Source organism: Seriola lalandi, unplaced genomic scaffold (genome assembly GCF_002814215.2).
Source record: "Seriola lalandi dorsalis isolate HSWRI2012SDOR001 ecotype SW California unplaced genomic scaffold, Sedor1 jcf7180002054968, whole genome shotgun sequence".
NCBI lineage: Eukaryota > Metazoa > Chordata > Actinopteri > Carangiformes > Carangidae > Seriola > Seriola lalandi.
Genome location: NW_019525519.1, coordinates 1,398,380 through 1,470,468, shown reverse-complemented (window position 1 = coordinate 1,470,468; position 72,089 = coordinate 1,398,380). Strand labels below are relative to the sequence as shown.

General features: G+C 38.9%; 2 protein-coding genes across 9 annotated transcripts; both read left to right on the top strand.

Annotated features, from left to right (window-relative positions):
• The first annotated feature begins 9,170 nt into the window (after nucleotides 1–9,170).
• Nucleotides 9,171–30,030, top strand: syt9a (synaptotagmin IXa). Its single transcript, XM_023395703.1, has 7 exons — nucleotides 9,171–9,842; nucleotides 17,730–18,225; nucleotides 18,760–19,315; nucleotides 26,095–26,215; nucleotides 26,309–26,480; nucleotides 26,739–26,868; nucleotides 29,152–30,030. Exons 1-7 carry the CDS (start codon nucleotides 9,695–9,697, stop codon nucleotides 29,218–29,220), a joined length of 1,692 nt encoding a protein of 563 aa, XP_023251471.1. The 5' UTR covers nucleotides 9,171–9,694; the 3' UTR covers nucleotides 29,221–30,030.
• Nucleotides 30,031–39,194: 9,164 nt separating this feature from the next.
• Nucleotides 39,195–59,618, top strand: ppfibp2a (PPFIA binding protein 2a). Of its 8 annotated transcripts, none has more exons than XM_087170900.1 (22): nucleotides 39,195–39,437; nucleotides 42,854–42,940; nucleotides 43,943–44,056; nucleotides 45,860–45,991; nucleotides 48,790–49,086; nucleotides 49,430–49,522; nucleotides 50,918–51,029; nucleotides 51,865–51,926; nucleotides 52,616–52,694; nucleotides 52,855–52,979; nucleotides 53,073–53,140; nucleotides 53,226–53,286; nucleotides 53,477–53,615; nucleotides 54,499–54,640; nucleotides 55,185–55,313; nucleotides 55,619–55,769; nucleotides 56,012–56,123; nucleotides 56,402–56,490; nucleotides 56,622–56,744; nucleotides 57,028–57,153; nucleotides 57,264–57,452; nucleotides 57,548–59,618. In XM_087170900.1, exons 1-22 carry the CDS (start codon nucleotides 39,222–39,224, stop codon nucleotides 57,767–57,769), a joined length of 2,868 nt encoding a protein of 955 aa, XP_087027026.1. In that variant the 5' UTR covers nucleotides 39,195–39,221; the 3' UTR covers nucleotides 57,770–59,618. The 8 variants fall into 8 exon arrangements, with proteins under 8 accessions (XP_087027026.1, XP_087027029.1, XP_087027028.1 ...); XM_023395698.2 differs by having other exon boundaries at nucleotides 39,421–39,437; nucleotides 50,918–51,110; XM_023395700.2 differs by lacking the exon at nucleotides 39,195–39,437 and adding an exon at nucleotides 40,064–40,661 and having other exon boundaries at nucleotides 50,918–51,110.
• Nucleotides 59,619–72,089: the final 12,471 nt, after the last annotated feature.

Sequence of the window (72,089 nt, the reverse complement as noted above, 5' to 3'; positions counted from 1 at the left end):
TGTGAGTTGTGACTTTATTTGAGATTTTGCATTGTATTGCAAAGCATTTCTGTTACCTTGTTACCTCCCAGTTTACATGGAACTTTACCTCATATACTGAGACTGTGATGCAGTCCTGAGTATAGCATTATCTGTGGGAGGTTTTTACACTTATAGCCTAATTTTCAATTTTATTGCTATTTCACTATCATCTAAATTAGCTCTGTGCATGTATGATTATCAAAAAATATATTTTGGCCTGAATGCTGTGTTAGCTACCTGTCTGTTTAATAATTATAAAAGAATATGGGAGAACCCGTAGCCTCTGTTTTGGGAGTCTCGGAAAGTTTGCCCCAATTTTTAGCAAGTATCTTGTGCACAGAAAGTAAAATCAGTGCTGTGGGGGAGAAAACCCACATCTTTCCTCACAGTTTATGAGATGATCTTATGTCATCATACTGGAAAAATATTGTCTGATACAATATGTGCATATAACACACTGACTAGAAACAGTGGCGTGAAAATTTGCTTTGGGAGCTGCAGCAGTATATGGAGCCCCAAAGAATCATTCTTTTCACATGTTGTACATGGTGCTGTGTTGAAAAAGAAGTTCAGACTTGAGTCAAGGGAAGTCATGCTGTCCCTGGGATAAAATTTATCATTTGCTTGTCTTTCTCTATGTCTTCTGCCTTTATACACTCTGACATTTACAACCCCTTTGAGGTTGTTGTCCATGCAGAGGATACTTCAGGGAATGCAGACTGAGTGTAGCCTTCTGTTTTCTCACAGTTACAGAAACAGCCTTCTCCCACTCTCTCTTTCTCACTCTCTCTCTCTCACGCCAATAGACAGACGCATGTAATTGTATGAAATTGTATCCATTGTCCACCTTCTTATTGAGCTACATAATCAACCTACTGTAAGTCAGAAATGACTCTATGGGAGCAAATAGATTGTGTGCATCATTAGCAGTTAATCAAATTTAAAAATCGAGATGGAGCAAGAATAATATCTAATATCTAATACCCAACACCTAATATGTAATTCTATCTAATCCAATTTTCTGTAGAGAGAATAGCATGAGTCTCTGTTGCTATTTCCATCATCATTCACACAGTATTTCGCATTCAGACATGCAGAGAGGTTCATGGCCATGTTTACATTCAATGAATATTGAGCTTTTCAAAGTTGATGCTTTCATGACTGAAATTAATTACCTATTTTTTTAATAAGCAGATGTTTTTGTATGTCCTTCCCTCACTTCCCCACTTATGTAGAGATCAGATGATTGGATTTTTAAAAAATCTTTAATGTGCAATGTGTTGCACACTTGGGAATATGCAGGTCTGATTGTTGTACACAGAATAGCACAGAGCTATGGAAAATGGTGGAAAGTGATTCAGTGGTGTGATAGATGCTGCTTTGACAACCTTTAGCCTGTTTGACAACTCTGCATTTTCCAAGTACCATTAGTGCACTATTGGCTGTACTGCTACTATAGCAGCAGGTGTCACAGAACGGGCTGCATCATTTCTCTAAATCCATAAGTCCCTGTAGGAAATCTGCCATGTCATGCATTATGAACATACAAAGTTCCATCAAATTTTCTTTTGTATTTAAAAAATTGTTTGTAATAGTAGGTATTCATATAGTAACTTTATAATAACTTTTGTATCCTTTCCAGGGTCAACAACATAATTGTATGTTATTGGGCAAACCCTTAAAAGGGACAGGATATATACAACCCAGTGATCACTCTGCATGGAATCTGTCCTCTTCACCAACACTGAGTCAAAGTCACTACTCTGATCAGTCTCACAGCCAATGGCTATTAATCTTCATTTTTTCTTCTTTATTTTACATTAGAACCTAACCATCAAATTGTTAAAAAAAACAAAAAAACCCATCAAAACCAATAATAACCAACAATAAAGACTCGAAGATTCTCAAAACACTTGATGATTTCAGCCAACTACCTGACTCAGTATACTGATGGCAGTATACTGAGCCAGGTATTTACAGTGTACTATATCTCACTGCTGAAAATGTACTGTATACTGGTTTTGCTCAAGTCTTTGTAAATTAACTTTGAAAACTCTTAATTTTTCTTGGCAAATACTGCAGTACCATAATCTCACATGCTCATGTCTAACAGGAGTCACTTACTTCTAAGTGACCCTTCATAATGTGGCACAGGAGAGTATGCTATTCCTTTGCACTTCTCTCAGGGAGAAATGTATGTTTTTGTGTTTTGTCCTTTACAAGTAAGTTGCATAATTATTGGTCTGGCTATGTGAGACTTCATAATTACCAGCTAACAGTAGATTAATAGCTGGAAGAAGCTGAGCTCAGCATTATATTCCTTTCTTTCTCTCCCGTCAGGCCTAGCAAGTCACAAAAGCAAGAGAGAAACAGAGACTTTTTGTCTTAGCTCAGCAACAAAGCCAAGGGATATTACGTTGATACCCGGGGGCTGAGTGCAGGAGTGATCACATCACTTAACAGCAGATAGTGGAGGGCTCTTTTGTTAAGGGCACAACACATTGTCTCAAACAAATCTCCAAGCTAAATCTGATTATTACATTCTGGCTAGTTTGATGTAAGCAAGATGGTTACGACCAACAAAGGTTTAATTCTTACATTATCTTTTTCAGGTATTGTCTTTATCCCCCTCAAGGTCTCTGGAGAATAGAGCCTTACCAGGTAAGTTTTACACTGGGTCAAAAGCAATGAAACAAATATGGCATATTTATCATCAACATAGAAATAAAAGTATAAATTCCTGATTTGAAAATATAGCTAATGACCTATACTGACTGTTGTCCACATGAAAAGCAGTTTACTTCCTGGAACTTTCTTTTTTTTCCCATGTCTCTCTAAAGCTTAAAGTGAGAGCAATCAGTGATATGGAATGGATTGTTCACTAACAAAGAAAAATGGCTTGAGGCATTTATACCAGCTCATGCTGAGGTGTGACTGAATTAATGATTTAGCTTTTGCAGTTGTCTAAACTTCATGAAGAAGCAGAAATAACCTAAAAAATGTATCTAATATGTTGGCCTCAAACTGGAAAAGGTAATGATTATTAACTATGTGGCAATAACCTGGTAACTCCATGGGACTGAAAACACTAAATATGATGATAAACTCTGTCCACCTTATTCCTCATGTCATGTCTTCATAATAAATATGAAGTCACAGTCAGCAGCGGGTAAGCTTAACTAACCTGTCTAAAGGTAACAGAATCCGTCTGTTTCTACAGCTCACCGCTGAACATTTGGCCCAGTCCTGCCAACCCTCACTAGTTGAGAGGTGTGATTATTGTAAACTGACAATACTCAGCTTAATACAGTTCCTGTTGATTTCTTTCCTCTCTTCCTATCACAGCTGGATTGTCTGCTCTTTACTTTTCCCTCTGGACAGCAATGATAATTATAAGCATTTGAGAGCTCATCTGGGATGCTTCCTGCTCATTTCCTTATGTGGTATCTGTATCTGATTACAGTGTGAGTTTTGTTTTTTCTTACTTGTCACTTCATAGTCAACATTGCTTTCTAGATGACATGGACAATTCCAAGCATATCATCTTCGGACACACAATACTAGCCATTCAGCTAAGGTTCAAAATATCTATAAATATATAAACTTAAAAATATATAAACTTTCATGGCTGTACCTCACGTGCCCACTACATCCCTGTGGAAAGTTTTTTCTGCTCCTGCACACCTGCTTCCCAACCCTCTCCCTTCCTGCACAGCTGTCCCTCACTGTCACTATGTTACCTGTTACAATATACAAGCATCTCTTTCCAGAGGGACTTGGCACATCCCCTAAGCCTACTTACTGTTTGAGCCATTCTAATTGCCTTGCATGTTATTAGCTTATGTGATTGCATGTCGTCCATGTTCAGCTTTCATGAGGTATGTTTGTCTGACACTGCCCACCCATCAGTTGAAAGCCTGCCAAAAACCAGACTAACAGTCTAGTAAAGAGCTGTGTATCTTTCTTGTCTCACAAATCTGCTTTTGGTTGCAAATGCTCGCTTCATATGTAGCATAAAAATACAAGCATTTTGACCTTTTATCACCTTAGCAGTTGTAAAATGAGTTGTGTATATGGGTGGAAAAGTACTGTGACTTGTATGTGCTCTGTCAAATACTGTATGAGTTTTTGTGAACTCATTGTGTGGTAAAGTTTTGCAATATTTATGTTTGAATGTAGACCAAATTACAGACAGTACAACATAGCAGGGACTTAGTGTTGTTCCGGTAGGTGAGGAAACATCTCCTGTCCACTCCTCTACAGATATACAGTAAATGTACACAACCATGAAGCTATGCAAGAGGTGGCTTCTGATCTGATTTATTCACTAAGAGAGGGGTGGATGTGTAATGTACCTTTACCACTGCGCTGAGGTTTTTAAGAGAGCCACAATGTTTCTGCTTTCCAAATCAGATTTAATTTTATTTTAATCAATCACAACAAGTGTTATTACTGTCTTTGAGATATTAGGACTAATTTCATAAAGTAAACTCTGCCACTAAACACAGAGATCTCCTGGCAGCAAGTTCCACAGCTGAAAGGCACAGAAACCTTTGGTGACCAGTCTGGATTTAGGAATCTTCAGTAAGGCCCTGCCAAAGGATCTCAAGCAGGGATCAGGCTCTTAGGGAACTAGCACATTGCAGATGTAGGCAGGAGCCAGACCATTCAAAGCTTTAAAAACAAGCAGTAAAATCTTAAAATCAATTCTAAAACTCACAGGAAGCCAGTGAAGGTCATGCAAGGATGGGTGTAATGTGGTCATTTCTCTTAGTAGGTGTTAACAGCCTGGCATCAGCAATTTGTACCAACTGCAGTCTTTGGATGTTTCACCTGCTGATACCAGAATACAGTGCATTGCAATATTAGAGTCTGGAAGACTACACTCAGGACTCTCTTGAGAATTAAGGGGAATTCTGAATCAAAAATAAAACCCAGGTTGTGGGCCTGATTTCAAACTTGGATAAGGCACCTAGACTAGAGGAGAGATCATTATTGCTGGTACCGTTGGTGCCACAGGCAGTAATAATAATTACCTCTGATTTGGAGTTATTCAGCTGCAGGAAGTTTTTGGACTCCAAGTTTTAATTTCAGCGAGGCAGGACATAATACAGGGTGCATCTGTGGTACCAGGCTTTATTTGGACATGGATGTCATCTGTGTAGCAATGGAAAGCAATGTCATTTGCCCAAGGAGTAGCATGTACATGTTAAGTAAAGGGGACCCAAAATAGACCCCTGGGGGACCCCAGATAATAGAGGAGTACAACTGTCTCAGTGCTGTGTAGAGAACAGAAACCATTTTTCATTGTTATGCATAAAGGAAATTAGTTGGGTGGAGACTAATTTTTCTAAAATCTTTGATAAAAAAATGACATAAAAATATGAAAGCTGTACTCCAAAGCACACTTTTTTACTTCTTGGATTCAGTAATCAGACTTAAAATAAAATGTAAATAAACTGTAAATATACCTAACGTATATATGTAGTGAATTCAAATTTTTGGTTCTCAAATCTCAAGTTCTGGAGCCGTGTTGCTATACATGGATGATAAATGTATGGCACAAAAATCCCAGTCTGAGAATCCTCTGTTGGCTTTATGGTGAATATGTCTGTCTGTATTGCTTGAGTGTGTTTTTCTTCTCTTACTTACAGTTTTTCCTTCTGTTCCCCTCCCCCCACACACTACCACACTAACACCCTACATAATTCTGTTCTTCATATACACTCTCACACTCTCTCACACACACATACCAAAATATCTTGGCTTTGTCTTTGTGCCTTTGTTTTTTGAGACCCATTGCTCAAACCCTCAAGGCCTCTCTTTTAACCAAAGAGAAAAATAGAGGCAGAGAAAGAGCAATTGAGATGAGAGACTTCCTTCCCATCTTCCTCTCTGCACAACTCCTCTATGAACCATGCTTTGTTTGATTCAAAGAATGCTGAGAGGCTCGGGCAGCAGATGTGAGATTTCGTGGAAAATAACTAGTACTCAATCTCTTCAAAACTCATCTAGTCACGTATATGCTGTTCTCCCTGTTTGTGGTTTATGGATCCATTTGTCAAAGCAGTGCTTCCTTTTTTCCCTCTTATGTCTGTACTTAAAAAGAGCATTCAAGAAATTCAATCCGTGCCTTTTACTATTGTAGTCCAGTATTCTTCATATTTAGACAGCTATCGACTTTGTATTCTAAAATTAATTCTACACACATTCGCTAATAGGCCTGTAATTACAATGGAACAGGGAGATTTTTTTGTTTCATGCTTGATGATGATCCTTTTTATGTTGAGCATATTGAAACCAAAGGACCCTTTTTTAAATATCTCCATCTCAGGGGTTCACTCAGTGTGAAACACATGTTCAGGAGATCATTGCCACCAAGGCACCAAAGCCGTGAAATGAATGAATTGAATTCTGCTGCAACTGAGGCAAGCTATATTGTTTTATTGAGAGCATCGCACAGCCAGAGGTAGAAACTCTCACCATTTCTATGGCCACGGGATGAAAGACAGATCCATAAAACAATAAATACCCCTCATTACAGAAGATCCTCGGCCCCAAAAAATCAATTCGAATTTATGCTGGGATAAACCAAGGTAACTGGCCCATTTGCATTTAAACAAACACTAATGTAAAATAGAGGAAAGGTCACTAGACCCTATTAAACACAGAGTTGTGTTAAGTTAAATCCAATCTCTCACACATGCATGCACGCATTTTTGGTGATATTACATAACACACACTGGCTCTGTCTTTTGAACCACATATTGAGGCGACATTCTCAAGGGTCCATCCCATAGTCCATGTTCAAAACAGCACACTCCCTGGCAGTCATTGAGTTACTTCTCTCCTAGAAATGCTGGCCCCATTCTCAATCCTGATCTTACTGTTGCCAGGACAAACAGATTTTCCTATCTGTAGTGACAGAATTGGGTATCAACATGGCATTGACTTCAATCCTCCATTATTTGTTGCTTATGACAAGTGATATGGAAAGAAAGACCCACTGGCGTCCCACAGGGCTCAGCTCTAGAAGCCTTCTCTTTTTTCCTATACACCAGATCTCTTAGTGATGTAATCATGTCAAATTGGTTTCCATACCATCCAGTTTCCTCTGAAGCTCAGGTGGCATCGCAAGTGTCTGCAAGGCTAGCAGATTGATTTCCCGGTTGATGATTCATACAGTTTTGGCCCATCCGAACTAAGATGTTTCTCATCCCAAGAAAAGGCTGTTCTTTCATTAATCTCTCCACTTCAGTGGAGGAAACTATGATTGTTCTCCAAAGGGGATTAAATCATTAATAGATAACAGATAACAAAGTGACTGATTGAATGATTGGCTAATTCATACAAGAAGGGCTAGAATAAACATTTGAATCTTGTGTACAATGTTAATTAATAATTTAGTGTTTGATGGCAATTCAGAACTTCCTGATTTTCCTTCACCTCATTTGGATCATCATTTTCATTTCACTGAACCAGAGTAAATAGTTGTGACGGTTCAGTGCCAAGAGTGTACAGGCATTCTGCATTTTTACAGTATGGATACAAAGAAACTTGACTTACTTCTGTGTGAACATTTTTTAATGGAAAACACACACTCACAATAACCACACATAACTGCCATCATAGCTCCCGTCATCTACTTGTCTCTCCACTCTCAAAACTCCTACCTGTTCAAAGATGACCAAAGTATTTTACATAAATCGCATTGTTAACCACAGTCACATGTTCTGCTGTGCGGAAATAAAGTCTTTTAGGATGCCTGCTAGGCATCTCATTATTACAAGGTAAGAGAGTATACACCATTTGTAAGACAGCAGTGCAACAAAATAAACGCACACAGGGAAATGCTCATTAGAAGTTGTGTTCATCTCTGATGGGAGATGACTGCTGGGGTCTTTGTTGTTGGTGGAACAAGCATGAAAATCACCAAATCACAGCAAGCCCATTTATCTGCTCCCCACCCATCCTCCCCAACGCCCAACCCCTCTTCTCTTTCTCTTAATATCTCTTGACCTGTTTGTCCCTTTTCAATTTATCAGTGTATGTGGAAGATCTTGAGGCTCTTATATATTAAAAAGTATTATATAAGTATATATAAATACAAGTACAATTGGAAATACTGTTACACTGTTCGCTCTTTCGGCATCCTCTTTGAACTTACTTTGTTTTCCTAGTAACCACATTAATGATTTCTATACATCCCCTTTACATTAAAGGAACATTTTATATCATTCATGAGATTATTTCTCAGTTACAGGCTATAGTTTAGCCTACAACACATGTCTTTGTATGATGCATGCCACAAAACTGGTTTCACTTATGATGTGATACACACACTCAGGCTATTACTTTTTCCACTCAACTGTAATGTATGCACCCTGCAACCACATAGAATCTATGACATAATTACTGGGCCTGTCGATCACTGAAATGGACTCAGTGGAGGTGAAATTGACTGTGGGCCGTCAGAAAGACTACTTAATAACAGGAATGACAGCACTGCAACACGCACTCTTTGAAATATTGACATTGATTGTCCCATGAGAAATATATTGAGCTATTGATTATAATTATGCCATGAGCACTCCTGAAACGATTAACAACAATGAAAAAAAAATAAGGACAGGAAGATAAATAAACACCCTCTCTCTGCATGCCTTCGCCTGTTCCTAATTTCTAATTAGTTCAGTGTATGGCAAGACAGATCATGGATGTCACTGCAGATGAATCCACAGCTGCAGCTATCTTTATAGGACCAGGACGTGAAGTGCTCACGCAAAAAAGAAACAAAGAAATAAACAAAAAAACAAAAACAAAAACATTTTCTTTCAGCTGGGGAGTGACACTGCGCTGGTTTTAATGCTGCGGCTCCTTTAATTTAATTTACACTAAACCTACATTATACAACGATATTTGAGTGGCTTTTGTGATATATCCAGTGATATCACACTTGTTGTAGCTAAAAAAAAAAAAGACAAGAAAAAAAGAAAAATAAAGAAGCTGATTTCACACAACGAAAAATAAATAAATAAATAAATAAATAAATAAATAAATAAATAAATAATCATGTCATCCTCTGATTGGCCACGTGCAGGCACGTAAAACCACACCAGACTGGTCTTAGCAGAGAAGTGATCGGCGTTTGCTACAGGTAGGCTAGTACTGCTCTCCAATCCAGTTATTTCTCCATGTAGTAAAATGCTCCTCAACTTTTCCTGACCTTGTTGCCGCTTGAAGGCGTAAAGACATTAGAAGACAACGGACTGCCTGGTGCAAGAATTCACTGTAGCGTGAGTCCGGCTTTGAAGCGCGCACACATTTCAGCACCTTGGACAGCGCACGGCGCCGCAGTGGCTATGCGTGGATTCAACCGGTGGCTTTCAACCAGAGCAGCAGTGTGAGGGGACCGTTACACTGAATGCTTCATAAAAACTCTGTTTTCCGCATGTGGGGAAGGCTATTTGCTTTCTGGATAACTTGGACTAGTGCTTTTTCCCTTCTTTCTAATACAAAGCGTCACCGACGATTCCATCGTGTGAGTAGGCGTGCCGCTGGATGAGTGGTTGACTGAACCGTCCTGAGCAGCGTGGAATAGGTGACTGTCAGGCGGGCGGAGTGGTGTGGTGGTGCCTAAGAGACCCTCCATTTATAAGGATGCTGGTGGGAAATGCCTGGAGACAGAGATGACGAGATTTGTCAAAAGGCACTTGAACTCCTGTCAGATCTTTGTTCGAGGGGGGAAGTGCAGAACGAAAACTGCCTGGATTTTATCTACTATTTCCGAGACCTTGCCAGGCCACGCTACACGGATTCAGGTGAGCCATCACACGCTTGATTCAAAGATTGCATTGGATTGAACTGAAGTGAACGCGCGTGTGACTTTTTTCATTGAACATTCTACACCTAGAACTTAATGGGTGGTCTAAGATGTTGTTTTGAGCGCTTTCACAACCAATATTCATTCTGCACCACTGTCCCTCACATTAATTTGCTCACTAATTATCCAGTTCAATTAGGCTTTGACAGTTTTGTTCCAACGGAAATGCATTTTTAGCTAGACCGGCAGCCTCTTCTTTTTACTGAGAGCGAAATCTAGTGAGTATCATTCTAAATTGTATATCCACGTTGTGCAAGATTCAAAATGTATGGTATAAATCTAATCCATTCTCTACACCCGTGCACAGATGCTGGCAGTGATATCGTGTTGTCACGAAATGACACATCATAAAATTGGATGCACTCTTGCATGGATGAAGTGCGCCTGTACCTGCGCTCACCGGGAGTGAATACGGTGGCACACCTATAGTACCCCACTTCTTTGAAAGTTTACCTTATTAATTATTCGTCTTACCTAAAGCCTGTGCAGGGTAGATGAAGCATTTACTAAAATGCATGTAGGCCACTGAACTTTCTGAACATAACTGTATTGCAGAACAGGACACAGGCTCTCTTTTAAGATGTTTAACATGTGAGGAATTAATGTGACCACAGTCACTTTTCATCAACACCACCACCTAGCCTAACCATCTTCATCTGAATGGCATGCCTACATGAGTGTGTAGGCATATGTGAGAGTTTGTGCGCAGAGAACAGAGAAAAAGCGAGGGAGATCATCTGAAGGAGCGAGAAAGCACAGTAACTGCGATCCCCCACACACCTATTCAATTCACCCTGCTTCCATTACTATTAATAATCACTATCCACCACATGAAAGCCATTCGTTAATTCCCACTCCTCTCCTCTCCAACCTTCCCCTTCTTATTTCCTCGTCATTTCCTCCTATTCCCTAATCTCACAGCTCTCTGCTCTCGCCCTCATTCATCATACAGGCCGATCCTGTCTTGTCTTTTTCATGTCAGTTTCAAAAGTGGAATTGCTACAGTATAGCAGTGAGGTTAGCTATCAGGATGGCCTGCCTATAGAGTTTAATTTCAGTTCTAGCTGGCATGTTGGCTATCAAGCAGTATGATTGCTACACCCATGATAGATTGACAAAGGAAGAAGATAAAACCAAGAGAGAGCAGGTCCAACACCATGTGACCGAGAGTTAAGGGTGGGATTCAGTGTCTTTCTTAAGGGTACAGCTCATGATCATTTATGTGTTTTTCACAGACATGCTGGACATAAAACATAATATTCATTTGGCAACTTAGCCCCAACTGATCAAAGTTATTTATGATGGAGATGTATTTGTCATATATGCCTGTCAAAGGAAAGATTATCAGTTAAGTCAAGTAATGCGCAGTGTAAACAAAATCATTATGTTCCTCCCTTTTCATGTGGTGGTCAAAATGAATGTAACTGTATAACCTTTAAATATTTAGATATTTTGGGAAATATGTTTATTAGCTCTCTTAATGTGAGTTAGATAGGAAGATCAACACCACTGTCATATTTGTCCGTTACATATGACACCAGCTAGTTAGCTTAGCTTAGCAGGGGGAAACAACTAGTGTAAAAACAACAAGCTGTGGTTTTATTGGGGGTTATGTGCTGGAATATTTCTTGGCATTTCTGCATTTTGCCTGGAACACTGCTGCCTGTCTAGATTTATACTGCATTCATGTCATATTGGAGCCACCATAATTACTAACTTCTGAGTTGTCAATGGCATCTTGAGTTATCCGCTGAATGAGCGTTTTAAGTGATGGTAGGTGGATTTTGGTATTTTTCTTGACAAAGGCAAGCTAGCTGTATCCACCAATTTCCAGTCACTAGGCTAAGCGAGGCTAACTGAGTACTGGCTGTAGCTTTATACTTTTGTACAGACATGAGGGTGGTATCTATCGTCTTGTCAACACAAAAAAGTGAATAAGAGTATTTCCCAAAATGTGGCAGTGTACTTTTAAGGTTCAGCGTGTGATTTTTAAAAAAAAATTATTTTATTTTGTTTAACATGTTTTTCCCACATAAAAAGTGAAAACAAAAATCAAAAACTGGGGCTGTAAACACATCTACACTTGCTTCCTCATTGATAAATCTGGATAAGGCCTTGCGCCCTGCTCACTACCACTACTTGCGCTGGGTTGTCAGGTGGAACAACAGACATGGTTAGTAGGAAACATCATGTTTGAGCCTCAGTGAGAGCCTCAGTTAGAGCCAGACTCCGGAGTTTTTGAGGAGTTAATTGTGCATCAAATCAGCAACTAGCATATGTACAAGAATGGTTAGCATAGTTAGCATCTTTTATTTGTTTTTATTTGTTTATAAGTTTGTTAGCTTACAACTTGCAGTGGTTTTATGACATATGAATCCTTGGCTGTCTGAATCTGTTTTTATGAGACTGTCATTGGTTCACTGCAGCTCTGAGGTAGAAATACACAGTCATGGCATTGACTGCTTATTTCGCTCATGATATGTCTTGTATTGTATAAAAAACATCACAAACCGGGTCAATGCTACTAGCATCCTATGCTATCCTATCCTAAGATAGAAACCAAAACTGTGATATGTGTAATACACAATGTTGTGTACTCTGTGTTGATATTAACTGTACTAAATTAAGCAATTTCTAATAGTTGTATAAATACAGTTTACACTTGCGAAGGTATGTTTAAGGTGAACAACATCTCAGTAGGTAGAAGTTCCATATATTGCTTTTTCAGCACTTGCTTGCCTCCTACACTATTGCACCTTTGGAGGTCCTGTGCTCTAAATTTGGTCTAGCCTATCTGTTGTGATGCAGTCTCCGAATCCTTCCAGATGTCTATAGATTCCTCTCTGCCAGGCAGCACTTGGGCAGCCTGCCAAGTTGACTGTGGGCTCAGTGTCCTCAGATGGCAAGTTCCCTCAATTTCTCCACATTATTCTCCCCAAATCACACATACTCTGGTATTCACAGAATCTCAGAGTGCAGAAAGGACAGTTTGTCTGAGTAACTGTGCTTGGTCTTATGACAGCGCCCACACACAGAGCCAGTCCAGTATTAGGCAATACTGTTGGATTTGGAGGATGGGTTGCCTTACCTATAACATATGATGAAAAAATGCTGAGTTATTTTTTCAGATTTGCTGTCACTGAATCTTTAAATGTGGTGTGACATACTGTCTCACTTACTTTGAACTTATATGCATGTGAAGGGCCGAACTAATTTTAAAAAAAGTTTTACAGTATTCCAGTTTTAAATATTAACTTCGTATCAGATGTGTAGTAGAGCTTGCCAGGCATGATTCAGTTCAAGATGGTTCCTGGTTGCATAAGATATTCTGTAATTTTAGTTACTCTTTTAAAAACATGTGTTTTTCTCCTGGCGAGAGATCCTGTGTCTGTCATATCAAGTAGATGAAGCATCAGGTCTCAGGAGGAGAATAGTAGGCAGCTTTCAAATTCTAAAAAAAAGCTACTCTGGGCACTTCCAGGTAAAATCATACAACAGTGAGTTTATCACATCAAACTGTTTTCACGTACTACCCTGTTATTATATACACCATATTACTGTGTTACAAATTAATGTACACATGTCATTAGTCCAGTAATAATTACTATCCAAATACAAAATATTGGCTGCTGCTACTGTATCTTTTCAAGCCTCTAGTTGTTTCACTTACAGTAATTTTGCTCTTTATAAAGTCAACTAGTCATTAAAATCATACATTACAAGCTATTCAGCTCATGAAAAAAACATTATTGTTATTATCTATACACATTCTCTATTCTGGTAATCATGAGGGGGGTATCTACCTTTTATGATGGTATCATGATTATGATAATTATGTCTTTTGAACCATATCAGAATGCATTTCTTTTGAAATCCTAGAGTTTTTTGGCAAATAAAGCAACACACTGTGCTAAGCAATAATAGGTTAGTTACTCAGTAAAACTAATTCTGACTGTCTCTAATAACTGAAATGGCATAGTTTTACTCATTACTGTGATTAAAGCAATTACAATGATTATACACTAATTATTTTTCTTTGGTACTTTTTAAAAATCCATATAAATCTTCAACTCAGACGGCACAATGATGGCGGCCACAAAACCCCTTTGCTTTATTACTTTGGCAACTAACAGCCTGTTGCATTGACAGCACATAAACTGTTAAAGTCAGTGTCACTCTCCTTGCACAGACAAAAATTGACATGGTTGAGAGGATACAGCAGACTGATGCTATTAAACACACACTGACGCAGAAGGATAAACAGAGGGTTATAGTGCACAAAACAAAAATGTCTCAAAATATATGGAATCAACATATACCATGATAAAAGAGGTGGTTCAGTAGCTCAACAATGAATAAACCATCACTGGACAGTTTTCCTACAAATAAATAGGATAATCTCCCCCTAAAATGTCTGTCCTCCCATCTTCAAACCATCTTCTCCAACAAACAGTTGTTGCTGGGCAACAGTGCACTCTGACTATTGTTTTACTATAATGCATATTAACATTATAGTAAAACAATTTTCAGTTGCCCCGGAATAAAATTTTCATTTTGATTTATAAGCATTATTTTGCATCATGAGAAAATATATATATAAAAACTAACGCAAGTAATAAAATTGTCATGAAAGGTAAATAATGGGATTACAGAACATTTAAAAAAAAAATCACAAAACAGTAGTTCAAATGTGACATTATTTAGTAAAAGTTAGTGAGGGGATTGATCATAATTTCATCATAATGTCTATCTTCATCTAGTACTCACATGCCCATTTGCACCCTGAACATGGAAAGAATTATTGGCCATTATGATCATTCCTCCTGCCCATACTAATTGTGATGTGACTGCAACTCTGCTTTCCTGCTCCATTAAAACTGCATTGCATACTTCAGACAAAGTTCATGTGATGGTCCAATGATCTGAGTTAGCCAAATCACGTGGCTGCTTTCCAAAGTTAGAACCTTTGTAGAACAAAATTCCCTCTCTGTGTTGCTATCCCTACGCCACAGTTCAGCAAAGAAACCCCAAAATTAAATTTTATACTAAAAATACTGTAATTTTGGAAGATACTCATTAGATGTTATTAATGCAAACTGATGTAGATGATTCATATTAGGCAGAGCTGAATTTTAGAATGCATTATTGCACAGAATGAGGACTGTGGCTCTCCCATCTTTTCCAATGTAGCCTAGTTAAAGGAAAGGGATAACTTCACAACCAGTCCAGAGGGGACCAGTGACTCTTAGGCATGTGATTATTATATGAAGATACTTGACCTGTACTGTAATCGCTGACCAGGGCAAAACTAGGTGAAAAAAACATAATATGCCCTTAATAAAGCCATGATTCCCAAGATGATCAACTGCTCTCTTTAATATCATGTCCAATGAAATTAGGAGTGCACGGCAATATATGCAGCTTTCGCTCCAGATGGTCACCAAATGAGCTGGTCTGGCTCTTTAAAGTTCATAACAATATTTATAATGCTAGTTATTATTCTACCACGTTATCATTATTTGCTAATTGCAAAGCAACAGTTTGTTGCAGGTTTCCTTCCAGTGGATATAAGTGAACGGTACAGCTTAAGATTAGATTTAATTAAGATGTAGTGGTAAGACACCATATCGCTCATGTGCCCACTTTGTTATGACAAAGACAACAGTTAGTCATGTTGTGAACTGAATTCATTTTGCCCATTATCTCATTGTTTGAGTGATTCATCATCATTTAATAATTAATAATTTTTAGCCTCATAAAAACATGCATACATAAGAGCACAGAGAGTGAGGGGGCACAGGATATAACAGGTGTATGCCTTTGATAATGACATAATTAATAAGAGCGATAGTCCTAAAAACTAATCTCTCATATGTACTCCATCCTAATTATAATGTGACCTATATGCTAACCTAACCTCTACTGATGAGGTCTATTAACTGATGTGAGTAGTTCATTAGAGGACTGTTAAGGACTGCTTCTGACCAGTACATGAAACATTAAACAATATCTTAATTTTTCACCTATCATAATTTTATTGCATTAATCAGAAAGCCATTTCTTTGATTTCACACCATATATCCTGTCCAGGTTATGTTCTAGCTGTGCACCAATGCCAGATGAGTGTGCATAAAGAAGGTTTGTGGCTTTAAATGTATAAATCAGAGTCGGTTCATGGTCTAACACTGACACAGAGAGCTTTTAATTTATTATTAGTAGGTTAATATACTGTTTTTTATACAAAATGGACAAAATATACTTTGCATTATTTCATCAGTTTGATGACTTGAATCAACTTTATGGCCAATACTCATAAACACGATTTTAAAGTGGTGACATGTTCAACAAGTCCACTACAGAAAATGACACATTCTGTGATGGTGGTGACAGTTTTTCGCAGCATGGCTCTTCATTCACAGGAGGTATAATAGTGAGCTGCAGCTCTCTGGGGTCTAACTGACCTCACATAACATCACCACAACTAACATCACCTTTGACAAATATGCAAGCAAGTTTGTCATGAAGGTGAAGGTTATCTCCTCAATACTTTCCTTCATGGAGCATTGTGTGTTGACACTGTTGCAAAGACAGGAGAAAAATAAGAAAAAAATCAGGCAAAAAGAATAAAATCTTTTTACTAGTCAAAATCATTTGACTAGTACACCCTGAGCTGGTGTAAACAAACACTGCAGGAATATTCAGGGTTGTGCTTTGAAAACATGAACTCTTACCTGACAGTCTAAGGCCTGTTGTGTGATACTCCTGTAAAATTTTTATACTCCCACAGCCACTGCTGCTGCTCTTGCCCACAAGGGCATTAACATAAATTTATGTTGTGTATGAAAGTTACCGCAGCATTTTTCCTGGAAAATGTCTGGTTGAACTACTATTACAGAAGACTTTGTGGTTGGGTTTTATAGCATGGTTAAATAATAACAGCCATAATGTTACCAACCTGCTACATTTACATTGACACTTTCAGTTTGTTACTCTGTGCTTTGTATAATGACAGCTTTAGATAAACCTGTAGAGCTAAAGTCAATTTACCAGTTTGGAAAGAAGGCAGTTTTCTGTTAAAGTTTGCTTTTGAGACAGTTTCTCTTCTAAGTCTAACAGCTTTTAGGGTAACTTCAAAATGAATTAGCTAGCTAACTAAAACTAGCTGATTAGCTGGCCATTATCCACTCTGTCCATTTATTTACACAATAATACAGTTGCAACCATAGACTTATATATCATATATTCCAAAACTGTTGTAAACATTTGAAATTCTTGTGAATAAAATAACAGCTCAACCTCTCGACAGGACTACAATGTTGTGCATATGAACAGGAAATTAATGCCGCTTTTGTTTTAACACATTATTACTCTGCTGTTATCTGCAAAGGACTGAAAATTACAGCATGGGGCACACTCCACTTGGGGGACAGATATGAAGCTCCAGAGGATAATTAAATATATGTAGTTAATCCTAATTAATCTTGTCGGGGATTTTCAATAAAGAAAAGGAGAAAAGCTCACTCCACAGTTATAATAAATCAAGTTTTTTGTTAGGTGGTGCAAAGGGGCATGATTTGTCCTCACACATTCTTCTAATGTGACACTATAACTGAATGAAAAACCATTCTAAGATATCACATAGCCACAAATGTTATCGTAATAAAACAGTTGTTAATTGTTTTAGTAGGGTTTTCAAACTACTTAATAAAAGTTGCTAATGATGGTGATGGTAAATGGAGTAAAGGTATAGCTTTGCAATAAATCAGAAAGCTAACTGGATACACTATCAGATCCTTATTTCCTGTGTCTCTTGTCATCTTCTCAGATATATCAGTGAGTCTGCTGTCACTAGTCGTGACTGCCTGTGGCCTGGCTCTATTTGGGGTCTCCCTTTTTGTCTCCTGGAAGCTCTGCTGGATACCATGGAGGGAGCGCGGGCTCTCCCCCACCACCAAGGAGGCCCATGGGCACCTCAACCCCACCATGAGCCCTCTGCCCTCGCAGCCCGTACCCAGACAGCCTGTTTACACAGCCGTGGACCCCCCGATGCACAACCGCCGTGAATCCTCACACTGTTCCATCGCCAGAGAGCCCACTCCTGTGGCGTCTGTTGTATCGGTGGAGGCTCCTGTGACTCCTGTGTCACCGCCACCTGTGGTCATTGCCACACCTGAGGCAGCTATGAAGATCAGTCACACATCTCCAGACATCCCACTTGACGCCCAGAGTAAAAGTCGGGAAAATGGGGTTCACACTAACCCTCGTATGCAGAGACAGACCACTGAACCTCCGCCATCTGGTCGCTCAATGTCTGAAATTGGGTCAGTAAAAGATTTTAGATTTCTTTGAAATGATCAGTACTCTTCTGCATCGTTCTCAACACTACTGTCAGACCAAAACATCACTGTTAGGTGATTCTGCTAAACCTTGTTTAATGCCAACATTTTTCAAACTGTTGTTTTCTACAATATCTCTGCATGGCAGCTATGGCATGTTTGTGGTTCGGGAAAGGTTGTGGTTTATGGCAATGAAATTATGGCTATAGTATGTTTAGAGTGAAGCAACCAAAAAACTTCAGTTACAGGTCTGTGACAGAACATGAACTGTGGTCTCCTGCATTCGAACAAGTCACACAACTCACCAATTCACCACCCAACCCCCACACCCTTTTCCTTTCTGCCTGGCTGCATACAGGGCACACTAGTTCCTGCACTGGCACACAGTGTCGGTGCTCGGTTTGTTGTGAGATTTTGTGCAGAATCATCTGATGTGAACATAAATGCCAACCTGTCTTTTCTGATTCAATCTCTTGATGTTGTACGATGATGTTATTTGTTGGTTTCCTCTGCCCACAGACAAGGGTCCATTCGCAGACATATGAACCTGTCTAACCCAGACTTCAACGTGGCCCAGTTCCAAAGGCAGGACTCCCTCACTGGAATGGGGCTGGGCCTCGGCCGTCTGAAACCTGAGCTCTACAAGCAGCGCTCCCTTGAGGGAGACGAAGGCAATCGCAGAGGAGGAGGCTGTGGCTGCCTCCACTTCATCCTCAAATTTGACTGCGACCTGGAACAGCTAATAGTTAAGATCCACAAAGCAGAGGACCTCCCAGCAAAGGACTTCTCCGGTACCTCTGACCCTTATGTTAAGATCTATCTGCTGCCTGATCGTATGACCAAGCACCAGACCAAGGTGCATCGCAAGACGCTGAACCCTGTGTTTGATGAGGTCTTCCTGTTTCCTGTTGCGTACTCTGAACTTCCCACACGTAAGCTGCACTTCAGTGTCTATGACTTCGATCGCTTTTCACGCCATGACATTATTGGCCAAGTGGTTGTGGACAACTTCCTGGATCTGGCAGATTTCCCCAGGGAGACAAAACTCTGCCGGGACATCCAGTATGTCTCCTCGGTAAGTCAGCTCTTTAGCTAAAAATGGTAGAGGTGCTATGTTATATTTAATTTTGAATTTTTACCACAAAAGGCAAGTGATGTTTTATTAAGTCTGACAGATTTGCTGCAACTTTACTGAGAGCTACATATCTCATCCTTGTTTGATTCCTTTGTTTCACATTGACAGTGTAAAGTATGGAATAAAAATGCCTGCCTTTTACATACACTGAGCTGTCAACTCTGAAAGAACGAGAAAAATTAGTTGGAAGATAAGGTGAATAGGCCTCACTTTGAAAAATAAGATTTCTCTTGATGACTTGATGCTCTGTCTCTCTCTGCTGAGAGATGGAGAGTCTTGTAGCATCGAGTGAAGTATCTGATAAATACTGGGATAACTACCCTCTGTTAGTATTTTAGCTGCTACAGACGATACTCCTCAGGCATCTCTACTGATATATAATATTTTTATACATGCTCTTTATTGTTTCTTTTTTCCTGAATCTTTGTAGAGCCATTGGTGACATTTTTTGAAATGTACTCTGTAGCCAAGAAACATTGTAGGAGTAGCAGTAATTAAAATAAATATCATATATCTACATATGCCCCTTATTTGAGATGGCTGTTTAACAAAATCGCTTCCCTTTGTGACAAACATTATTACTATATACATGATAGAAAGAGACATTTTCATTAGCAAACACATTTACTGTATCTATCACTACTTATTTGAATTTAGTGTCTCCTGCTGGGGCCACCCATTTTTTTTAAATATATGTAAATGAAATCCGGAGTGAGAAGGTCAACAGGATTTAAAGCCCTTTGGCTGGTTACCTTATTGACAATGTGTGTGTGTTTGTGTGGGTGTCTGATTTGAGAATGAGGGTTGTATTTAGTATGAGTTCATCACTACCACCATTACTACTACCAATTCCTGTTGCTTTCTGTCAATGTCCACGCAAGTCTGAACTCCTTTGAATGTTTTTTTTTGACTGTTCCCTTTAGTGATACATAATAGTAATACATAATATTACTAATAACAGCTGAAAGATATCTGACAAATCTATTGTGTCAAGGAAAATGTATGCGAATATTTATGGGTTTACGCTTCCAATGACTGTTTTATTTACATGCATCTCAGTGTCAGTGTAACGAGCTGTAATGTACAATTGATCCCATTCTTCGTGGTATGCTTAAGTGGCATTAATAAGACTCCACACTATTGATTTTTACCTACAATTCATTTCATTGCAATGGTCAGTGAAGCCAGATCAATGAGGTAGAGCGGTTTAAAGGAAAACTATGTTTTTTGTTAATTTCACCATGGGTTAAATTTTCATGGCTCTGGTAACATGATAACATTTTACTCACCAAAGTAATAACTTAGATCTCAGTGGAAACATGGCAACACAGCTAAAAATAGGTCTGGCGGGGGCAACAGCCATGGTCAGATGGTCCGTAAACTGTGATGGATGTTCACACTTGGACAGCCTGGATCATAATTCACTATTTTCCTTCAAAATAAGTTTGACTAACATGTGAGGTTAGTTTATAACTTGTCTGACTGCTTGAGTTTTCTGCCCAGTTGAACCTAATGTTAGCAATGTTGCAATGTCCAGAAATATTAGACTGTACCTTTTGTAAGTACAGTGTTATCATGACCAATAGAACTGATGCCGGGAGCCATGAAAATAGAACCCAAGTTGACAACCCTTCGACAAATCTTTGACAATTGCTGAAATGTAATGGCAATTACCTGGGACCCTTTGGTAAAACATCAAGTCAGTTCTACAGTATAGAGAGCAGCATGGGAGCTGAGCAATTGTATGTGTGTTGTGTCTCTGTGACTGTCTGTTGTGTATCTAATAAGCAAAGCATCCTCTGCCTCTGATAGTGTCCGGGCTCGTCTCCTGCAGCTCTGTTCTGTGCAGCATATGCAAATGATTTTTTCTGCACTGCAGCCATTTCAGTTTAATGAGCTTTGCACCTTAGTAACCTGAATTTACTGTATGTGCCTCACTGATCCACCTGTCAATCCAGGCTAAATATAACCACCGTAGTAATGTGATGTGTGTAATTTAACTGGGAGACAAAAAAAAAAAAAAAAAGCTGTTAAAACCTTGAAACTTGATAACGTGGTTTTCTGCTTTGCTTTCTCATAGAGGAGAGCTGCAGCATTTAATTGTCATATTCATTTTCATGGTCATTCATGCTTTCATTCAGAGGAACTGCTCCATTGTGTATCATTTTTGTGCATGAATCTTGTCATACCTGACAGATGGTAGTCTTGTTTTGTCAGAAATACATGTGAAAGGCATCTGCTGAACATATTTTGATAATAGTAAATTTGTGTAAAAGCCATATGATCATGTAGAATAAACAAAAGAAAGAAAGAAGGAAAAAAAGCAGATAATTATGAAGAACCAGGAAGCTAAGTAGAAACTCTCTACCTTTAGGGATGCTTGGCAATGCCAGAAAGCTATTAGGAAAGACAGTATATGTCAGAGTTGCTACTTTTGGTTTTGAAGAGCATAAATTTCATTTATTAGTTGCATAATCATAGAAGTTTATTGTCACGATTGCAGTTTTCTTGTGGTTGCAAATGTATGCAGAGTGAAAGGTCACAGTCGTTGCCAATATTACTCTTATGGTGTGAAAGCTTAGACACGGCAGGATACATTAGTTTGTTAAATGCCATTTTGGTCATACTCATTTCTACAAAGTGATCACTGATGTTGAATAATGTTCAGTGTACTGTAAGGCTGGTATGCAGAAGTCCATCCCTATCCTTTGAGGGTGGCGGGTGGGGTTATTGCCAATCCCATCTGACATTGGGCGAGAGGTGGGGTACACATTGGACAGGTCCCCAGTCTATCACAGGGCTGACACATAGACACAGTCACTCTCACGTTCACACCTACAGGCAGTTTAGAGTTGCCAATTAACCTAACCCACACAGACATGAGGAGAACACACAAACTCCACAGAGAAAGGGCCCAGTCGGCCGGCAGGTGCAAACCCCGAGTCTTCTTGCAAGGCAATGGTGCAAACCACTGAACCACTGTGCCGTGTGTCATCATGCAGTTGTATTTGTCTTTATTTTGCCTGATTAAGGCTGCTGTATTTGTCCACGGGAAAGGAATATTAAGTGTTTTTTTTCTCCCTTCCTGATCACAAATTTCTGTGACTTCCGTGTTGAGCTCAAATTATTGACATGGTCCATGTCTGTCTAGTCTGTAGGCTACTGATTGCAGCAGATATCAACTTTCAAGCCAATGGATTAATGCACAAAGTCTTACAGTATGCTGGAGACCATTAACAGCTTCCTACTCATGGTCTCTAAAAATACAAGTGGCCAGAAGCTTTCTGCTTCTCTCTGCCTGTCTGTCTCTGGCTTTCTCTCTCTCTCTCTATCATAAAAACACACTGCATGTACCTGCTGTTTCCAGCTGCTATATTTGTACAACCCTTTGAATGGTGAAAGCAAAGTTTCATGGATCATTTCAACAGTGAGACCACACTTACTGCACTGAAATGTACATGTAGTTTCTTGGTCAACTAGGCCAAGCTCGTCCCTTTACACAGTACAAGTCATATATATGGCCATCATAACCCCACTTGGCATCCACAAAGTCAGCAGCTGTGCCCCACTTTCATGATAAATACAAATTCTAACTGGGTTTTGAGAACGAAAAAGTGACAAAAATAAGTAGCATGTTCAAAAATGTTTATCTGTGAAGTATAGTAACTTGAATTATGACTGTCGTGTTGATGGACTCTGTTGCCTTACAATAAAACACACAACGGAAATGGAAGAGAGAGCTCCATGAAGTTCCGAGGAAACAAATATATAATTATAAATCTTTTAGAGTTAAATCTTTGGATAAGATAATGAGTATTGGAGAAAACTGATGGTCATGCATCATTTCCAAACTCAACTCAACTGAACTAAGTTCAGCTCATCTTTATCTATATGGGTCTTTGAGTGCAACACAGTTGTAAAGGACAAGAAAAATTTAATTAAAAAGATATATACAAGAGCTCAGGGGTGAAGTTCACCAACTTAGCACCAACTTGACAGATAAAGAGACACATAAATGCTCTCGAGTGATTGCTCATATACAGTTTAATTGTCCTTTCATACACTGAAATTCAGCAATAACACCCCCCCCAACACCACACACACACACACACACACACACACTCACACACACACACACACACACACACACACAAGGAGGGTGATGCCTTCTCATATTGTTCATGTCTGACTGTAAGTAATGCATGATGCTGACCTACACATTGTGAAGTCAGTGCTGTGACCAGTAGATTGGCTGAGCAGGTACATGCATATTTCAGTGTGCTACTCTGCAGTTAAATGCCCATGCCAACCGAGGTGGTTAGAGGGCAAAACCTGTGTGAAGCTTATCACAGGGATGTCCACTGGCATTTGCAGTTATCTTGAAAGCTTCAGGCCATAGCTTTGTAATGCAAATATTCAAGAAAAGCAACACAATATATTTCATGCTCACAATGGCAAAGACTTTAACTAAAATGCTGTCAAATACATCAATGCGGTGCTTGTGTACGTTTACCTTACCAGTTCTTAGGTCTGTGGCTGATTATGGGTCTACATTTGTGGAAAATAAGAGAAATGGACAGCTAGTGAGTGAGGAGGCTAATAAAATGACAGTAAGATAATAGTTCTGTTTGCAGTGTGCCAAATAGAGAGAATTGAGGCAAAATAATGATATTGTATTGATATTTTTATGTAAATGTTCAACTTCTGGTTGTTTTGTGAGGCAGGACTGACACTTGTGCCCTTAATCACTGATTACTAGTCAATGTTACCCAGTTATGTCCGAATAATATTATATAACAGGTGGTGATGGGAATCAGAAATCCAAGTATCAAGAGTGCTCTATTACCATTCTGTTCAGTATTTTTTCAGTTTCACACTACTCAGCTCATGCTGACACACACACACACACACACACACACACACACACACACACACACACACACACACACACAGATTATTACACTTGCACAAATGCTTGTTCTCATACATTTGCACACATGCCTCACACATATGCGTACCCTCATAAACAGGCCAATCATCTTTGGGCACCAGCACAGACGTATGGCATTTTGTATCCAGTGCAGTGGAGCCCATTTGTCACAATCGCTGTACAGATTCATTTACTTAAATGATAGAAATGACAGGATTATCATTAAGACATGATTGCCAGTGGGATTGACCATATGGGTCGTTTCACTGCCAGATTTTGCTTGTTTTTCTCGGCAGTAGAAGCAGATTGTAAATTGATGGAAGAGAGTATGTTATTTTTATGATTATGAGAATGGCAGTTCAAAGAAAAGAAATATAATGTATTACTATTGAATCTGGTTTGTTTTGATTATCATTTTGATTTATTTTTTGGCTTTTAATGTGCTGTGACAAACACGAGTATAGTATGTGTCACATGTGACATATAGGATACAGCCAATTATCTGAGACTTGCAGGGCAGTGTAATGTTCAACCTGCAGGTAATAAATGTCACTTGTTGCCTAAGAAGGATTCTGGAGCACATGAAACACAGCACTAATCTCTCTCTTCCTACCTGTATCTTTAGTGTGCACATCGACCACGGACTATAAACCATGTAAAGCCCTCAGGTTCCCTCTGGGATGTGAAATGCATTTTCAGGACCAGATGTCAGTTAATCCATCATGCAAATTAAAATGCTTTATACCTTAGCCTTGTTGAAAACTTGACTCTGATTGTAACAAAAACCACACGTCAAAATACAAAGCAATTTAGGTCTCAGGAAGGGAATTCTTGAACTCTTTTATTCTTTTCTTCTCTCTCTCAGTATCTCCCAATCTCTCTCTCTCCTTGGCTTTCTCCCACGCTCACACACACATTTACAGATAGAGATCACGGATAAAAAACAAGTGCCATATCACAGACAAGGACATTCAGGCTTAATAATGCTGACACATGGTAGAAAAGACTGATTTGCTTTTAAAAGTAAGAAAGAAAAAACTATGTGTAGGTGAGAGGACACATCCCTTTCCTTTTTTTCCTGATTCATTTCCAGAATTAAATTATAATTCAATGCCTTCAGACTTTTGGACCCCACTTTATACGTTAGGTTTTTTTTTTTTATAACAATATGAAGCTCATTTCAATCTAATTGAATCTACCAATATATTGGAGAAAATAGATTCTATCATCTCAACCACAGTTAATGGAGCAGCTTGTGAAATCAATGCGATACAGCAGATTATTAGTTCTTTCTTTCTATTTACAAATTATTACAGTGAAAGTTAACGGCAGATGACACCTGGTTCAAAGAATTCCAACACAAGCAAGAGATTCAACTGTAGGAGCTGTTGTCTTCACCAGACACGTCTGTGTGCTTTCCTGATTCTCACTTCTTTCGTGGAGTTATTTTAAGAGCAAGTGATAAGTGAGCTTCTGCCTCTCTGCAGCTGAACAGAAGTCTCCATGTTGGCTGAAATGTGAAAGGCTTTTATTAGAGCCATGTGAAAGAGGACAATATTCCTTAACAGAAACATGTTTCAACTCTGTAACCAAATGTCTGATGGCCATGCCGTTATTCTTCACCTTCACTGGCTGATGTGCGGTAATGTAAAGCACCAGTATTAGAAATGATGGGACTGTTATTGCTTTTATCAATATAAAAGCAATAGATACTTGCATGACAAAAACTATAATATATCATAAAGATAAAGGTTATGAAAGAGTAAATGTGTTTTGTGTTGTCTTTCAGGATAACGTGGACCTCGGGGATCTGATGTTTTCACTCTGTTACTTGCCTACTGCTGGCAGATTGACTATTACCATGATAAAGGCTCGCAATCTCAAGGCCATGGATATCACTGGTGCATCTGGTAATTAAAAAGTGATACTGTCTACAACAGGGTCTCACTGGTAATCTGAATGAAAATGAATGTCCTCCCTTTCTGTTCCTCCCACTTTTATAGATCCATACGTGAAGGTTTCACTAATGTGTGATGGTCGCAGACTGAAGAAGAGGAAGACATCAACGAAGAGGAACACTTTGAATCCGGTCTACAATGAGGCCATTGTCTTTGATGTCCCTCCAGAAAACATAGAGCAGATCAGCCTTTTGATTGCAGTGATGGACTATGACCGGTATTAAATCATTTTAACCTTACAGTGTTTTATGCCTCTTGCAAGAATATTCTTTTAGTTTGTACTTGCAGCAGGACAAAAAGGATGAAATATTTTTGAAAGTGTGTTGTAATGTAAACTGTGACTGAAACTCTTTCTCTCACACAAATAATTTAACAGCTTCAGTTCGTTACTTCTTTTGTAGATGTAATGCCACATTATTTTTGGAACGCAGGGTTGGTGGTGATTTTTTTCTCTCTCTCCCTCCTGCACCTACAGTGTAGGCCATAATGAAGTCATTGGTGTGTGTCGTGTGGGCAACGATGCAGACAGCCTCGGTCGAGACCACTGGAGCGAAATGCTCACGTATCCCCGAAAACCTGTCGCCCACTGGCATCCTCTCGTTGAGGTGAGGTGACGTAACTCTGATGGGTGTGACATACTTCCATGTATGTATGAGTTTGAAAATGAACATATTATTATTTGCAAAAATGCTGACTGCTGGACTGCTGGAAAAAAAAAAAAAAAAAAAAAAAAAAAAAATATATATATATATGTATATGTATATATAAATAAATAAGTGATAAATGCCTTAATGACTGGGCAGTGATAAAGTTTATCACTGCCCAGTCATTAAGGCACATTGGCTTTGTTAGTTTTCACGGATACAATGAGGCTGTGAAAAGAATTTTGGTCAGCAGTGATGGGACAATGGTTGCAAGCTACTGTAAAAAGAAAAAAACTACACAAAATAAAACAATATATGCCATTTGATGGAAGCTGTTTTCAGAGTTCAGAGTTGACAAATAGCCTTGAACACCCAGAAAGATTATATTGGCTGAGGCTGGTTCAATGATCTCCTGTAAAAAGAAAGTGGTTTCCTCCAAAAAGTCCACAGACGATGATGCTGTTTCTCTGAAAGTGCACATCATTGTGGAAAAATTTCTTCTCTCAAAGTTACTATGGCGATGCACACACAAGACCTCCAGCCTAAATGACTATATAGGTCATTTGTCCCTACCCTCTGATACAACCCATAGGAACGTATCCTGAAAAAAGTGCTACCATGGCGGCAAGTGTATTGGACCTTCGTTGCCATGGTAACAATAATCAACTTGTGTTTAAGCTTATGTAATGGTCACAGTTAGGTTAGGTTTAGGCACGAAAACAGCTTAGTTACGTTAAGGGGAATATTGTGGTTAGGGTTAAAATGAATACTTCCTTAACGTTAGAGGACCATTGTCATCATGGTTAAAACAATAAAGACGCTGTTAGGTTTGTGAAATGTCTTGGACAATAAAAACAACATAGATTTTCAGTTTCACACAGGAAACTAACAGTAGTCTCTTGGGCTCTGTATTTTGTTGACCAGCCCGTTGCTCTTCAGACTGCATCTACTACTGTCCACCTTTGCTCACCTCATAATTACTACGGCTGCTAGAGGTCACCCAAAATAAAACATAACTACGGGTTGTAAAATGCTGCGTGCACAAACGAACTATGGACTTCTTTTTCACATGACAGTCTTGATGCACAGTACCTCGTGTAATTAAAATTTTTTTTGACACTAAAAAGCCAGTTTTTAACCTGTAGTTATCTTTGTAATTTATTGGCATGACAGGTTCCTATACAGGACAGGCCCCTTGTCTTTGAGTGTGCCAGTTCTCTCATTTTTATTCTTTATCTCCTTTCTTTTTTTAGATTGCGCAGTGACAAACTAGCGAGGGAGACAAAGTAGACAATGCTCTGATGTGATTCACCCTCAGGCATGTTAGGGTGCATGTGGTTCCAGATGAAAACCAACTCAGCTCTCTGTGGGCAGTTTGCGTTTTTAACATTATAAATAAAAAAAGCTATTAGCCAAATATCTGACCTTGGAAAAACTTTAGAATTGTCAGGAATTGCAGAAAACAGAGTAGACGAGGCACTAGAGCTAGAGAAACTATAGAACTGATATTTTGACAGCAGAGAGGAGGAAGTCATGCTGAGAAGTTGAAGGATGGCATCTCTGACCTGTGCACTCAGCCTGGAAAAATGGCTTTATTGTGTGTATTTCTGCGCACATCAAAGACGTGTGCCTGCAAAATACAAAGAGACAGTGGGAGTCAGCGAAAACTTGAAACTGGGCTTGTTATATTTCTTTTGGAGCTATTGGAGTATGTGGCACTTTGAAATCTTCATTGGAGCCTCAAGAAACTGCCTCTATTATTTATTTCCTCCTTAGTAATTTTAGTCAAAGATGTTCTGTCTTCACAAGCCCGTCGTCCTCAAGCTACTTCTCAAACTGCAAAGCACTATAGTCCTATCATGCTGATAGGTTTCAAATGCAGAGCTGTTTACATGCTTGTTTGCCAAGTAAGCCACTTTAACTGTAAAAAGCTTTTATCCTTTTGCTTGCAGTTGGCAAATAAAACAGTCAAGGTACTGCAGTCTATTCCAATAAAACTGTGAGAACATATAAATAAACTGACCTCAAAAAACATTCACTGTTTGTTTTACTGCCCAATTCATAACTCTGTAGGTGGTCAGTACATTTGTTTGGAGGTTCCAAGATGAAAAGCTGTGATTAAAAAAATGGCTCTGTTTTTATTTGATATGACTGTACATCTGTTAATGTGACTGTGTGAGAGAAGATTTTTTTGTGCATGGTAAAACTCTAATTATATTGCTTCTGCTTTATTTTTTTGTGCAGTACCAGGGGACCACAGGTAGTAGCCAGGGAGGATCCTGTAATTCTCTGAAGACACCTCCCTCTCCGTAGCCTTGAGCAACAATTCACATAAGAGCACCAATCAACCTGAAGCCTCGGCTGTACCTTTGGAGTGTGGTGCTGCTAAGTGCTGCACACATATGGTCCTAAAAGAAGAACGCATACATCCATAAACTACTATGGAAAAGAGAGACAAACTGTCTTGAGCTCTGTTGAGTTGGATCAGTTGCATGTTGAATGACCGCTAAGATGGATGTTTTCTTTTCTATAATGTCCCATAAGAAAAACAACAGGTATATGCAGACATTTTAAGTCTGTGCTATTCCTGGGTTTCTACAGTAATTACTGTTTTTTACATAGTCCTGTTACTTTGTTTTAATGAGGTGAATCTGTATTTGCACAATGTACTTACAACCAGTTGAACTGCCACACTGTTTTTTAATTTGGTGGTGAATTGGTGCATGAGGCCATGGTTTGATGGGATATCTTCTCCTCGTTTGTTTGTTTCCGTTTCTATTTTGGGAAAACAGCGTGTTGTTCTGTCGGTTGATGTGCAGTGACGGTTAATTTCTAGACAAAGTATCTGTAAGTAAAAGATGTTAAATGTTATCAATAAATATTATACCGTAAAAAAGAAAAAAAACAAAAAAAAAAAACAACCATTGTTGATCTTTGGCTGTTCCATTTTTGTGTGCAATACGATTTCATTGTGCAATCATTTTTTGGTAGTTAATACGGAAATTAAATTAGAAAACAATGATATTATAAGAAAGTTATCCTTTATTTTGTAGCATGTCAATTCTATTACTGTTTAAGATTACTGTATCAGAAGTTCAATCCATAAAAATGCAGCCAAGTGGATTTCTGAATCTGAAGAAATGGTGCTTGTGTAAGCTTTTGTTATGAATGCCTTTGGGCACAGCTCTGAAATAAACCTTTGCCAAATTAGAAAATACAATAAAGCAGTTTAGGGAGAAAAAAAAAAAACTAAACTAACTTGAAAGACTTGAAATACATAATACATGGAAATACATTATCACAGCACACATTTGCAGAGGTTCCCCTTGTGGTGAGCATTTGATTTAATTTTAGACTATGCACCGGGTTGGAAGCAACCCAATGTGTTGCTCACATTTTGGCAAGTTGTTGGTAAGCGGTTAACTGTGGGATTGAGAATGACCCTTCAGATAACCACGGATGAGTACAGCGTGTGCTATGGCTCTATTTTGCACGTGAAACAGGAAGTGACTGTAAGTTTGATACAATCTTTTTGCATCAAGCAGTTTGTGTGACAAACTTCATTATCATGTTTTATTACTTTCTCTATTTTTCTTCTTGGAACAGTTCACTTCTCCCCATGCTCCTTTCTCATTTAATTTGCTTAAATGGCTTACAGCCAGCACTTGTCTCTACTGCTATTACATTTAGGCTTCTGCTGTTTCCTTTGCCTTGTGTGTCGGTGAGAGGCTAGCCCTGGCAGCAAGTTACAATAAATTTTTCTAACTGCAATAAAATATCTTTCATTTATTATTACACGCACACACTATATCCTTCAGGCTACATACAGTTTAGTGAATGCAGTTTTTTAAAGCCACAGTAAGCACAATCCTCAAAGCAGTTGTATTTTCAAAACAGCCAGTAGGAAAAGACATAAAAATACTGAAAGCCATTTGCCATTTACATTGCCTTTCATCAGAACATTACAGCCATATAAATAAATATGTTCTATGCTTTCATTTTTTGGTAGACATTGTGAATGCAGGTCAAAACCAATTCTTGTCAGAACTTTCCCTTTCCCTTATCGCTTTTGTACTACCACAGAATTTAAGACCCATCAAAAAGAGCACCAGTAAAATAAAAGAACAGTAGAATACTTATAGGCTGTATGGAGGAAGACCAAGAATGGGTATGTCAAAAGAGATTTAAATGGAAACTAAAAACGCTCACTGAGATGTATAGGTAGGTTCTTCCAAAGTTTGAAGACCATCACTTGAAGACATCAAATATCCTTTGAAATATGTGTAAGAGAAGTCACAGGAATTTAAAGCAGTGACTTACATGTGTATCCCGGCCTGTAAGGGGTTAGAAATTCATGATGGAGCCAGACTACACTGAGACGTACATAACAAGGGAAGTCAGATATGAAACCAGTCCGGAGGACAAAAATTCGGGTTTGTGTTCTCTTCACATGTCAAAAGCTGACCTGCTCAGTCTTGTCAGAGTAGACACTAACTGTAGTCCAAGCACTGAGAATGGAAGGCATGGATGGACCTTTTCCAAATCTGGAGCAGATTAAAACTATTTATTTGATATATTCACGCTAATCTGAGTACATGATTTCATATTTGGGGACATATACACATTTTTTCTAAGTTAAGATAAGAACAAAATCTTTCTGGCTTTCTTTTAACTACAGAGAGTTGTGTAATTTTGAGCGCTTCATGTCATTTAAAATACATCCTTCGACAGGATAAAAAGAGCGGAAACTGATAAACAGCTGAATCTGATAATGCCTTGTACTTAATTGATATTCATCTCATGTGCAGGCCAATTTCATCATATGCTTTATCATCTTTAATCCACTATATCTATGCATGAACAGAATGTGCCATAAGACGTTACTTCCATATAGTTAAAGCATTTGTGAAGATATGCTCAGAGTCACTTGACAGAAACTGTAATTGGTTAAATGGTTTGCTACAGTTTGCCTGTCAAGCTAAGAAGTACTTGAAGATTTGCTGTAGATATTAGTCATATCTGGAGGGCACAGGACAAACCTGTGGGGATCTTGAAAAGTTAACTCAGATTATTAAACACATTGAAAACAAAAGTAACTTCTGTCCATTGTTCTTTTCTTTAGCTGAGAAGTTAATTGTTCGTGTGCACCGTACCTGCTGTGTATATTTATTAGATTTGGTATTTTTCCTTACTTTTTTATGTTACCAATTACTGGCTTTAACTTTGTTGGGCAAAAAAAAAAGCAGCAAGTATTCCTAACCTCCAACCACCACTCCCATCATATAAAATCTGCAACTTCACAACAACTGGCAGCAATGTGAAGCCAAAAAACTCTCCACTTTCCTAAGACACTATGGCTGTATTCAAGATGTCTGACAAACAATGTACTCTAGGTCATATTACAGAATTGTGAGTTTAAATATTTGTTTGACCACTGAACTGTTCCACCTGACAACCTCATAGTTGAGTTATCTCACCCAGGTTTCCATTAGAGCTGCTTTTTATGGACGGTTTGATGGTGTGGGGCCAGTAATGAATAATGCAGGTCTCCTTAGTGGAGGTGTCAGGGGTGTCCTAGTGCCTTCAACAGCAAGCCTTCAGTTGCTGCCATCTCGTTAATAACCATGACCTTACCATGGCATTACTCTGCCCCTGATTATAACTCACACTGTGTGTCGATCATGATTAAATATCATCTAAAAGAGAGAAAAAGAGAGGATGGGTGTGGGTTGTCATTGCAGAGACAGAGGTGTGTGGGTAGCTTGTTAAGGTCAAGGTGGTGGGTGCTGTATATGACACATTTCTGGTAGGCTGTACTACTGTGATCCTGCCAGACTGATGGTAAAAAAGAAAGGGGAGAGCACACTTTTCACAAATCATCTTACTTAGTGATATAATTATATGTCTGACTTTTACTCAACATAGGCAAAGTGCATGATAATTGAGAAGTCAATGTGGCTTCTTACATGCAACAACTATTAGCAATTGTCTATTCGGAATTAAATTTGTGTGGTCAACCCTGCTGATTCTCACTTTTTAAAACCTACCTTTTTCACAGAGGAGCCTCTCATGCTGCACATGAATGATACTGACACATAACTCTACTTCTGTGAAGCCATCTAAAAGGGGCTTAACAGGCTTAGCCGCTAATCTGTGCATGTTTGTATACTAAATAGTATGTGATCAGCAAATTAGGATGAGCCTAATCACCCCTATGGGCAGCCACAATGCCACTTCCCATCCATCAAAAGATGACACCAGTGGGCTGGAGAAACATGTTTCACAATAATATTTTCTTCATGATGTGTCACTGTCAACCTTTTCATTCTGTAAAATATAACTGATAGCTGGTGGTTTTACAGGGGTTTATGAGGTATACTAAGGTCAGAAAATTGAACTCATTTTAATACTTATTCTGTCATTATTTTATAATAGCATTTATTATTGACAGGAGAGAGAGAGAGAGAGAGAGAGAGAGAGAGAGAGAGAGAGAGAGAGAGAGAGGGACAGAGATGGCAGGAAACAAGGTAGAAGGAAACAACAATGGCTGCTCAACATCTAATGTACAGGGGTACACTTCTAAATTTGATCAATGACTTTCACAGGGGACATTACAGTAGTCACATTAGATGCATAGCTGACGATTCAGTGTTAATTAGGCTTTTCATGGTATGGGATTTTGATCTGGGATTCATGGCCTATTGTGAACATTGATTTGATTACTACTCATTGTGACCTTTTTTTTTTTTTTTTTTTTTTTTTTTTTTTTTTTTTTTTTTTTTTTTTTTTTTTTAAATCTCACCAACACCTTTCTTTTTTGAGCCAAATAAAGCTTTTTCTTAAAATACACAGTTGATGAAATTTGTGAAATCTTTAGAGGATTACAGAATTCACAGCAAGCAGAATAAATGATGCTATTCATGAGTCAGCACTATTATTCGCAGACAGCTGTTTCTTCTTTCCTTGTGCATGTAATTAGATGCATTTCAACTGGAAATTAAATGTAAGTATGTTGAGATGTGTACATGCATAGAACATAATCTACAAGACTCACTAATCAATAGTAAGTGCATCACTGCAAGACAAGGGTGTAGATCTGGAGATGTAATCAATATATTTTGTTCCGGGTCTGGGTTCAGGAGCTTGAGCAAACTAGCTAAGAGACTCCACTTATACTTAAATTCCTTTCTACCCTTACTTGTAAATAAGACCCCCCTGCCATTGCAGCAGATTCTTCACCCTCACATGAATATAGAAATCTACCTAAGGTGAGAACAAAGGTCTAAGACTTTGACATATAGATTCTCATCCAAGCGATTGTATATGCCACGCTCCTCTGCAAGCTGCACCAGGGCACAAGGCTCTTATAGCAAACAAAATAAATATTTCTGAGCTGCTACTGCCTCAGTGTCTCAGCGTCTTCTGTGTCTGCTGTTAATGTGGAGACTGAACCCACGCTGTTAATGCAACTGTCTGTTAATCCTTTCTATTGTAGACTACGAAAACAAGGAGAATGCATGAATAAAACAGTGTCTTATGAGTAAAACAAATACATTACAGAATTTAATTGCCTGCCTTTATTGAATTATGCTGAATGTTTCAGCTATCAGCCTTTTTCAAAGCCTGTGAAATAGATAAGCTCTTTTGCACATACATAAGAAATCTAAATGAGATGGAGAGAGCAGAGGTTCAAGGTCACCTCATTTCAATGACGTGATTAACTATTCACTGCAAATAATATCTGTAATAGAGGCGGCATCATTTCACACTTTGAGCTGTGTGCCATGGTGGCCTCTTCTTCTTACTCTCTTACATTTTGATGAGGTTTTGATTGTCTTCTTATCCAAACTTACTTATTTAAATTCTTTGTTGTGGTATGCTGGTCTAATTATGCTGGTATAATTACTTTTGTGAAATGGAGACAGCGGACACATGCAATATTTAAACTGGTGGATTTGGTTTGCAACATGACAACACTGTAAGAATCAATATCTTATATGTAATATATTCTGTCTGTGTGCAGCTGGCTAAAGATTTGTTTTGAAAGTCTGAGATGACAATCATATAAAAATGAACAAACTGCAGACACATATTTTGTATTGGGTGTGAATGTTATGAAAAAGAGGGGCGCGCTGTTACAGATGTGTGGTCCCCGAGGCGGCACATCTCATTATCCTGCATGCATGTATGATAATGGCCTTATAGAATACACATGTGCTCTATACGGGCATTTGTGGTTGACTGTTCATGAGCTAATACTAAGTACAGAAATTAGAGTGAGGTTGCAGGCTCAATACTCTTCTATGCAAATTGTAAACCTTTCTTTCCTTTCTTACTGGTTGTGACCAAATCAAACCATTCTCAATATCTAGAAAGAACAGTCAGAAGTTGTTGGATCCACTTAATTTAAACATGAACTCTGACCTTCTGAATACAGTATGAGAAGGATATGTCAGCACAGATTATTGTCTAAAGATGAGTACAAAAGCAAGTGCACAATTATTTCATCCATTAATCTCTGTGTACAGCCTACTACAAACCACTGCAACTGAGCAGTCTCATTGAATGAGATGATTAAATGACTTCTAGAGTCTTCTATCAGCCTTTGATTTCTACATTTTGTTTCTGGTCACATGTATTTTGATGTTGAGGAACGATACGGTGGACTGAACCTCCCATTAAATTTCCTCATGGTGTTTCTCTGTGTCATCAACACAGAAGCTTCAATAGGGAAAAACACTAGAGATTTATTACAGTTTATGACTGGCTAATCCTTTTACTTAATAACAACTGCATTTATGTAATTCATTGAGACATACAAAAAACAAATGAGGGAACAGAGCAAGGACAAAGAACAAAAAGAAAGAGAGAGTAAAGAAGAATATCTTGAATTCTGTCTTTTCCATTTTCTAGAGTCTTAAAGTGATGTTGGTGAGTGTGACGGATATAAAAAAGGAACCAGTGTAACCTCTCCTACTGTCTACTTCCCCTCACCCATGGTGCAATAATTGCTCCCTTCAGCTGGGACAGGATTTGCTCAGAGCAGTCCTTAAACTGACCAAGCCTGTGTAGCTTCAAGACGATTGATTCTCCACTCTGAAGAAACTGCATCAGTCTGAACGTACTGGTACAACCAAGTTCAGTGTCTCTCATTTGGTTGGTGTCAGGTCTACAATACACAGCACACAAACACTTTCTGATATTACACCTAGCTTAAAGTTGGCTAAGTAATGAGAATTGATATGATCCTTGTTTCAAATTACAGTTTTGTCCAAATAAATCTTGATGCCAGTGTCACAACACAATTACTGCCTGTGCAGTTTGACTAATGTTCTTCGTGGAGGGTAATTCAAGCACAGAGCCTGAAATCAACTCACAGCCCTGTTGAGAACTGAAACAAACATTCAGAACTCATATTATTGGCATTTCAAAAAACTAATAAACACTCCTGACCACACTGGCTCAGGTATCTATCTCTCACTGTCTCTTTTTCTGGCTTGCACTGGCACACAACTTTTTTTTCTTTTGCTTTATTGACAGGGTATAAATACATTTGAGCTGCTAACTAGACAATCTATTACCAACTATATAATCGGACAGTGACTGCATAAAAATGCACTAGATAAAGAATGAAGTGGGATAAAGGAAACCTACAGTACAAATGAGTTAAGGCTACAACATGCCATATCATTAAGGTGTTTGGATAAAATAATTTGGATTAGAAATTGTGACAATTCCATACTTTCTATTATATCTCCTTATCTTATACACATACTGTAGACATGGCTAAAGACATACAGCTGAGGAAATGAAAGAAAATGAGATACAGAGATGAAAAAAAAAGGCAAGTTCTCACTTATTTTGTCTTATTATGGCAGGATCAGACTTATTTCAAAGCTCGCCAAGTCACACTTTTATCCTCCATCAATAGAAAACAAAGCTTTTAGTTATTTGGCAAGGTCATGGAGCTTCTTTAAAACTCTGAAAGACTATATTCTCTCATACTCTGTATGACAGAGAACTCTAAAGGAAGATATGTCATTTTTTTTCTTGACCAGTGATGCACCCTGTTGGCCATACTGTATATAACAGTTCACAGTTGGTGAACTAAAACAAAATACAAAAGGTAAGGTAACATATTGAAGGTAATCAAACCAGTTAAACTAGTCAAATAAATTACTCACACCAAATTATTAACTCTGGAAATAATAGAAATAATGAGATACTAAAGAGGAGTACTTGTTTTCTGAAAGTATCACTCTCAGTTTACAACTGTCTTCTGACAAGCAAACATAAGACTTTTCTGTTTTCGGCTACTCTTAGTGGAAATTGTACAGTTACCATCCAAAAAGAAAGGATGAACATGGTACAAGAAGTTATAACTAACTGGTTCAGGTTTTCAACAAAAATAAACAAACGAACAAAAAAAACATAATTCAATATAACCACGTAGAACTACTTTTCCTTATTTTTTTTTGCACTTTAACTGATTTTTTAGGGTTCATTTTAAAGATACAGAGGTGTATGTTGAAATTATGTATTAGTATGTTAAGAGTTTAAAAAAAGTTTCTCCATAGAGGTTGGTAATGTATTACAAAGAAGCTTTAAATCTAAATGAAACATCTTGCCATTTCTTATCAGGTCACATTAAAGCATTTAGCACTAATTTTTAGTTTGCCATTTCCTAGCTCTTGACAGTGCAACTACTCTGTCAACTGCTGCTTTTTCTAGCTGTATTGTGCACCGCTTATTATTAAGTGTGTTCTCTATCATCAGTGTCACTAAAAACTCTGGTTTCCATGGTCCAATCTGTTGATGTGACCTAATTGGCTCTATTATAAAGAACAAAAAGCTGTGATTTTTAACCAAACCTGTCAAATTTTATTCGGGGGTGTATACAAACAATGAAAACTTAAGGAAACAAACAAACTATTCTAAATGTGAGGTTTGGCCTCATGCAGATCACAGCTCTGACAATGGGTAAGGCTCTAGCCACAAAATGACAGGAGAGTTTAAACCCAAAAGCCACATTCAGGGGGTTATTTACTTGCAAGTCACTCAGATGTGAGGACAGCTGTTGTAGCTTTCCTGTGGAAGGATCTAAGTGCGACAAGGAAGGGGAGTAGTCTGCAACATTCTGTCTTTCTGTTGACCATCTCTCCCTCTCAGTCCACTAGCTTACACCCTGTCGTCTTCATACCAGTGAATAAGGACCTACTAGTGCTGCTTTATAAGACAGTGTGTTGCCATGGCGTCAAATGCCAGTCACATGTTGGAGGCTGCCTTGGAGCAAATGGATGACATTATTGCTGGTAAGAGTTTCTGTTTCATTATCAAAATTTGAAGAGACTGCCCAGTTTGTAATTGCAGGCCCAATTTGTAATTGGAGGCCTTCATAAAACCGGCATTACCCACATGACCTCCCTTTGGGACATTCTTTTATGTATGTATATATATATATATGTATATATATATATATACATACAGTATATATATATAAGATATAGAAGGAAAATTGTTGTGAGGGTGAGACACCACTTCGTTACAGTTGGAGAGGTTTTATTGAAATATAAGTAAGTAAGTTTTTGATTAGATGAGAACTTTGAACTCAGGCACTCACTCAATTGTGCATTTTGTACTTTATTGCTTCTCATTAAGCTTACATCTCCCATGGCACACCGATTACATAAACTAAAGTTACCTTCCAGTATCTTCCCTCCTGTATTTTTCTAGCAGAGGTGATACATTTTAGTCAGTGCTATTTGTCACAACCACAGCAGTGTTTTTGCACGAGGTCAGAAGGGAAAGTTCTATTAATAGAGGTGAAAGTCCAACCATTAGCACACTTTACGGAGAAACTACCTCACAGACAACAGCAAATAATCACACACTGTTCATGAAAATACATATGATTTACATTACATCATACACATCTGTCCACATGTGCACTTTGTGTCCTGACTGAATTACTGTTCCTTTGATTTAACTTGGGATAGCATATAAGAAAAGAACTTTCTTCTGATTACAGTAACCTACAAGCTGACCCTCTAATTTGTGGATTTCAGAAGCCACAATGTACAGCACTGGGCCATTTGATGCTATTTACATCCAGTAAGCCACACTGGAGCACAATATTGCCCTCAAGAGGTCATTTCAGGAACTATTCTTATTATACTGCTGCCTGCGGGTCACCTCTTTATCAGTTGTATTCTCAGTACTGATGCCCAAGAAGTAATGATGCGAATAATCATAATAAATGATTTCCCATTGTTCTTTCTCTAGGCAAAATTGGTGAAGGACTATTCAGTGCTGTTATGCAATTAGATGGCCAGGATTTAAAGTCTTCACAATGTACCCAACAGCAGACCCTTCCCCCACCGGTGGACCCTGCCCTCAAGACTCTCCAGCTGACTGAGGCCCTCAGGGCAGCACTGGAGGGCAAGGGGAGTGAGGAAGAACAGGACTCTCTCAGGAGACAAGTCTCCACTGAAACGGCAAATGTTATATTAAAATGGCTGGAGAAAGACAAGGTGAGTACTGCCTCACTCACTCCTGAAGGCCTTCAAAACTCAGGAATAGATAATAGACCATAACAGCATTATATAATGCTGGAAATATCCAAAATCCAACACATGAGAAAGGATTCTGTTAGTTACCACTAAAGTCTACAACTCCAGAGTCCATGGGTTTTATTACTTGCGTGATATGGTGTTCTTTGATCCTGGTCATCAACATCTGGAGGGCTTTTTCCTGTGTGCTAAGAAGTAGAGAGCTGGAAGCTGGATCTATGCACCGGTAATGAGATCCAGAGCTCCTGTTTTAAGTACAAGCAGTTGCAAGTTGCTTTTTACTGTCCTGCTCTCCCTGATTTCCTTCAGTCTTATACCCTTGCATTACTCCTGCCCTCCGTTTTCTGCAACAGTTGCTTGTTTGTTTCGTCCAGGTTACCCACCAGCAGCATTTAGTTTCTTCTACTCTACTTCTACATTAGTTTGATATTGTCAACTTTACACTCACGTTCCCCCTCAACCTCCTCCACTGCCTCCTCCTCCCATTCTGCGTCGTCTTTAATGACTTCTTGCTCGGCACCACATCTGACAAGCATGTGCTGCAGAAAGTTTCCTCTCCTCTGTGCCCCTTTAGGAAGCCCCGCAAAATCAGCTTGACTGAGAGGTACTTCAGACAGTGCAAGAGAACGGGCTAGAGACCGAGAGAGAAAGGTACAGGAGAAAGAAAGGGAGGACAGAAAAAGACGAATGATCATGAGGTGCAGCAAAAATGCAGAGATGTAGTAAATGCTGAAGCATTTTGAGCATGCTTTAGAGAGGAAGCGGGGAAAAAAAAGAAAAAAGAAAAAGGGGAGTTAGAAAGAGGTAGAAAAAAAGTGTAGAGAAGAAAGAAAGGGAGTACAGCCAACTGGCATAGTTTGAGTTATTCGGCTCAGCTCTAAAAGTCTCAGGCGGCCCAGACTCCAAACCACACGGACTAAGTCTTCTCTGTAGACTCTACAACTGCAATATGGTGGGTCTGTAAAAGGAAGAGAGTTGGATTCAGGGAGATAGAGAGTGCAGCACAGTTAAGAGCCACTGTTTTGTCTTGTTGTGGATTCTGGTCTCTGTTCATCCTCCTTGGTGCTTTATTGCACGGGCTAAATTTTATTAGTATTATTGTTAAGAGTCAGACCTACAGCACAATGGGCCTGCAAAATGGAGTATGATATTGATTTCTACAAACATTTTGCCTGGCTCAGAAAGGTAAGACACTCTCCACTTGCATGTTTGCTTTTCATACTTTCATACTGCGCCATAATTGCACAAATAAGATCTTGTTTGTTTATTTTGCTCCTGCGGTGTTGTTGCTTTTACAGCGTAATTACAGCTGCCATGCACATAATTTGGGAGGAAGACGTGTTTTGTTTGTGAGTTGAGGAGTTTGCTGTAGAATATGCAACAGATGCACTCTGATATACAAGCCCGTGTGGACTGTTAGAAGTTTATGTAAGAAAATAAGCAGCTAATTAACATGTGTATCTGAGCTATTACAGACATGCCTTTCTTGTTTTAGGATAAATGTCAAGAATTATTCTATCAAAGTCTTAAAGGCAACATTTTTGACTGAACAGAGCAACAAGTTAGTGAACCTCTCTGTATTGAAGCTAAAATAATATATTTTAACATAATAGCTAATATAGTTTTCATCAATATGGGAAGCAGATTTAATCATTTCTAGTCTGACCAGAGCATCAGGTTACATGGTTGACTGGTGGTGACACATGGGTGAGTTGTTGAATGCACAACAAGTCTGCCAAACTGGTCATAAGGTTAAAGTGTTAAAGGAGAATGATAAATGGATACACATGTCAGCTGAGATCATTTCCTGCCACTTGAACCTATATGGACAGCACATACCATCTTGCTGCCATTAAGAAGTCATTAGGCCTGACTGCCTCCATTAGGTTTTCATTCTTACTGACTCAGATCTACAGAGGAAGCCTTTTCATGTACATACTTGTCAACCATTGTTATAACAATAACCATTGTTATAACAATGGTTAAAATGTGTATACATGACATGTTAGCAATCAACTGATAATGTGGAAAAATGCAGATTTAGAAATTTCCTCTATACCAGACATAACAAATCCTCATGATATCGTTTGACAAGTACCTTTGTACGAGTACCTTTGTCTAAACCTTAAAATAGTAAGAAAGTACAGTAATATAGTATCTTTTTATGTATAAAACCCTTTTAAACACATATTGTCAATCCCATATAAAATTATAAAAACACATTAAGAAAAGTAGAAACAATATACTGTACTGTTACACAGTGCAACACAAAAGCTCTACAGTTTCTTCTTCACCATCATCTCGGATTAACAACACTTCAAACTACAGCTTCAAAAGGTTTGTTAAATTAAATCAACACCTCTCTGAAAGGGTTTCACAAATGAAGTATTTCGTCCATGAATCTTATCGTCAATTGCATTACAGTATACGGAGTCTATTTTAAATTTTTTGTTATTTAGTGTAATCAATTTCAGTGCTGCTCATCAGACCATAACCTCACAGGAGATGAGTCACATTATTATAGTAGAGGTCATGAAGCAAATTCGTTCCCCAAAATTTTGTAAATAAAAGAATTTGGAGATACATCTGTAATAATGTGAGGTTAATGGTTCTAGGATTGGGCTTGCTAAAAAAAACTGCTTTCTTGAAATAATTAAGCACACAGCAAGAACTAAGTGAATAGCTCAACTAAGCCAAGACCAAAACTAAGAAAAATATCAAGTGGATTGGAGGACTGACTTGTGTAGGAACCAAATTCTTCTCATCACTAAAATTTAAAAGAAATATCTGTAAAAACACATAAATTATGCAATCAAATATTTTAATGTTAAAACACGTGGCTTATCTATTTTTAAAGTCTGATGCAAAGTGGCTTAATAAGGCACATTTTAAAATTATTGCTAACCACATGAGCTGGCTGGCGCAGAATGACGGACGCAGGGCTACATAATGTTTCCATGATTGTGGTTGAAAGCCTGGATTTCTACGAAATTTGAGCTCATTTGGTTGCACTTTACTTCCCTTGCACACTGATGGCTCTGAAATATCCCTGACTGCACAGGCAGCCCCGAGTTCAGACTTCATTTTTTTTTTCCACTAATCAGTCGGTACAAAATGTTGTACACAACTTTTAATACTGGATTAGGACCTGTAAACCGCTAATAGACTAACAGAAAATGACGTTTGAGCCTGAAAGGTAAGTTGTGTGTGTGTGTGTGTGTGTGTGTGTGTGTGTGTGTGTGTGTGCGCGCACATGCGTGTACTGTCTGAGTCAGAGGCTGCAATCACACTGAAGGAAACCAAATTCGACCCACTGGGCAACTGTTTTGCATTAACAGTGTACTTACTGAACTTAATGGGTGACCTTTATTCTGAAGGTAAACCTCCATTCAAACGGCAACAGTGAGTCCTACCAGGAGCGGTTATCACGTCTGGAGGGAGACAAAGAGTCACTAATTCTGCAGGTGAGATTAGTCACGCCCCTGGACATGCTTTTCTTTTGTTAGGGTGCATCAATAGTATTTCTGTCTGTTGTATAAGATTTATATGACCTTTAAAAAGGTTATTGTAGTATTAAAACATTTAGCCCAGAGCATGCCTGGACATCCATTTATAAAGGTGAATCAGTTCTATTGGTTATGAGTCTACTCAAATAAAAGAGGACATTTGACACCATGCTGCTAGTGGGAACCGATTCCAAAAAGTGCCCATATCACATTACAGTGTTAGAGGAAAGAGACAAGGAAAGGAAGGTGAAAGGGCAAAGGTAGACTACAGTATTTTGTTATAAATGTTGCGTAATTGCATTTTTCCACTGCATGGGTGAAGCAACACTTATCAAGTGGGTTTGGTGCTGTTACAACAATAGACTGTCTTGTTTTGTCTGATGTGTTTGTGCACTTATATACGTGTGTAGGTGTGTGCAGCTCTCAGGACTGCTGAACAAGTGCTAATCTCAGACAGGTTGAGGCTAGCACCACCATGCTCTGTAGCATGTAGGTGTGGGTGAGAGCAGGTGTCCTGCTTGTTTCTTCTGGCCTCAGATAAAACATTCCTTAAAAAAATCCACTCCAGTTGGCTGGTTGGACCTGCTGTTTTAGCATGTGATTAGCCTCAATAGTTTTTCTACAGATTTACATTTAACCAGCATTCTGCTGATATTGCTGGAGCCACTGAAGTGTTGCAAGCACCTAACGAAGCACAAAGGAGCATTCATTTTTTCTCAAAGGAAATGTTTGCACTGTTTGACCTGGCACAGACACAGAAATTTCAACACAAATGAGTAGCAGCGATTAAATGAAAATAGCTAATATTAACGAATGGGCGCTGTGAGAAACTCTGACCTAGGCTGTATTTCTGTGATGAAATGTGGAAGTAAATGATGGTTTAAAAGTTTAATTGTCCATTTATCTTTATATATATTATCTCTACTATCATTCTGTTTCCACACACAAATACACACACAGGTGAGTGTACTGACAGACCAGGTGGAAGCTCAGGGCGTGAAGATCAGCGATCTAGAGACTTCTCTGGTGGACCATCAGCACAAACTCAACTCCACGGAGGAGATGCTACAGCAGGTACACAGCTTTACTGACCTCGCTGACTTCAGTCTTACATTGGAGTTCCTCAATTGCTACCAAATGCTTGACGTATTACTGGACCAAAGTCAGGAAACTCTGACTTTCACCAGGCTTTTATATCAATATTTTTCTTCCAGTTAATGAGATGTGACAGGGCCCCAGACTGTCCATTTATCTTTTAAATGTGATTCTTATGCAGATCCAATCATTTCTCATAAGCTGTAATATGTAACTCGGGATGAGTTCTGCTTCCTGGGAAGAAATTCCATGCTAAGATTCCAGTGAATCTAGCTGCACATAACCTTGACAACCAAAATATTTAGGATGCTCAGACTCATTCCAGGACAGTGTGAGTATACGCCTGGTTTAAGCAGGGTAAGACTGGTCTGTCTGGGCAGGTGATTACAGCACGATTAGCCACACCCCCAACCTGTAACCACCCGGACTTACTCCCTGCATGCTCATACACAGACACAGGAAGAGAAAGAGAGAGAGAGAGAGAGAGAGAGAGAGAGAGAGAGAGAGTGAGAGAGGACAACAGAGCGAAGGAGAGAGGGACAAACAAGGAAGGGAGGAACAACTGAAAAAGGTGGAGAGATGGGAGGGAGAAAGAATAGGGGTGGTGCTCCTTTAAGAGAAGTTAGACGTGTATGTCTACAACTTTCAGTTGTTTGCTTTTGACTTCAAATCTACAACGGAGACTTTGCTGAACTGTACGAAGGACAAAGAATGGAATGGATGTATGAAACTTTCATCTACTGAAACTACAAGACACTTGAAACCATTGCATCCATGAGGGAAATACACTTATCGTTCCTATACTACAGGCAGACACTGGAGTAAGATGAACCAGGTATTACACAAATTAAATGTATCTCATTCTTATAATGCTGCTCCTGTGAAATTTCCCTTCAGAGTAGACTGTTCCAGCCTTTTCTGACAAAGTACATAAGAGTCAGGAATATGTCTTTTAGCTATCTGATGAGTTGTGAACTTAATGCTCAGTGTCTACTTCTTTGTGCAATGCTGGACGTGTGCAGTGTATCAAAGGGCAGGCAGGGCTGGTTTCTTGGAGACATGGTCATTATGAGGCTTTGGACCTGAGCCGTAAATCTCTTCCTGGTGACAAAGCTCTAATATTTTCCAGTGTGCACACTAGAAGAAGCCCAGATATTTTCCAAAGCCAGAGTTTTAAATGGATATATCCATATGTAATGTTTGCCTGCCTCAGACGCTCATTTGTGGACTTTAAGTGATTTAGCACCTGCTTGACATCAACCAAATTAGTAATACATCTGCCTGCATAGCCTGGCATAACTCTCAAGGCTGACAACCAAAGAAGAGAGATAGTCACAGAAGTGTATAGCAGACCAATAGTCTCCCTCAGCACAGGTTTAATTGGCAAAGGTTCACACACTGAAAGGAAAATGCACCTGTCACAGTTATTTAAATGTTCTTTCTATGAATGTTTTGCATGGTTTTGGTACCCCTCTCTCTCTCACACACTCTCTCTCCTCCCCTCTGCTGTGTGCTTTGAGTGAGCTGTGAAATAGGCATTATAAATAGTGGTCATGGGTTGTGTATATTTAGCCACTCAAACAGCGTTTTAAACCAGTGGGTTTGTCTGAGGGGACTGTCATTACAGAACTGGTGGCTTGCTGTACCTCACACTTAATGTTGCCTTTGTTCAGTAAGTGCTGAGTGCTGTCACTGAAGGGGTAATGTACTTACGTGTATTTGTGATTACCTTTATGTCCGTTTGTGTTGATTCATGCTGTTGCTGTATGTTGTTGATGATAGGAGCTCCTGCATAGGACGTCACTGGAGAACCAGAAGCTGAGTCTTATGGGGGAGGTGTCCTACCTGAAACTAAAGCTGGCAGACATGGAGGGAAAACAGGGCCATGGAGCTGAAAGGCAACACAAAGCAGAGGTAGGGCTTTTTACAGAGCTGAATGAGGCAAGTTCTTGTACTCATTAAGTTTTTATTTACAGTATATAGTAGGGTTGTTTGGTTTGTCAGAACTTATTTGAATATGTATCAGTCGGACTTGATTTACTTGTGTGAGCTGTCACTGATATCACCCTTAGTATAATTTTCCAATTAAACTTCATATTCTTTTTTAGCGGATTTATTTATATGAACGTGGCAGGCTCATAGCCAAATTACCATATAGGTTGTTTCATTGAGGACTGCCTGCAAGGAGGAATTAGTTTGACTAAAATCCTCAGGAACACTTCTGTTTTGCTTCAGTCCTTGGAAATTTGAACCTTACTCTGCCAGGAATGACGAGGGTACACACAAAAATCTGTCTTGTGTTCTGATGGATCTAACCTTGAAGTCAGCTGCTGATTTTATGGAAGACCATAAACACTTTCTGGATGGATGTAGGGGAACATTCACCAAAATCCTGGCTCTGTTGTTCCTGGCCAAACTCTACAGGAAAAAAAAAAAGTCTCCAAGGGGTTTCATTTTTTTTGTCAGTTTAAACTGAATCATGTATTTGCTTAAGACCAATGTGTTGGGTTACCAGCAGACATCCTGGGCATTTAGTGACCATATGAATTGGAGAAAGGGAAAGCAAGGAAAGCTGCACTCTTACTAGACAGGATACTGTAATGTATGTAGTTACTGTCAAAACACTGCTGGTCAAAGAGCCTTTGTGTTCACAGGTTAAGAGAGTTCAGGCATAGCGGAGCTGGCATGATGGATGGTGGGCCAAATATGAGTGTGTGTAGGCTTCAGCCCAGAGAATTTTGTTCTTGGTGGTGGGTAAAGGTTGAGTACGCCATTCTTAAAAAAATGATCCCCTTCCTAACGGAAGTCATATTTCTGAAAGCATTTGACAGCAAAAGAAAAAAAGGTCATTTAATTGAATATGTTGATTTCTACATCTTAGCAAGGACAAATGGCTATATGTTTCAGCATTTCTCAATGCTACTTTCATTATGTAAACAAAATCTACTTTCCCTACAAAAGCTGCTTGGACTTAAGGAGAATAGGAAAAATCTGCTTTCAACACTTTACTGGCCTCCCACGTGCTTCCTTTACTACACAAACATGTCCACACATATGCATGTTTGCACACACACACACACAACATGTGCAAGCCTCCTTGCTGTGGAGCCAGTAAGCTCATAGTTAAATTTAGCCATGGAGGCACTTCATATCATCTGTCATATCCGCTGTACCAGACCCCAAGTGAGACTTCCTCTGTCCACAGTCCGAGCATAACTTGGCTGCTGTTTACACTTTTTCTGAAGGAACATGATCACCTATAAAAGATGGCAAACTTATTCACCTCTCTTGCAGTTTCTCAATTCAAACCACCCATTCAATAAATTGGATATGCATGTTATGGAAGTTCAGGTTCATGAATAAAAACAAAACAGACTGTGTTTCTGGAATAGGCAAGGGACAAAATAAGAACTTAATGTCACTATTCTCCTGGCCAAAATAATTGCAGTTCATTTTCATTATTATCAAGATAATATATCTTGATAATGATGAAAATTACAAAACAAATGGAAATCACATCAACACATTTTCTTTTTTTCTATGAGAGCAATAGAGAGGACTTGAAGTGGAAATGCTGTAATGGTCATTTCTACATGCATACAGCCTATTAAATGATAAACTTACATATTCTGCTGTTGCGATTGATAAATACTTGCACAGCAGTGTTACATGTAGGCTACATGCAACGAGATTTTCTGTCAAATAAAATAAATTGTAATTCTTATTTCTTATGGACTGCTGCCAAATTAATGTTATGATAAAAATCGAATTAGAGGTAAAAAAAAAAATGACACAAATGAGCTATTTAGCTAACATAGCTAACATTACTTAGACAACATTAGCTTAATTCAATGGTGACCAAAACGTTATATAACGTTCACAACACACAGCATCATAACGTAACGAAACGTCAACGTTAGTATGACATAACCAACACTTAAGTACGTCACGTTACGTAAGTGTAATTTACAGTAACGCTAAGTTAATTGTACCTGGAGTTCGGCGAACAGAGCTAAATGGTTATCACGGACATGGGAGTTTAAATTGGAGGTGTTGAACCGATGGGCAGACAGACACTTTCCTCCGACAGGTTCTGCAGGTGGGCCTCTCATTTTCCTGTCGTTCATTGTTTTGGAATCCAGAATATTTCAAGCACATCCGATTTAACTTTCTGTCGTGGGGGATACGGGAAGCCGTGTCTTTAGCCATGGTCGCTGGCTTAGCATTTTGGATTTGACTGGAAATATGGAGGCGCCCCCTTGTGGCAATTCGAAATAAATCAATATAGGACTGCATGTTGGCCAGCTAGATTATCACCCTTCACAATTTTTCCGATGATAAATTCACCACGATCAATTTATTGTGAGTGCTTTGCATCACCACGAGTGATAAAATCGTATATTGTCCCATACCTATAAACTAGGTAAGAACTGGCCCTGTGTGTCTGTATGTGGGACCGGCCAAGGATCTGTATTTCTAACACAGGCTAACTATCATATTAAATATTCAGGCTCAAGGTCTTATCTACACTTTCTCTGAATGTAGAATATCAGATTACCTAGAAATAATGTAGAGGGAAAACTGGATTGAAAGATAATTTCTGCAATGATGCATTCACTCACAAATACAGACGTATACACCTTCTCTACAGTGTTTCCTCTTCTCTTTCTGAACATTTCTCTCAATTCTCTCTCCCCCACTGCATCTGTCAGACTGTAGTGAATTTCATTAGTGAGCTGCAAGAGCAGATGTGTAGGTTTCAGAAGGAGATCAATAGCAAGATCCAGGAGAAAAAGGCCATGGAGATCCCGGCTGACAGCAGCTTTTTCGCGGAGTGCTGCAACGACCCCACAGAGGACAAGGGCTCAAACCCCGGGCCGTCCTGTGACAGAACCTCCGGGGTGATACAAATACTAGAAGAGGCTCCAGATGCGTCTGATGGCAACACACACAGCCTGGAAGAGGGTAGCTCAGATGCAGAGCAGCAGTACCACTGTAGAGGAGAAAGTGTAGGCACAGCTTGCCTGAGTGACTTCTAATGTTGTGTACAGCATGGGTTGTCTTAAATTGGTGTGTGCAATCCTTCGGTTCAGATGCAAATGAAACATGGATTCACCAAGTATCCTCAGCAGTGCTCCATGTCACTATGCAACTTGGTCAATCTGTTATGCATCAGTGTGTGACATAGCTAATACCTCTAGGTGCATTTCATGTAATTTGATATTGTGTGCTACAATATGCAGGCTTACTAACATCACCTGATTATTTATTCCTGCTATTGGAGTGACAAAGTTTCTTTAAGGCTTGCAGCTGAAATTAAGAGGCATATCTTCCTCACATGTTCTGTTTCAGGGCTTAATTAAGGAGCTCAGGATTCTTAAGGACAAAGTGGAGCACCTGGAGGATGAGAAGTTACAGTATGAGAAGAAACTCAAAGCAACAAAGGTAAAAGAAAGTTTGGATTTTCATGGTGTCTAGACTTTGAAATATACCACCAGTGCCCAAATTCCACTGCTAACTGTCCACTCAACTTTCCTAAATGCTGTCCAATGCGATGTTCCAGCCAGCTAAGTGAGTCATTTTCTTTTGCACACTCTCATTCATGGACACCTATGTTTTCTTAAGAAGTCTGAGAGCTATTTACCTTCTATTTTAAAGGACTGTAGAAATAAAGTTAATAATGGCTTAGTCCTTTTTTAATGTCATTCTTGTATACTTTGGCATGATCCCATGGCATTAACTTCTCAAACTTTCTTGAGAATCTCGTCATCTTTTACAATATTATTATTTATTTTTAGGATATTATTATTTCATCATTTCTCTCTCAGTCTTCCTTCCTCTTTCCCTTCCACTACAATAGTTGTCTGTGTATTAGATTATATGCGATAATATAATATTATACCATATTTCCTTGTTCTGTTATACTTCTACCATTTCAAAAGATACATCTGCTGATTCACTTTTAACAAACTAACCCCTGTAGGTGTCGCCTGGTCAGGCACAACCTCGACCATTTTGGTAGTTCTCAAAGGAGGTCGACCTGATTTGTTGTGCAGTGTATGTGAATACTGTACAATTCAAAGTCATATTACCATCTGAAATTCTTTATTTTTAATTTTTAGCAGTTCATAAAATACCCTTTTGGCATTGTTCTATCTAATGGATGTTTACCCCAAATTTTAAAATGAACAAATGGTACATCTCACAGAAATATCTTACTTGTTATTTTCAGTTTCATAGAAGGTGGTTAGACAGATATTCTTTATATCAAGCTAGGAAAAGCTTAATAGAAGAAAATTAGAAATATAAAAAAGCTTTTATGTGTGAGTTTATGTATCCTATTATACCTTTTTAAACAAATCAGTGGGGAGTAATGCTTTGATAAAGTAAAAATAGGGGTATGATGTGGTGCATAAAGCAAGAAGTGTATTTTTCTTACACTTTCTTCTTCACAGACAGAACACTGGCAAATAGATCAGCATGAACCTAACTTTATTACCATCTGTTTTTTCCTTATACTCTGTAACTTACATCCAAACAAACTATAAAGTCTATAAAGTGGCCTAATATTTTGGTTCTCTAAAATTCAGAGTAACATTAGCGTGCTTTGTTGTGGGTGTTTTACATGTAGGTATTATGTGGGGGATCTTACCCAGTTTGGGTGTCAAATGAGGACATGTGCTGACACTTTAAATTAAGATGCCTTTACTTGTCCTGTTTTTTGTGAATGTGAAAGTGCCTCTAGCTGTGCATGTGTTTAAATAGAGTTGGCATATACAGTACCTTTGCGTAGAACTGCATGTCCTGTCTGCTAAGATTCCTCATGTGTGGCACCCACAGGCAGAGATCAGCAGCCTTCAGCAGCTTTTGCTCAGTAAGAACGCTGAGATCGAGAGCTTGCACACTCAGCTGCTGGCCAGACCCTCTCTATCCACCGAGAGCTCAGAGAGAGGTAAGCACAGCACCCAGCTTCAAGGCCTCGACCCACCTGCCAACAACAGCCTCTCACTGTCTGAGCTACCCAGCCTCATAGGTGACACAGTTAATGACTCCTATTTGCATTCATTAACTTGTAGTAACAGCTGTGGGAAAACTCTGTCTTGGCCCTTAATAAACTGTCTCAACATGGGTCTCTGTCTCTCTCTCTCAGAGTAGATGTACAGGAAGAGGCTAAATGCCAAATGTAAGCCCAAACAGTATTTCATGAAAATGATTTTGAACCCATGGGCCATGTCTACATGTGATTTTTCATTTATATCCTTTCTCCACACATCTCTTTATTCTATTATTTTTTCTCTTAGGGGCAGATTTGTCAAACACCACCTGGTTTACTTACTTGATGCACTATCTCTCTTCCCTTTGGCTTCTTGATTGTCTTTATGGATTCCTGAAAGCATAATCTCTTGTTTGTTCTTAATTTTGTCTGTCACAGAAAAACACTTCTCTGGGGTATTTGCTTAGTATAATCACTTTCACTCACTGGCAATCCTGCCTGTATGCCTGCACTTGTTACAAAGGAAGTGTCTATGGACTGTTGGCCCAAATATGTAAAAGCTGACATGGCTAAAGCTATGATTGGTGGATAAAAAAGGCTTTCATGAATCTAAAAATATATGGTTTGGATGTCACTCTAGTAAGGAATAAATATTACAACTTGTTAGAATGTATTTTTGCCTTTCCTTTCTTTCTAAATAACCATATGCAGTTAAATGTGTCTATACAGAATAATAATTTATATAACACAAGTAGCTGCCTATTAATAATCAGTATGGGGTTTCTCTTTATAGATCAGGAACTGCAGAGGCTTAAGAGTGGAATGAAATCACTGGTTGCTGCCAACGATGAAAAGGTAAGTTACCAAGAATCTGAAAACCGATTCTTTCTGTTTCTGGGGAGCACAGCTGTATGTGATTAAACAGTATAGAACAGCATGTGTGTTGTTTACTACAAGGTAAAGTGTCTTACTGGCATGTATATACAAGTGCCATCATCACTGCTGTTTGCAAGGTCAGAAGGTAACTGTTTTTAGATGTTGTCATTTCTTAGAGGCGCCACCCTCCAACCATTTATAGTACAGAAGGGCTTTTGTATTCTCCCTCCCAGAGAATCTTGGACTTTAAAGACTTACAGACACAGCCCTACATGTGGCACACTAGTGAAGACACACACGTACACACACCCCAAGGCGAGCCATTTCAGGCAAAGCCACACTTAAGTAGGCCTCGATCTGCCAAGCCTAATTTTGGAGTGAGCTGTATTAAGAGAACCATGGCAAAACCAGGCATGGGCACCACTTCAAAAAACACTCACTCCGCGCAGCTGGTTACCACAACACAAAGATTTCCATCCAGGCCCGTGTCAATCCCCACCCTATCCACTACATTGATGTAAAGGCCATATGGTGAAAGAGGGATGCTTGTGTGGCATATTGGCCAGTAACAGGGCGAAGCAGATAATCTATATGTGTTTCTTAACCTTAGATAAACATCTTAATTGGGTTTTGTGGACCTTGAACCTCCCTTACTCTGTTTTCTGTAGGACCGGCGTATTGAAGAGCTCACTCTACTCCTGAATCAGTGCAGGCAATTCAGAGAGGTCACCAGCACCACAAGGCAAGGTAATCAGCCTTTTCACTCCTTGTGCTTCCTTTGAAATATTTGTATTATCTTAGCAACAACATTTGAGCTTAATGAAAGCCACCACACTTCCTTCCTTGACAGAAGTATGTGCCACTGCTTGAGTTGAGGGAAAAAAAAAATCTTTCTTTGTTACTGTAGCACCACCTGCTGTTCATTCATTGCCAAATGGAAGGACTCCTTCAAGCAGCAGCGAGGAAGAAGAGCAGGGGCAAATGAAGAATACTGACTCTGCCAGTGCAAAATCTGAGGATGTAAAGTCTGAAGTGGGTCGAAAAACTTTTAACTGGTATCATACAAGTTGAAGTTTGTTTGTTTGTCATTTTAGCTCTTCTAACTTTAATTTTTACCCATCGCAGGTTTCCACAAACAGCTCTTCCTCCCAACAAACATCACTTATATCAGTCCAGAAGGACAGTGATTCCAGGTAGCGAAGCAGCTATTCATCAATGACTCATGCCAATGTCTATCAGTTGGATTTGACTGAGATGTTCGCGCTTTTATCTTCTCAGAACAGAACCACAGATTCTATCAAGTAGCATGAATGACCTAACAAATGGACCTTCACAAAAGGTACTTTCAAATCTAATATGCCAAGACTTTACTTTTTTTTTTTTTTTTTTACAGTACATGCAAGTGACTGTATGGTGTCTTACATGATTGATGTGTGACAGAATTCACAATTTGTATGACTGCTATACAATTACAATTAATTTTCTGATTTTCCTTGCCTTTTGTACTCATATCTGTGTGGTTTATCCAGAGTGCTCTGGGTGACACCAGAAGTCAGACGCTGCCTGTGAATTCCTCTCTGTCAGAGCAAAACGGGATTGGAGGCAGCAGCAGTGAAATCCAGAGCCAAAGGTCTCCAGATGGGAGCGAAGATGGAGACTCCAGCCAAAGTAAATCCAGACATATTAACTCAGGCTGTAATTTATGACATGATTGATAGTGTACAGTAATAATCCTCGATATAGGATCAGACTTCCTTTTTCTGTGGAGTAGTCGTGAGGGCAGTAATTCCAATGAGCAAAGGCAGGATTCATATTTGAAGCAAACCACTCTCCTTTGACCAGACGACCATTACACCTTTGATCACAACTAATTGCAGAGTCTCCTGACAGAGCTGATGGATCATGGGTTAGACTTTCTCACCAAACACACCCTCCCGCTTGCTCTGATTGACCACATTCATCCCAGCTCCACCCTTCCTCAGCTTCACTGACCGGTTTTAACTTGAGCCCCACCCTGATTTCTCTCTGCCAAGTTCTGCTGCAGAGTAGAGACTGACTGCAGCCTATATCATAAAGATCACACCTTGTAAATTTTAGCTTAAACCCAGTCTTTTTCATGGGACATTAACTGATGACTTATTTGCTGAGCTCAATGGTCTGTAACCTGTGCTCCCTCTCCTGAATAGAGCATTGTGAAAATCCAGACCACCACACATGCACCACTTAGCTCCTAATGTGCTGTTTAGTTTTTGGCTGCTTTTTACTCAGTCATCAAGATTGTGTCTCCAACAATTCACAACTACAGAAAAATACAAATTTAAACAGACCAGATCTTTTCAAAGGCATCATTACTGAAATGCTTTTTTGGCAACATTATTGTGGGGCTTTTGACTACTCAAATTATTATGGGTAAACTGCGATTTTTAACTAATCAAATGCATCTATAAAATGTTGCAATATCTAAGTAGCCCTTCACAGTACACTCAAATGATTTGAATCAAATTTGTACTCAGTAGTATTACACTGACTATGTTTTTTGTAACTCTTAAAGGAAAGTTGGAGAAAATTGATGACAGCACTTCAAGCGATAATTCCCCTGTTCATTCTGGGGCAAATACACAGCCTGGCCAACGAGCTGTGGGCTCACCAGAATACATGAAGAATAACAGGAGCTTCAAGAGACTCTGGGGAAAGTGAGTGTTGTAAAATAGATTAATACCTCAACAGTATGTCAGCACAGATTATCAGTACCAAGCCAAAAAGAAAACACCAGCCAGTAGACCAACTTTGACTGGCAGTTTTTAATAACATAGATAAGTTTCATATCTTGTATACATTTTAACATATGTTAGATTGTGTATAGATAATATATATTGTATGGGTTTGTGTGGCGTATTAGTTGGTGGTTTATGTGTATGTATTGGGTGTATGTGAATAATATTATACTGTACTGTAATAAACTATTCCTCTGGTAATACAATATTGCCACTACATTTAACAAGTGGAAAAACACACTTTAAAATGTGTGTAATAAAACAGAATTATTGAGTTGAGTAATGAATTACTATTTGGGTTCCAGTGATAAAGAATATCTTCCATCTTGATTTTCTTTATCCTATCATTTATTTTCATCAAGAAAAAATAGATGATAAGTAATGCGTTCACTGAATGTGTCAGATCTGTCTTTTGTACTCTGAGAGTGAAAGTAACGCCAGGAGTTTATCCTTCTCCATACAGACTTCGAAGAACCCAGTCTGGGGGGCTTCAAGCAGCAGATCCAGATGGCGGTCAGTTTAGAAGAGGGGGACTGCGGGCTACAGCAGGACCCAGACTAACCAGGACCCCTGAATCGTATGACCCTGCACGGTAAAGCTCTGTGTGCCTCTACCTGACCTCGCCTACAGTACTCTCAGTACTCTATTTTAAGGGTTTTGTATCAGCGAGGTCACTCTTATACTCCGCTGCCTTAAAATAATCTGGTTAAGTTCTCTCACCTCATTCTCACCTCCACCATTTCCTAAAGGGCTAAAATGAGAAGACACTTCTCTTAGGATATCAAATTGTGTTTTGAATGTATGGTATGCTTTATGTATTTTACTGTGAATATTATATTACCAATTAAAATAAATGAACTAGTCCCGTGTCTAATTTCTCTCTTTTTTTTCTGTCAGTGATATGAATATTCCATTCAGCCAGTGGACCAAGGAGCAGGTGTGTGGCTGGCTAGAGGACTATGGACTGGGCCAGTACGTCAGTCTCTCTAGACAGTGGGTTGAAAATGGACAGACACTGCTGTCTGCTACACCTCAGGACTTTGAGAAGGTCAGAATAAAACAGGACGGTTGATGTCACTTCAAACTAAACAACTAAATATCTTAAATTTAGGACTCAGTAATAATACATAGTATAAATCAAAATTATTGATATATATTTACATCCTAATGTTCAGATAAACTTAAAAGAGTTTATCAGGGTGAATTAAATTGCGTGGTGTGTGGGTAAACCACCAAAGATTTACCTCAATGTTTAGTTCTATCATGACAAACAGTCCTTTCTGACCTCAGGAGATGGGTATGAAGAATCCACTGCACAGGAAGAAGCTGCAGCTTGCTCTGAGGGCATTCACCACTAAAGTTGTAGAGAAATCGTCAGAGCTGGACCACATTTGGGTCACCCGTAAGACTCTTTCTCGTTCTCATTTGAATCAGATGTCCAAATAGAAAGTCTGACTTCTCATGCCACAAACCAAACAAAGAAATGTAATGTGTAAGATCAAAATGTAAATATATTAAAAAAATGCAAATATATACAGCATTCAAAACCAGGAACTGTATCTCAACTGAGCCGTTACAGGGATTGTGTTTTGACAGCTGACTGCTCGTGGAGCTTATCTTAGAATTAAAATGTTTAGTGAGTGAAGTGAATTAATGATTGATTGATTTTCACCCTTATAGGCTGGTTGGATGATATTGGTTTGCCTCAGTATAAAGACCAGTTCCATGAGGCCCGAGTAGATGGTCGAATGATACAATACCTCACAGTGGTAAGACTTAATCTTTCACGTACTGCTACATTTTCTAGAAAGATGCCTGCAAATACATTTATTTAAATTTCAAATATAAAACACTGTTAGGAATTTGTAAGTTCACTTATGTTCTTCTGCTGTTCACCCAGAATGACCTCTTGACTCTAAAGGTCACCAGCCAGCTTCATCATCTCAGTATTAAATGTGCCATTCATGTTCTTCATGTCAACAAGTTCAACCCCCACTGTCTTCGACGTAGGCCAGGGGAGGAGGTAAGCCAAGGTGGAAAGGAGTGGGTGGAAGATGAAATTGTGGTTTGTGTTTTACTGAGCTACTGCTCTTAGATGATGAACAGGTGTAATCACATCAGTTGTCCACAAGATGGTGATAGACAGACGTTGAATGCTCCCAGTAACAGAATATTTTTCCTTTCATACAATTGTGTCTAAAGTACTAGTGCTGTTTAAGAAGTGTGTTTAGGAGGAGGGTCAGTCGGTTATGAGTGAGATAGAAATGGGTATAATGCCAAATAATATTATTTTCAACTTTCTGCAGAAACAACCCTCTCCCTCAGAGGTGGTGCAGTGGTCTAACCATCGTGTGATGGAGTGGCTAAGAGCAGTCGATCTAGCTGAGTATGCGCCTAATCTACGGGGCAGCGGTGTTCATGGTGGGCTGATTGTAAGTACTGTAAATTTTGAGCTTTGGTGCAAATTTAACAGGGCACAGTGGCATCACATACTTACGTTATGTGCCTGGAGACCTAAATTTGTTGCTGTCAACTTCCATAGATCCTGGAGCCACGGTTCAGCTCAGAGACTTTGGCCCTGCTGTTAAATATTCCTCCCCAGAAGACTTTGCTCCGGCGCCACCTCGCCACGGCCTTCTCTGCCCTGGTGGGGCCTCAGGCCACACAGGAGAAGCGCGAGTATGGCAATGCCACAGGTCACGTTCCCCTCACTACCACTGCTAAAGTCAAGGTAAGAACACATTGTAACAATCAAAATGTTCTGTGGTTTTTACAGCACAAAATTAAAATGATTTATTAATGGGTTGGACTTTTGTGTGTTTTCAGCCAAAGAAGTTGGGCTTCACCCAATTCAGTCACCTGAGAAAGAGAAAACCTGATGACTCTGCGGACTATATCTGCCCAATAGACAGTGGAATACTGACAGTGAATGGGGTTTCCCGGTTGCCCTCTGCAGCACTCAGGGGCCTCAGCCCCAGCTTGGTCAGACAGGCGGAGAGGCCGGAGCAGCTTGGGATGAAACCTGAGACTAATGGCCCTAAACAATAATTTAAAAAGTACCACAGACACACCACTCACTCTCACTCCCCAAGTGACTTTTGTGAATCAGTGGAAATTCTAATGCAGAAATGCAACCAAGATGCATCGATGTGGTGATTTGCTGGATGGGCTGCAAAGATGCTGTGTTTAGCAGGTGATGTTATTGTTGTTAATGTATTTTTCACCAGATGTGGCTTACAACAATGTTCACCTAAAATGGTGATGAATGATGGCATTGTGTGGAATGTTTTATGAAAGCTGCTCCCTGCATTCCTTATACAGTCGGATTCCAAAGCTTATACTTTTGCTCATTTTACTGACCATTTTGTATTTAAACTTCTATTGATTTAGTTTAGGATATTGGTGCCATTTTCTTGTTATATATGAGGATTCGCTCAACATCATAATAATTGACACCACTTACTGTAAGCAATGATGTTTCTCATTCATTTTCTTTATGAGTGACAAAAAATTTGAAAATTAAATCATTTCGATTCTTGATGGTACAGTAATGATACTTTCCTGCACCTTCAAAAAAGAATTTTGGTACACCTTAGGATTCTTCTGCCAAAAAGCTGCCTTAAACAGTTAGCCTTGTTGGATTTATTTTAGAAGAAGAAATGGAAAAATCAAAAGCAGTTTGATATATTTAAATACATATTTAAATTTTATCTACATTTTATCATACTATGGAGTAAGTATGTAAGTATACTTGAAATAAAGTGTATGAGATTAACAGATGTTTTTAAGTTTATGACTTTAGGAGTTTCGTATTAATGCAGTATATCACTATAGAGAGGGGGACAATTTTGTGTGGTCCAAGGACTTAAAACATTTTAGAATTTCATCACTTCCTGAGGATGGATATCAGGGTCTTGAATGGGTAGTTGATTCAAGACTGCCCACTACTGGTCAAAAATGAAAAATGCAAGAACACTTTGCACCCAATTATTGTACCAGTGGCTGATAATGCTCCAGCCCAGGCTTTTTCAAGTAGGATAGCCTGAATATCTGGTTCAGTGTTGCTGACAAGACTGGTACAGAGTCTGTTTTAAGTTGGTTGGTAAGTTAATCAAAGTGAATGCATCAAAAATCAACTTTGTTTTGAGCACAGTTTGTGTATAGTAACAAAAAGAAAAAAATGTGATACATTGCCAACTTATCTTAACATAATTTAGCTTTAGCAGCTTTGTCTGCTTATATAGAGTTAGTCAGTTATAGAAGTCATGATCCCGCGAGTGTTGCTGACCCCAGAAAAATGTCTTGTGATTTGATGATATTGTACAAACAAAAGGATGTTAAACAATTTCTGACGGTATCAGAAAAACAAATCTCCATACACCATAATACAAAGCAATTACTATGTCTTACATGCAAGTAAAATACCAAGCAAAAGACAAGAAGTAGTTTCAAAAAAATAATGAAGGGCAATTACATGCTATATTGCATTCTCGGTCATCTTCATCAGTACGTCAAACCAAATAAAGGATCTCTGGATTGCATTGCACTCTTTGACCTGTCGCAAACTTGTCTGACTGGAGCGAAGGGGGGAGTCCTGAAACTTTTAGCAGGATAAAGTGGTGGTGATATGGCATTTCTTAAAATACTATAGCTCAAAGGCTAAACAAGACATATGATTTCCTTGGATAGGGTTAGACTTGCCCATAGCTTGCTGTTTGCATGCTTTTAACTAATGTCCACTTCATCAATACTACTGTATTGTAATTGTTATGCAGTTGCTGTATTTACTAAATGAGACAGAACTGCTAATGGTAGGAATATTCCATTTTACACAGACTGAACACTGTAATGAAACAAAGTCTCAATAAATGACACTGTGTCGGGGTGTTTTCCATCAGTTGCAGTCCTAGTGAATCTACTAAGATTCTGCTGGCGTGCCCGGGAGTGTGGCAGACAGGGCAGCAGTCAGCTCCCCTCTGAACCCTCCTGCAGAAGTGCACAGCCTCAATTATACAAAACACAATAATTAGGGAATCTTTTACCTCTGCATATCATTAGTTCCCTAACTGAGAACATCCTAATCAATGATTACAAATGACAGGTTCATAAATAAATTAGTCCTGCTGATAAGTGTGTAACACTACTCAATTGATCAATGTTAAATGGAAATTAGATGGATGCAGGAGTGGGGATTGGGATAGTGCCTTTTGTATATGTGAGTCATGAATACAAAGTGGGTTATTTTACAACAAATCTTTGTGTTTTATCAATGTAAATATGGAGAATCTCCCTCCCATTCTCCTGCTTTCTCTTGTTCAGAGTGTCTTATGTTTAGTTATTCCTCAGCCTCCTTTACTGATACAGGTACATGTAGTAAATGCAGTTTATTTGCCATAATGGAGACGAGGCTCAGTGAATAGGAAGCGTAATGTCCCTTCTCCGCAGCTCCCGATTAGTCGGGAAGCCAGGGCAGCTGGGTGACTGCCTGACATTGCTTCATGCATAAAGAAATGTAAAAAGAAAATACAGAAAAAAATACCTTTGGGGGAAATAAATAGGGGGAGGGGGAGGGGGCTGCAAAGGGGAAAACATAAATGGATAGATACATAAATAATAAATAATTAAATAGATAAATAAAATGGAAATTTAAATGGTAAAATAAATAAATAGGGGAATTAATGCAAAAGTAAAAAAATAAATAAAAGAGCAAATTAAAACAGAGATATCAGTTTATGTAATATTTTATTACTTAAAATATGCCTGTATTTTTTTTTGGTGCATTTAATGACATATTAATTTATTTACTGAATTATTTATTTATTTATTTCTGATTTTGGCAGTTTCAGACTTCCATAGTCCTCAAGACCAGCAGGTGTCAGTGTTGCCTTTGGATGTGTCATGTGCCATAAAGACTGTCAGTGATGAACCTTCACAGTTGACTCCATGAAGTGCACCACAGAGTGTTTAAATAGGAAAAAGCTTGTTTGCCTTTCATGCATTTTGCATGATTGTTTAATTTCCCTTCTTTGTACTGTTTGTGTTTGTCACTCAGGGGTAAGATTGCTGTTTGACGGCACTGCGTTGGCCCTTAGTTCGCTATAAAAAAGTGTGGCATGTTGGACTGCATTGCTACATTTGTAATTACACTTTAAGCCGGACAGATTGGAACATGGGTATCATGCCAGCACAAAGGACATGAGAGGATGTCACATCATTAATCAAATACTGGGCTCAGTCTGATGTGGTTCCAAATGAGAGTTTTGGAGTTTGTGCATTGGCCAGAAGGGTGATGGACAGTCCAGGATTAGAAATAAAATCAAATGATATTAGATGCAATGTTAAACACCTGAATAGTCAGAATACAAATGATCAATCTCAAAAACACAGTCAGACACACATTGTAGCATTGTGAAAAATAAAGTAGCTTTAATATGGCTGTACAACTTTCACATCAGGAATGTAGCCAGATTTCTTTCTATTTTAGTATCTGTTCTCCATTCTGTTGTGTCTGTGCATTTGGGTGGGTTTATTTGTGTGTATGCATGCATGTGTTAAGAGAGGATGGCATTGTTTATAATAGTGCATCTTAGCTAATTTCAGTAATGTGATCCAGCCTCCACTAGCTGACAGTTTAATAGCTATTATTTGTGTCACCCTCTCTCATAACACTTAAGCAGTAAATTGCTATGTGCAGGAGTCTGTGGTATGACTGACATCTTACCTTGCAATATGATATCTATTGTTTTAATTAAGTGAAAGCAATTGTGACATTTATTGGTTTCAAAGTTACTTGTTAATGGCAGTATAAGAAAAAAAGTGGAAGTAAATTATCACGGTTTACATTACATAAATAATTTGCAAACCCTTTGCTAATGATTACACATTATTCTCCCACTGTGACTGTCAATTCATTTGAATACATCACAAATAAAAACACTGCGCTGGTGATGCAACGTAAACCCCCTCTTGGCAATGCTTTCTCTCTTTTCTCTCCTTCTCTCTGTCTCATCTTCCCTCTTTGTGTTTGGGGGTGTGTGTGTGTGTGTGTGTGTGTGTGTGTGTGTGTGTGTGTGTTTATTCTGTAGCGCTTATGGTTGTGAAAATTTCCTTTAAAACTATAGAGGCAGACTTGTATTCTGTTACCAAGTGTGTTAGAGCTTTAAGTCATCACCCTGTCTGTTTGATCTATGGACTCACTCAGATGTCTTTCGTGGAGCGTAATCATGTTTTTATATGATGTCACTGGTCGTTCCTGTCATTAACTTGCCACCAGCTTGCCAGTTTGGGGAACATATTCGATGTTAGGGTGGTGCATGTGTTACATACTCCCCATCCAGCCACTAAAACTGTATCTGTCTCCAGCACACCAGTGTGTTCTGACAGGCCTGCCACAATGATGACTGCATCACCCAGATGCGGCAGAGCAACTTGCAAGCCAACCCTGACACGCCGTCAAAAGGAGCAGCCAGCCGTCTGCATGAGCCTTTTTCTGCCCCATCAAACCTCAGAACCCATCTCATCCTGTACAGCCAGCCACCATCAACCAGGCTGTTTCTCTCTGTTTACTTTCCGTGCTGAGTGCATACCATGTAACAGCCTCATTTGGCATAAATGCCATTTTATAATATTTACTCCCAAATTCAGCCGCTATAAATCTCCTTGAATTGTCTGCAGATGATCTGAACTCACCACAAAGAAACCGTGACAGTGGCGGTCCAAAACAAGCATGATGGGATATGATTTGGGGAGCTGAAGTAGAAGAGCTTGGTCATGATCAGCCCCCTAGCGCCAAAGGAGCTTTTTATTTGTAACCAAGGCAACTCCCTCCATGTCATGCTTAGCTTCTGGTCTGTATATTTCAGTGCCTGAAAAATGTGGTCACTTCATTGAGAGACAGGAGACAAATCAGTCACTACGAGATAAGACAGTTATAGAGACACCTAAAGAGCCACCCACTAAAGACTGAGAATGATGTCACCACTTTGATCATTTAATCAACATTGCATTTGGGCATTTGTTGATACAGATGAGACACTCTTTTATAATATTGAATGTGTTAAAAATTTGCCCTAAATGTGAGCAACTGGAAACAAGTCTTATTGAATACACTTACATATAAATCCAACAAGTCCTCCACACTAAAATACAGAATACATAATTTGTCCATGCATGCCCTCTGAAATAATACATAGAAGCATTTTCTGCTCTGATGGCTGGATGGCATTATTTTTCTGTACTTTCCAAAACTCTTACGAATCAGTGTTAGAAGATAAATCTGTTTTGTTATGTGAAAATTATGCATTTAAGATTTCAGCACAAAGGAGGATCGTAATCATAATTTAAAAAAAACGTTGACTGTCATTTGAAAACAGGAAACAAACTGCAGCCTCCAGTGTTGTTATTCCCCTTTGCTTCTGTCATGATTACTATGGCAAGCACATGTTATTTTGGAGAACTTGCTACTCATGCTGTCGTTGTTCTTGGGAGGACAGTCTCAAAAAAATCAAATTCAACTATAAGAGTTCTTCATTAAACATTACTCCTAACATTACTATATCAGGATTCCACAACCTGGAAACACTGACGCCAAACACAAAGGTCAATCTTAAAGGTCAAGTGACACTGCTAGGATATGTTTGGAGTTTTTTTGTAAGTGATCTGAGACAAACACACGGACAGGCAGAGAGAGCAAAATGACAAATTCTATCACAGCCATGGAAAAGGATCTGGAATACATAAGTGCAATGGGCTGATAAAAAGGTAGTTACAGCTGTCCGCCTCAATGTCTGAATGGTTGTTGTGGCTGCCAAAACTATCATAAAAGTGCTGAAACTCAAAAGAGTTCCCATGTCAGAGGAATGGAAGCAGTTTACCTCAGGCCATCATCATGGGTGATCAAGACTGACATGCATCACCAGAGGCTTTCATGTCCAATGAGAACACCTGTCCGACTCCCAGGGTCAAACTGGACAGAGGAATGCCATTGCAAATAACATTTCATATGTGCCACACTGCCTCAGAAGGCATGGTAGCATTGCGCATCATAGAAGGGCAGAGATACAGAAAATAATTCTAGAGGTTTTTGTTGTGCGATAACAAAATAATCCTAATATACAAAATTATCAGATAATTTGGGAATCACTTTCGAAGTGTTGTTTAGTAAAATCCAGTGATATGATGTATGCCTGTATTTAAACACACTATACTCCAGTCGTAGTATCTCTTCCAAAGCAGGTTTACCACACCCACTAGGAGTAATTGGCTCCCATTGTTTTCAAAAATCAATTAAAAACAGCTTGCAAAAGAGATACTTTTGCCTTGGTTATCCAAAGCAACATATGTATATAAGATTATAATAGTTATAATAGCATCATAAGAAGTATTTAGAACAGATCACTGAAGCTGGTGAAAGTGAGCAATGATGAAATATCTCAAGTGCAAATGCTGCTTGCACCCAGGCCCTTGCAGTCATCTTTTAAGGTGTCAAATATGTGTAAAAAGATCTTTTTCAAAACATGGTGTATGAAAATGGCAAAACTAAGAGTCTGCAGTTGTGCTAGCAGCTCTGTGAGGCTGTATTGAGTGTAGGCACAGTGAATTTGAGTTGCTCACATCAGAATGCTAACATGCTCACTATGATGTTTAATAAGAATTTTGTTAACCACAGTCATTTTAGTTTAGCGTGTTAGGATGCAAACATTTGTTGATTAGCATTAACACAAAATACAGCAAAGGCTGATGGGAATGTCGTTCATTCTGAATGTATTTGGATATAAACCAAAGTAATAGACAAGCTGGCCTGAGCAGCCGGTTAGAAATTGACTTATGAAGGGGACAGGTTGATGAATCTAAGAATGGATCTCTGACACATCCTGTTTACAAACTTCACAAGCTTACAGCAAAGGGACTGTTAGATGAAATGAGAGTACCTCATTTGAGAAATATTGTATAAAGAAATATGCACGAAAAAACAAACCCCAGCAGCCATGCTTGATGAAATTACAGACAAAAAATGGTCTCTGATGAATTGGCACTTAATTACTGCTTGATTAGCATAATTATGCATGTTAATAGCATCTCAAATGAATTGCAGTTGTCAGGGGGGAGGAAGCATCTGTAGTGGTGGCAGCCTGATACATATTTTCTCCTATCCAACAGCGTTGTCTAACTCTTCCCCTTAAGTGTTCACCATTAATCACTACACACTCCTTTTCCTTTGGAGTGAAATTTGGCATTTTGGGATAATTGGGCTATTATGGTGTGCTTGTCACATCTGTAATAGTAGGCTAACGAGCCCCCCCGTGTGCTAGCATTCAGAGATGATGGCAGAGCATGGGCACTGAGTGGCATGGCAGGTAAAGATATGGCCCAGTCATACTGAGACATATGATCCTATTATTTTAGCTATTACTGTACCTCATCATCCTACACCCCAAATATAGGCTTGATTTACACAACGACTCTGACATGGACTGATATAGACTGACGCGTAGGTGTATATGACATGTTAGCTTTTATTGTCAACAGATTAATATTGGATGTAATTCCAATACAATTTTACTGGTCAATTTCCAAACTGAATTTGAACACCCTAAGTGAATTTCCACCCTACACACAAGTGGGCAAGGCTACAGGCAGCTGTACTGGCAGCGTGTGGTGGAAACAAATAGCCTGTTTCCTTTGACACCAACACCAACAGAGGTAGCCATACTTCAGCCATGTCCTTCGCTAGATTGCAAAAAAGCCTGTCCCTGCATTTAAGAGTATGCCCGAGAGAGATAGAGAGAGAGAGAGAGAGAGAGAGAGAGAGAGAGAGAGAGAGGTTCAACGATTTTTACACAGAAACTGAATGAACACTTCTGAAGTGTTTGTAGTCTGACAGCTTTAAAAAGTTCAAAAGAAAGTACATTTAGGGTTGGCGTTTGTTGTACTGTGAATAGTCATAGTATACTGTACCATTGTCTAAAAATAGCAACTTGCTGCAGAATGACAGACTTTTCTTGTCTAAATAACCTTTATGCTGTGAATTTGAATCCTTTATCCTCCAAGAATCAATGGTGTGATGGATTACATTGATATCCCTCTCTGTGGCTTGCATCACAGATTCTCGAGATGACACATCTAATTTCATGGTAAACATTTCCTCCCACTGCCACTTCATCTGGCTCCTTATTATTGGCAGACATGGAGAGGAGCAGGAGTCTCAAGGTTGCAGGTGGCAGCCAGGAGCACTTATGGATTGAGGCAAAGGGCACGGTCTGAGATGAGCTCTGACTGCCTCATTGGGAATTCTCCTCAGGAGTATATCGCATTTGTAATCATCTCTAATCGCTTTTTATTTGTACCTGTGTCACAGGTAACAGTCTGCTGTAGGCGAACTGCAAGAATTCAAGATATTGAAAATTGGTAAATTGAAATCAAAGCACTAAAGACGTTCCATGAATCAGTGTCACGCTTTATATACACTTTGTCTCCTGTAAATTAACCTAACTATCTAAAAAGCATGTTTTAATTTAAAATATAAAAAAAGGCCAGGCTTTAGGTATGTGTAATTTGTGTGTTTAATTGGCCAAGCCATTGGCCTGTGTGGCAGGGAGTGCTGCATTGGATATTAACTCACTGACGCCTGGTGGTCTGTCATTCCCACAGACAGCCTCTTAATGCCCTAATGGCTCATTTACATTATTGATGAGCCAACCCTGTGTCACCTCAAACACAGACTATTTAAAGGAAATAATTTTATGCAAACTACATATTGATGCACCAATGATCAATTGGCCCTTGTTTTGTGTGTTAATAATATGCAACTGTTGCAGTGTGATGTACATCCTCAATTAGAGAGTAACTCTGAGTGCTGGCTGGCTCAAACAAGTGGTGCGACTGCATCATTTGTTCTGCTGACTGGTGGCAGAACCAGAGAAGCCTCTTGGATGACAAGTGCAATGTCTTCAACTCATAACTTCAGACCAGTGGACGATTCATCTTGACTTAGGTTGGATGAATGTGACATACTTCCTGTTTTCCAGGAAAATATTGGAGACAGCCCGCAGAAAACGCCCCCATCCATCCATTCATTCATCCATCCATCCATCCATCCATCCATCCATCCATCCATCCATCCATCTATTCATACATCCATTTCCTGGTTCAACTTATCCACAAACCTCCATAGATTCTTGAATAAATCAATGAACTCATCAGATAAGGAGTGGTCATACACTAGTAAAGAATGAGTTTACAGCACAATCCCATCAGACTTCAAATTTTAGGATGAATATGGACTTGGTCTTATCTTTTACTCCTTCCAACTATCTACCTTTGGTCTTGATCTTTACGTGATCACAGTGAGTGCAGTCATGTTCTTGATTACAATACTACATGGTTGTAGAGATCAATTTTATTACACACTGCAAACTGTTTATTGGTAACCCATTACCTTGTTGGTTTAAGACTTGTATGATAAGATCAAAGTTGTGATATGTATGATGACAAGAGGTATTGCAGTTATCGCCACAGAATCCTCATCCAATATTTTTATTTCCTCAGCGTATGTATCTTTCCCCGGGAGCCAGGACCAGGTGACATTTCATTATGCTTACTCATTCTTACTTAAAGAAATTTTATATATCTTCAGAAAGGTCAAAGAAGATAAATTTAAGGATCTGATTGATCAACTGCCTCAACTGCTCTCTGGGGACATCTCTTTTCTCCAAAATACAATAATCAATATTGTGATCAATTACATTTGTTGTTCACACAGTGATGCAAATGGGGTCTGCCAGGGCTGTTATTGTGTCCCTGACAAAATGGGGACATTGTTTGCATGCAGGGAGAATGCCTGTCTCCCACAGAATAGCACGCCGCACTGAGTGACACAGAGGATTTGTCTTTCTGATTGACTGGTGTCATGCTTAAATGCTCATCAATCTCTTGATTTCTAAGAGCCATTGCTGAAAGAATCAACCCTGCATAGACCCACTGTTTGGAGCAACAAGGTAGTGCTGTTAACTTCAACAACAGCTACTTTTCCAGAGGGTCTGTGGCAGAAAGATTGATTATTATTCCCCATATGGACTGTGAGGAGACACTGGGGTCATGCTTGTCTGTGTATCATCATTTATATCTATGACCTACAAGGTATATGGATGTCACCACTTCCCATTCAATCAAAGATAGATGACCAATATAAATCATTTAAGACTCTGAATACACCTACACAGCTCACAGTTCCTCAGTCCATAATAGATTATTTCCTTTTGTTTAGGAAAGTCCTATTATGTATATGGGATGCATCTTTCACTCCTTATTTTTCTGAAGATATGCACACATGCGCATGCACAGAGAGCTGAAATTGTTCAACTTGTGGTTAATTAATGTCCCTCTTAGAGGTCAGACCCATTTGCCCCTTTGCCCCTTTCCTTCACTGACAAGGCATCTCTGGCAGTGCCTGCCTCTCTAAATTAAGAAGCCCATAAAACAGCTCCTCTTTCAGGATCTCAATCATAGGGTGAGGACCCATCACCACCCCTTAGGGCCCCTCGTAGCCCACTGAGCCCCTTTTAAAATGAATTACCTCCGTCTCCACTAGTGCCCACTGATCCCAGTCAGATTGATGGCCAAGTATAAAATGTCCCTCTTCACTTTTGGCCCTTCCACATATATCAGCCAGGAGGCCCATCGTTTATCAGGCCCAATACTAGTATTAAGTATGCTGACTGCTACCATTAGGATAACATATAATAATGTAAAAGGGTTTAAGGAGGGGTCTTTGCTTCTCAGAGGTTGCTGTCATAGGCACAGATTTAAGTTGAGGGAAATTTGTTGTGGATAATATCAGAATTTCCCTGAAACTCTACTTGGTGTTGGTATAATAACTGTAGTTTTAGAAATATGTGGAATACAGGGCAGCACATACAATCATTTATTTAGAAATTAATCATATTTAAACTGCATACATGTAGCACTTTTATACAAAAAGTTTCTCATGTATAATTGACCCTATACCATCCCACTTTCATATGGGTAAGATGGGGCGTTTATAAAGGTCAGGGTAGGAACAAAGTAATAAGAACTGGGAAAGCAAGGGGCCGCCGTAAGAAACAGTTGTGGATTAGATGAAATGGAAATTGGTGGCATGGACCTTTCAAGATGTGATGTCAACATGAGTCCAGCTGAAGCAAAGAAAAGTGACAGAGGTTGTGACTGTGTCCCAGATGACAAAGTGTCACTCACACAGTGAAATAAAGTCCTCCTCTCTTCAGAGCAGCAACCTCTCCAATGCCTGTCTGCCAATCAAAGAGCTTTTCTTAGGTGTGAGACAGCTGGTGTCACAACTGAAGGCCAGCGTTACTGTCCTGGTCACCCTTGGCAGCATTCTATTGCTGAAAATAGTGTGTTAGGACCAACTTTTGCTTTTTGAGGAACTTAACCCTGTGTATTTGTGTGTGTGTGTGTGTGTGTGTGTGTGTGTGCATGTGACAAAAATAACAGCAAGAGAGACTTTGTTCTCAGACTAGTGAGCAACTAAAAGTTACATGCAGATGTCGAGCTAATAATTGCTTACCAAAATGACCATGCCCATAAATGGCAAAAAAGTGGGATATATTTTATTACTTATATTTCATATATCTTTTATAATATATAATATATCTTATATATTTGATTTTCAAGTCTTTCTTTTTATTTATATCCTGGTGGCTTCTGTATTTGAGACAAAATGACAAGAGCTCGGTTGGCTAAGAGCAACTGGGCCACAAAAAACATCTAACAATTAAATAAAATTCAAATTAAACATGGTGAAGACCTACAACAAGAGAAAGCCAGCAGCCTAACCTGGAACAGGTCCAAAAGACCAGGACAACACCAAGAAGAAGGAATGCATTTCTATTTTATGTGTTTAATCATGAGTGTGTTTGTTAAAATGGTTCTATTTGTCCCCTGATGTAAATCAAGGCTGCCTCCTTCACCTCACTTTGAACATGTAAAAAAACAATTAAGGAAGGAGAAGGAAATAATGGTGTCCATAATGTTTTGATATACACAAAGATGGTGTAGATATTCTGATGGCTCTGACGCAAACAGCAGCAAAGCAGTTTCCCTGCCTGGACGTGATGGCAGAGGAGAAAAAGGGCTCCATATAAATGGGAAATTAGCGGGGAGCATCGTCAAAAGTAATTAACTCCCCTCCTTACCACTGTCCATTAGCCCTGACATGATGACACAGGAGGAAAAAACATCCATGTCAACTCTGGCAGCCGCCTGCACTGATCAGATAAACATTTTTTTGTTTTGTTTTGACGCCTGATTACAAAATGATTAGCCAGCGTGCCTGTCTCCTCCTTACCCTTCACCTCCCCTGTGGCTTGATTGACAGACGAGGTGATATGCTGTTGGGTCTGTGCAAGCTGTCTACCACCCTTACTGCCACACACACACACACACACACACACACACACACACACACACACACACACACACACATGCACACACACATACACATGCACCATGCACACACTTATTGTTTGATATTTAACAAGACTTTGGAGCTCTTGTAGTTATATTCGTACAAACATGTATCATGTGGCAGAAAAAAAACTACAGGATATGCTTTCTCAAAGGTAATCATTCTGTCTCTTATCATAGGAAACTCTATAAATATATGAAAATATATTATGATGAATTGTGTGGAATAAATCACCCACTGAATCACAGATATTTGTGGAATTTCTGTTCTCTCTTTACCACAACCATGAATGAGTAGTAATAATGACTGTTCTACACCCCCTTAGATGTTTGGAAATACTCTGGATTCCAAAACAAAGAACGACAGGAAAATTAGAGGCAATTTGAATTCCCATCTCTGTGACAACCATTTAGCTCTGTTCACCGAACTCCAGGTTAAATTAACCAATGTTACTGTAAGTTACACTTACGTAACATACTTAAGTGTTGGTTAAGTCATACTGACATTGACATTTATTTAAATTTTCGCTATGTTATGATGCAGTGTGTTGTGAACGTTATATAACATTTTGGTCACCAGTGAATTAAGCTAATGTTGTCTAGGTAATGTTAGCTATGTAGCTATATAGCTAATTTGTTTCATCTTTTACCTCTGATTCCATTTTTATGCTGTCTCAGCAGAGTTGCAGTCAGTTTTTCCTCTAATATTAACCATAACATTAATTTGGCCACAGTCCAGAAGAAACATTTCAAACCAATTAGAATTTATTTTATTTGACAGATACTGTTGTTGCATGTACATTTAAAACCATTATGCATGTGTTTATCAACCACAACAACAACAATAAATGTGAGTTTGGTCATGTAATAGGCTGTTTGCATGTAGAAATGAACATTAAAGCATTTGTACAAGTATACAGTATTTCCACTGCAAGTCTGCTTTACTGCTCTCCACTCTAACATTACACTGCTGGAGTTCTGCAGCTAATATTCACATAGGACTTTATGCAAAAAAAAAAAAAATGTATGTTTGTATGTTTTAGAGCCATTTTAATAGTTTAAATGATATCATCATGATTATCACAATAATATTGTGAATCTCGAATATTGATGTTGAATATGAAGTCTTCATATTGTCCCATGCCTATTCACTATACTACTTCTGTATAGTCCCTACTAGAGAAGAATACATTCATAAAATATTATTGTGTACCCTTTTTTCCTTGGGAGTTTACAAGGTTAACCATACTGTCATATCCCTGTGGTTGATCATTTACCAGTAACTCATGTTTGGCACCAGCTTTACACAGTTTTAGATAAGACACTGATAGCCTCTTGGTAGAACAGTGTCATCGGGTCCAGTCATGCATACACTCATGTATACTCCACTGTGGTCCTGCATATTTTATCAGCACATAGGAGTTGTGTTTAGTCACATTGTCCATTGCTTAAATAATTATTTTGGAACATCTTTATGATCCAGTGGTTGAGGTGAAGCGGAGTTAAAGAAAGCATTTGATTTTGATCACTGATGAAATAATGGATGATGACCATGTGATTACTTGTTTAGATAAGAACGGACAGAGCACAGATAGATGCCCTTGTGTTGTTTCAGTAGCAGTAGGAATGTTCATTGATCAACCATGAGGCTGTAGGAGCTCATATTTTGATAAGGATGTGATAAAAGGAAGATAAGGACAATATCTTAAATCTTTGGCTGAATTGATTTACTGCCGGTGTGTGTACAAACGACATATAACCTCCTTCCTTCCTAAACCATTTCTTGGATAGAGCCAAAGGAGACTCAGTCTATAATAAAACTATGATTTCTTCTCAGTACAAAGTAATCATGTATGAAATATGTAAAATATGTTCAATTTCTTGTGTCTGCATGCACTGTCTGAGT

Coding starts and splice junctions, on each gene's coding strand:
- syt9a (XM_023395703.1), top strand. CDS start 9,695: ATGCCTGGAGACAGAGATGACGAGATTTGTCAAAAGGCACTTGAACTC. Junction 9,843..17,729: donor GCCACGCTACACGGATTCAG/GTGAGCCATCAC, acceptor TCATCTTCTCAG/ATATATCAGTGAGTCTGCTG. Junction 26,481..26,738: donor GCAGTGATGGACTATGACCG/GTATTAAATCAT, acceptor CTGCACCTACAG/TGTAGGCCATAATGAAGTCA.
- ppfibp2a (XM_087170900.1), top strand. CDS start 39,222: ATGCAATTAGATGGCCAGGATTTAAAGTCTTCACAATGTACCCAACAG. Junction 42,941..43,942: donor AAGAGTCACTAATTCTGCAG/GTGAGATTAGTC, acceptor ATACACACACAG/GTGAGTGTACTGACAGACCA. Junction 56,745..57,027: donor GACGTAGGCCAGGGGAGGAG/GTAAGCCAAGGT, acceptor AACTTTCTGCAG/AAACAACCCTCTCCCTCAGA.